Source organism: Telmatherina bonti, assembly GCF_933228915.1.
Source record: "Telmatherina bonti genome assembly, chromosome: 7".
In the NCBI taxonomy this organism is placed as follows: Eukaryota; Metazoa; Chordata; class Actinopteri; order Atheriniformes; family Telmatherinidae; genus Telmatherina; species Telmatherina bonti.
The window spans coordinates 16,631,512-16,703,600 of NC_136625.1; the positions used below are offsets into that span (position 1 = coordinate 16,631,512).

Below are 72,089 nucleotides of genomic sequence, written 5' to 3' on the forward strand. Positions count from 1 at the left end.
TAATTGGTTTCCACCCAAAACAATGTTCCTATTATTCTAAATTAATGGATTCATTCAGGCACCGTTGACCTCCCACTGCTAGAACATAAGCTCAACATATCAGCTCCATCTTATTCTGCCCACGTTTCGACGTTTTTATGAAGCAAATCAAACTTGAGTTTCCAAAGCAGTGCAGCGGCTGAGAAAAAAAATCGGAAAAAAAAAAAAAAAATCCACCTTCTCAAAGACTGATCGTTGTTTATTTCAACCTTTATTGCCAGACATGGAAACAATGCCCTTGAATAAAATCTCCAATCGGGGTCACACCTTCTTAACGTCGCCATTAGTCTTCCTTTACATTGGCTGATTGGTGATTTACATTTGCAGCCAAATAGCATCTTTACTGCTGTTTACCAAGGGTTTGGGGGGCACTGCAGAGGGAACAGCGGCATTTCATATAAAAAGTCGAGCTTCCAGGACTTCACGGTCACACCAACTCCAACCTTCAGCGACACGGATGCACCTGGAATCTACTGATACTTCCGAGATGTTGATGCTTCTGCTCCACGTCGCCGTTTGCTTGTGCATCACTGCTGCACGGCCTTCCTTCAGCGACCAGGAGGATTATTTCCCAGCCGAGAATGAGTCAAAGGAAGTCCGCTCAGCTGCCATCAAGAGGCTCCTGGAGGTTTTTGGGATGGATGACCCCCCTGCAATCCATGGACACATGCAGCCACCGCAGTACATGCTTGATCTGTACAACACTGTTGCTGATGTGGACGGTGTGACCAAGGATCCGTATCTTCTGGAGGGGAATACTGTACGCAGTTTCTTTGACAAACGTAAGATCTGACGTGTCTGCATGTGTTGAAGTGGACTCTTTGAGCATATGATGTATTCTAAACTTGCCGTGGTGTCTAATGTTTCGCTTTTCCATTGCAGTGCACAGTGAGCAGGTGGAGTTCAGGTTCAATTTGTCAACTGTTGCAAGAACCGAGAAGATTCTCACTGCAGAGCTCCATCTCTTCAAGCTGCGACCTCTGCCAGTGCACACATTAAACAGGCATAACTTCTGTCAGGTCTGTAAGCCAACATATAAAGCCTTAACGACTGATTATTAAACTAAAAACAGACCCCTTTAATGTTTTAGTTCTAAATCTGGCTGCATCTGTTCCACGTCATTCAGGTCAGTGTCTATCAGCTGCTGGATGGCATCAGAACCAACAGCACACAGGGGAAGAAGCTGCTCTCCTCTCGGCTCATTCCAGTCCACTCTACAGGTTGGGAAGTATTCACAGTCACACAAGCAGTAAGTATCACCTTCTGTAAAAGCAACCCGACATAAAATTCTCCCAGTAAAAACTGGGAAGAGCGAAAACAGCTGTAAACTGACTGGTGGTTATTTCTGAAGGTCCGCTCCTGGATGATAGATGAAGGCAGTAACATGGGGCTCCAGGTGGTGGTTCGAACACTAGGAGGAAGCCAGATGGATCTGAAACTGATCCGCTTTGCTTCGGGACGCCTACACCATTCGAGCAAGCAGCCCATGTTGGTTCTCTTCACTGATGATGGCCGACACTCCGCTTCACTTGAGAGCACTGGTGAGATTTGGGTCTCTTTTGATGGATCCAGTTTTAGACAAATATAACTGAATGCTCTGTTTGGACTTGACTCTGGTAATGCATGATTCAATCATTTCTAGTCATTTATATAGTTTTATACACTCCTTACACTCTTCAAATATCAATCCCATGTATCTCCAAAGAAAATCTCAAAAGCCAGTTTTGTTGCAGCTTTCTACAAGCTCTTCAGCTTTCTACTCCCAATCTTCTCCTTGTATTTAGAGCATAACCATTTAAAATATATTTTCTAAGAAAAGGCTTTCCATTCCAGCTTCCCATGAGGCCACAGCCACGTCCATGCTCCCCCAGGTGCCCATGTCAGCCCCACCATCCCGCACCGCTCGCTCCCTGGACTACAGTGAAGAAGAAGGCCTCCCTAAGCCTTGCCAGCGCCTACCCCTTTATGTGGACTTTGAAGAGATTGGCTGGTCAGGCTGGATTGTATCTCCCAAGGGTTACAATGCTTATCATTGCAAAGGATCCTGCCCCTTTCCTCTGGGTCAGAACATGAGACCAACCAACCACGCCACCGTGCAGTCCATCATCAACGCCCTGAAGCTCATCAAAAGCATTGAGACGCCATGCTGTGTACCAGACAAGCTCTTTTCAATCAACTTGCTCTACTTTGATGATGATGAGAATGTGGTGTTGAAACAGTATAATGACATGGTGGCTGGAAGCTGTGGCTGCCACTGACATCCAACAGTTTTACACATCTTTAGATATAGATTAAACCTGATGAATGTAAATTGGATTTTTATACACAGCCAGCTGCCCTTTTGATCCTTAACCAATGAGTAATGAGCTAAATCCTACAAGGGATATTGTAATATATGTAAATATCCATAAAATATAATATATGACTGTGATGGGGTGATATCCAGTAAAATATGTAAATGTGTATATTTGATGTCTTCTGTTGTGACGGATTATACAGTTGGAATAAATGTTGTACACAAAAGGTGACAAAAGACACTCATTTGAAAGTTTTCACCCAAAAATGTCGGATTATTTAGAAAATATATTTTATTTGTTGAACAGAATAAAAGTTTATTTGGTGTGCATCAGAACAAGGTTCTTATGACGAGTTAGGCAACAGTGATCATTAATCAAACACGCTTGATTCTGAAAGTTCAAATTCTTACAAGAAAATGTTGAATCTGCTGTGGTTTCCTCTCAGTTGGACTGGTTCTTTGTTTTTTCCCTACCAAGCTGCTACCAAGACGTTGCACCGCATCCACATATTTACGACTCCTAAGTGTGTTGGTGGGTGCTCTCCTAATCTATTTCTATTTTTAAATTACATCAATCCAGTCTAATCGTAGTTATATTTTTTAAATCACTGCTACGCTGAGCTCTGCTGAGGCATAACATTATCATCACCAAAGTCTCAACTGCATACACACAAGTTCATTAAGTCACGTGTTTTAAAGGATGTGTAACTGTGTGTTTCTTTCCAATGTTTTCAAGTATTTTATCAGGACATACTGTGTACTGTACTGTCTCTCCATCACACAATACAAATGTACAGTTATTTCATGCAAATATATATATATATAGGCTATATGTTTTTCTGATTGAACCAATATGACATGCTGTCACATATGTAGAAAAAAAATATTTAACTTCTCATAAACATAGCAGGGCCCTGCAATGGATTGGCAGCCTGTATATGGATGTTCTCTGCCTCTTGCCCAGTAACTGTGTGGACAGGTTTCAGTCTTACTCCTACTCCGAGTAGAATAAGTGGATAAAGTTAGTAGATGGAATAAACTCAGCAGGTCAGATCAAACGGGACCTTCACGCTGCAATGCCTCCATTTTACCACCAGATGGCACCGTTGAACCATTGAACTGGTGTCCCTGTGAGTGCCTTCAACTCTTCACTACAATTATAAGACAGTAACAACACATTTGTGATGTTTGAATGTAAACAGTAACCCAATATGCGCATGAGACTGTAATTCGGTTCCTAAAACAAGACCAACAACAGAAATGAAACATCTGCTGATCTTGTAGTGATATACTATTTTGTGAAATTCCACCTTAGTGACTGCACCCACCTTATAAAGTTTATGTTTGTTTCTTGGCTGAAGTGGTAGTTTTGTGTTTGAACTTTTTGAATAAATACTATGTCTAGTGAATTTAAAATTGTAACCGTGCCTAGTAAATAAGAATGCTTTTATCTGCATATTGTGCACTTTGTAACTAGCATTAGGAAAAATTAAATGAAATAAAATAGAAATAACTTAATTTTGAGCTAACCTCTCACATGACTGTTCATTAATTATTTTTTTACCAGTCCCAGAATAAATAATAGTTTAGTCAATAAATGTCTTTCTTGCTATAATCTAGTTTTGTTTGTAAGTTAATAAAGAATATCTTTCAAATAGTTTTTCAGATTTTTCTGTTGCCCTGAGCCTTTACAACTATCTTACAGGCTATATCCCAAACAAAGAATACACACCATATTAAGCACTGATCTTTTTTTAGATTAAGTGTAACAAGTTTATACGCTGCTTGCTCATGTTTAGAATAATTCCAGTTTAAAAATCATCCAGGAGGCGAGCTGACAAAAGCTGAAGGTTACTGCAGGAAAAACGTTTTGTACAACAGTAAAAATCTGCAATAAAATGGATTTCTATAACTAATAAATCAAGTTGTTGAGCTGAGACCTCTCATCATAAGTCGTCATTTGATGAGTGATGGTTAGTTGGGTTGTTTTCAGTACAAACGCAAAGTGATTCTCAACACCAAGAAAATATTGGTGTTCCTCATTAATAAAATCTCTATTCTAACATGGGGAATCCTTTGGTAAGTTTGGTAGATTTTAGTAGGTTTTATTCTTTTGTTTGGTAAACTTCTAGCAAAACTTCAGTGTGTCCTCAGAGTACCCATAATCCTTTGCACACATCAAAGTTTGTGCAGAAGAAATACGGAGTAGTAATTAGTGGAGCCATTGCCATCATTCATTATTCATTATCCTTTTTCCATTTTACTGAAGGAAGGACAATTTGCCTATAAGAAGGAAATGACTAGGAACGGTCAACCTATAAAAAAACAATATTAAATCTGGCAATACAGGATGTGTATTTAGAAGGCCTGGCTCAAATATTCTTACACAAGCACAAACACGGGGTGATTTTCAGATCGCCTTAATTTCATTTAAAACCGTCTTTTCACATTCTAGCTTTCCACAATATCTATACTTGTTCATCAGTCAAGGAAAAAGTTTGTTAGAGTTCATGAAAGAGACCTTTTTTTTCCTTCAAGCCTTATAAAGAAATAATTTGTATTAAATCTTCAGAGTAAAAACGTTTAATGAATTGAATCCAGATTCAGTCAGATTCAGATTCAGAGCACAGAGAGCACATCAGTCTCAACCACAAAAATAAGGCACAGCTTCATATTTCAATAATATTAATAATAAGAATAATAACGATATATTATTGCAAGAAAAGTACAAGAAGAAAGAGAATAAAAACAGAATTTAACATTGATTCCTTTGACGTGAATTTGTTATTAAAGACAGACATGAAAAACTGACCTTTATTAAAGTAAATGGCTAAATATTCTGTCCACAAATGCAAGAAGAAACCTCACAGTAAAAGATTTTAAACACTTATACCTAATTCTGTTGAAAATCTAAAACAGAGATGGAACCTCTCCTGTACTCTGAACAGAAATGTTTGCTAGAGTTTATTCTTTTGAAGGTCCTGAGATCCTTGACTTGGTCCAGTTCAGCAGTTCCACTGACCCCTTTTTATTGTTTGTTTATGTTTTATGGTTGTGTGAATTACAGCTACAAGGGTTGTTTTTGAAATAAGAAAGAGCTGTCTTCATGTCATTATCGAGACCACATCTTTCGAACTAATGATAAGCTGACTGAATGTGAAAATGAGGACAAACATTTACTTCACGAATGTCCACAAGTCTCAAAACGCTGTGGCAAATGAATTTATCTTTTCTTTATTTCAGTTAATAAAAGTGGAAGTACAAAAGAACATTTTATTTATTTCGATCCTTTCTTACGAAAGGTAGAAGGAATTTCCACATAAATGTATCGTCTTAAGTGTGATGAGTGTTCAAGAATGCAGCACATAAACCAAATACTTATATTCATGATTAAACTTGTCTGTTGAACTTTTCTGACTAAAGCCACACATCCACTCTGCAGCAGAGTGAGGCAAATGTGGAAAACATGGCAAGCTGGGAGGTTAAACTGCAAAACAATGCAGTCAGGTCTGTGGCAACTGGGTTTAAAAACAGGCATGAAAACAAACATGCATTCACATACAGTATGAACCACCATCAACATCCCAGCTGAAACAAAACTTGTCTCCCATCAAAAACTCTTTTTGTACATGACAAAACCCTTGCCTCTACAGAATGTAACCTGAGCTGGGAACGAGGCGTTGGCCATGGAGTGGCACTAAAGGGGGTTGAAACCACTTGGCACGATGCTGAACGACAGCCCTTATTCATTGTCAGAGGGGCTGCTATTCACAATGGAGAAAACGATGAAATGCTGCCATTATAGAGGCGACCAAAGGGCCTGGTTGTGGCCCGACACCTGATCTCCTCATTGGCTCTGGCCTCCTTTTGTCCCAGTATTTCATATCTGACTTACGCATCCTAAAAAAAACAGTGATGCTGGAGCAGTGATGGACCTGAAGCTTGGGGTTTGTACGCACCGACATGGGGAATAAACAGACCATTTTTACAGCTCAGCAGCTTGATGCCTATCAGGTTGGTGTATAACTGTGCTGAAAAGACTTTGTAAAGTTTGCTTGTAACATTTCTAAAAGTTGTGGGATGCAACTTCCTGTGTGTTGCAGTATACAAACTCAGTACAGCATCGATGTTTGTTGATTTGATTTGGTGGCATCTGTTAAAAAGTCTTCTGAAAGTAAGCATAAGGATGGATGTCTGCATGACTATTATGATTCACTATAATTGTGAATCACATACACATGATCTTGTGATGATAACTGTGTAAACACTTCTTCCATGAGCTGCATGCACTCTGTAAATTCAGCTGTCAATGAAATAACTCTCTTGCAATCATTTTTATTTGCAGGACTGCACATATTTTACAAGAAAGGAAATTCTCAGGTGGGCTTCCAGTTTGATTTGCTTTTTTTTTTCTTCAGCTTTCAGAGTAAAAAATGATCTTGTATTAAGAGAATAATTTCTGAGCCACCACAGATGAAGCAGAGCCTAATATTGTTCTGTTCTCCACAATACCATGCTGTAATTCTAAACTACACAGTCAGGAGACCCATCCTGCTGTGGGGCATGCTACCACTGAGAACACATGCTATTATAAATATTACTTTTGCAAATTTTCGCATTCTGAAATGACATCAGAATCTTTCCATGTTTGCAACATTTATCAGATGAATAGCAAAAACTTCTCCTTGCTGCTTCTTAATATTTGACAGCCTCTTAAAAATGCAAATGCACAAAACATAAATTATATCTTGTAATTAAATATTGAAAGTGAATTTTTTTTTTTTTTTTAACTTTCTCAGACTGTTCTACCGCTATCGGGATTTGGCACCACAGCTCGTTCCTCTTGACTACACCAACCACCCAGATGTGAAGTTACCATACGAGCTGATTGGCAGCATGCCGGAGCTGAAGGTAAGACCCGCTGCTCCAAACATACCCTGCAGACCTGCTCTCTCCCTCTGTTCCCAATCCATAATTAATGACCAACTAATCGACAGAATTCTTTGAGAGGTTGTATGCAACCCGACTCCTTTAAACTTGAAGAATGCTGGTGGGTCCCAAAGGGGACAGCTGTTAAAAATGGGTCACTTAAATGCCTCCTTATGCAATGAGAAAATAATAATAAGTGTGCCAGCATTCTGTTTACTGACTGGCTGTCCTCGATTCCTTACTGTGACAGCTTTTTAGGCAGTTTCAGGCTAGAAGATGAGCTATTGAGGCAAAACCTTTGTGTAATAGAATTCCAGCAAGCCCAAGTTTACAGTTCTTCATGTTTACATTTTGACGTTTTTAAACAGACAGGCATGAAAAGTTTTGTTCATTTGCTCAGGACAACCCCTTTCGCCAGAGGATCGCTGAGGTTTTCTCCGAGGATGGAGAGGGAAATATGACTCTGGACGACTTCTTGGACATGTTTTCAGTTCTCAGCGAGATGGCTCCTCGAGATCTCAAAGCCTACTATGCTTTCAAAATATACGGTAAATATTTTTGTTTTAAATCATATGAAAGATAATTAAGCCCATATCAAATTAATAAAAGAAAAAATAAATGAATAAACAAAATAAAATAAAATAAAAAAAACAGCAACCTGATTGAAAGGTTGTTAGAAAATGCTGCCAATATCCAGAAAAACAGGAAAAGTATTGTCTTAAAAGTGATTTAAATTAGGTCACCATTCACACACAAAATTATGGCAGATTTTTTAAAACAAATTTTCTGAAATATATTTAAATCTCTGAATACATTGCTGTGTTTATGACAATGCATGTTGAACTGTAGTAAAAAATAACCCCCTAATTTTCTTAACACATTTTGGGAATATATTTTATGAGGGTCTTTCTGATAACAGGTTTGCAAGGTTTAAGCTGAATTTCAATTAATGTCGGCTCCCATGATATGACCATGTCTGCAAAATGTTTTCTATACACTGATTTTAGGTGCAAAAAAAAACTGTTAAAGAAATTTGCATGCTGTCAGTTCAAATTCTTAGATATTTAAATGACTAAATAACATTAAATATAGAAGATCCTTAAGTGTCCCATAACAGAAACTAAATGGAGAATTGCAGAAAAGCTCTCATTATTTAATTAAAAGCAGCTCCTTGTTAGTAAAACAGGCTTCATATTTTTTCAACAAAATTTTTTAATTATTTGGATGAAACACTGGAATCATGCATTTCAAAACTAAACCATGTGACAGAGTTTCAGTCTTGTTGAAAGGTTATAGCCATGACAGATGAATAAATAACTTATTATGGAGGCAACAGGCTTGTTAAAGTCCAGTTTCTGCTTTATACAAGTGTCATCCTTGATTAACAACACAACAAATTAAATAAGGTACTCATTACCAAAAAAATGCGTCTAAAAAACTATCCATCCTCTTAACTGCTTGTTCCACCCTAAGGCCACAGGGAAGCTGGAGCCTATCCCAGCAATCACAGGGCAAGAGGCTGGGTGCATCCAGGACAGGTTGACAGTCCATCACAAGACCAAAAAAAAAAAACTCCTCTTCATTCATTACATTAATGAAGACATACAGAAAGGAAAGTGGCATGATGTCAGCACGGCTGCAAAATGTGTTGTGAGGAGATAAATATAAATATATGCTACAAAACTTAGACTTTTCAATGCTCAAAATATTTAAGTTTGTTTAATCCAAAACAGTCACCAACTAAAATGTTTACTGTAAAAATCACTTCTACTTTTCTAAGATTTCAACAACGACGACTTCATCTGCAAGTCAGACCTGGAGAAGACCCTGAACAAGCTGACTCGCAACGAGCTGACAGAAGATGAAGTGAGGATGGTGTGTGAGAAGGTGATAGATGAGGCTGACCTGGACAACGATGGACGTCTGTCGCTTGAGGATTTCCAACACATGATTGTCAGAGCGCCAGATTTTCTCAGGTAAACAAGCAGTAACCAAACAAGCTGGGCTAACCATAATATCAAATAATAAACTTCTTTTTGTCTTCCTTTACAGCACCTTCCACATAAGAATATAAGGATTTGAAGCAAGTTTTATTTACAGCCCCCCAAAGGATGGACTGAAAAATGTGGAAAGATAAGCAGTGCTGACATCTTTGTTAGTAAGCTACATTTGCATCTTTTGAATACTTTTCTTTTTTTAAAGCAAAGAAGAATATTTTTTAACAAGTACTGACCACAGACGGCTTGGATTTTTTTGTTTAATGAACCAGCATCCAGTGCTTTGTTTGCTGCCACACAAAAAAAAGAGATGCTGGCACAGTCAGTTCATTAAGAGAAAGCTCATTAATTATGACCATCAACGGAAAATTTGTTTTGTATCTGAAGGGGTTTGGTTACAATGGACTATAATAGACACACATGCCAGAATATTCCAGCGGCTTATAGCGGACCATTGAAGGGAGAGCCGTTTGTCATGAAAGCAGTCAAGCTTCAGCAGTCGGCCATTTTTCCTTTAACATCCCAGACAATAAAAACACAACAAAACACACAACTTGACTTTTATCATTTTATTAAACCAAAAGTACACATATCTACAAATAGTAGATACATTTTAGATGGGTTTAGAAAGTACAGTACAATATAAGTAAAGCATCCCCACCCCCGCCCTCTTGTGATATTTACAATGTTTTATCCCCATTTTTTTTTTCCAATAGCTAATATTCTCCCTGTGAACTTCACAACAGATGGAATGGAAATATGGCTGTTCAAAGGAATGGTTACTTTATGATATGCAATATTAATCTTAAGAAAAATATGACTTAGAAACAAAAAAAATATCAGGATGTATCTTCAAAAAAAAAAAAAAAAATACAGTTGAGTCCCACACATCCGTTCCCTACGTATCCATTTATTACTTAAAGCTACAGTATCACTCAAACATGAGACTGTCTACATAATTCAAACATCTCCTGCTCAACAAGCCTCCAAGAGGCTGAAGCTGACATGCAGTTTATAAATGTCAGCCTTCTTCTTTTTCCTCTTTTGGCTCAGTGAATGACACAGAACAAAAGACCAAAAAGAGCCCATACATTCAAATGTACAGGACTATCAGTATGTCTGAAAAGTACATCACACAAATATGCACAGGTCCAAGATTCACAATGCATAGCTCACCTATGACACAACTAATAGCGGTTAAGACAAACGGTCGTGGTAAACATGGAATCCCAAATTATTTGCCATTTATAATTGTGCAAAAAAAAAAAAAAAAAAAAAAGACGGCATACTGTCTCAGTAGATGAGCATACAAGAGCCTGATCTTCAGACAAGCAACTAAAATGGGGACGCAAACATGAGGTAATATGGAAGCTGAATCAGAAAAATATTAGAATCATTCATTTCAGATTAACTGTGGCTTCTGTTTTGATGAAATACTGATTCAAGTTGTTATCCGAGATGCGTTTTGTGCTTCTGGTGCCACCTAACCGTCACGCTGAAGAGCTACAGTTGAACACCAACATAGTACTTCAAATGAGCTTGAATCAAGCCTGCTTTCATGTATAGCTGAACAAAATACCACTTTCAAACAACAAAATCTCAGGCAGTAGCTTGGACACAGAAATTTAAAACTCTTATATTTTATATCTAAATACTGTATATATCAGTTTACATAAATTACAGTGGAAGTTCGCAAACATTTTAAAGTGAACAGACATCAGGACAGTGGACAGATAGCAGTGAAACAGCAAGTAATTCATAAGTATGTGGTGAAAAAATTTTGGTATTATATGCCTTTTATATTACCAATACTCAAAAGATCAAAACTGTATTGCAAACCTATCACCTGGCACAGACTACACACACAACACACGACTTACTGGTAAAGTGCAAGGAGAGCTGCATGGAAGGGTCTTGCAGTGGCAACTTTCAAGAGACTTTAATTGCTGATCAAATAACCAGAGGTGTCATTTAGCTTGACTCTCAACCAGAGCTTAAAGAAAAACTTAAGTAGTTAAAGGCTTTAAAGATTTATGGATCAACAAAGGAAGCAAACTGCAAACTTTTGGGGATAATTCAACATAAACACAGCCTCGTTTCAAATAGAAGACATTACTGTCTTTCTTTAATGATTTGAAACTTGAAGATTTCTACCTGAACTTAAGGATATTTTTTTACAGGCATTTTTAATTTCAAGTGATCATTGCAGGGGTAATTTTGTTTAAAGGAAATGTTCCTTAACAGTACACTCACAAGTTGATAACAGTGAAGTTAAAGCACATTTTCTTTCGCAAAATTAGCTTATTTGTTTTATGTATTGCCTTATGTAACTTGAGCCAGAATGCCAAAGTATAAATAGAAACATACCAAGCTTGAAACTGGCTCACAGATCTTTAGAAAGCAGCACAAACAAAAATGTAGACTAGTTTTAAAGCAGTTGCTTGTCACACTGGAACAGAACGAGTTTGGGGCAGTGATCAAAGCGTGCTGAAACACACTTCGTAAATCATCCGATTGTCAAGAACTACAAGCAAACTAAAGAGATAAATTCATGTAAAAAAAAACTTTAAAAAAAAACCCAGCAACCTTGCAATCAAATGTCATCTAGACTACATATTTACTGATATGATGAAAATGAAAGTAAAACTCTGTTTCATTCAAGCCAATCAGCCTCTGGTTGGCATTATTTCACATAAAAAGGGAAAAAGCACTATTAAAAATAGACCTTAATATATTTGTTGATGAATTTAAAAAAGAAAATCCTACAATATTTCTTTTTTCTGACTTTTTTTTTTCTCCCTCTCATTCTTTTTAAATCTTTGTTTTCCTTCCTTGCACTACCAGTTGTGCTACTGGCTGTATGAAATAAGAGTATGTAGACCAAAGTTAAGGACTCATCTCCTGTGTGAAATGGGACATCTGGATCGTGCTCCAGGCTGAGTCCTCCAACAGCCAGTCTATCGGACCAATGCGGACAGCAGATCTTCAAATGGAAGAGATGCACCCCTGGAAGCTTTCAGAAGATGGAGAGGAGTGGAAGTCTTCTTCTGACTCATAATAGCGGTTATATGGACCTGGAGGAGCGACCAAGGTGGAGAGGGGAATGGGGCTGGGAATGAGCATCGTCCATTTCTGTCCAGCCAGTCTGTGGCCAGTGTGGAAGAACTCCGCCCTCACAGCAGGCTACAGCGGAAGAAGCTGGTCTTTTTCTGAGGCTCCGAGATCTTGACTCCATGACTGCTGCCCTGCGGTGTGTTGCCCTCCTGCAAAACAGATCAAAGTTAAATCTTGTCTGGTTTTTTTACAAGTTGGAAAAACCTTTTGAAATATGACAAAAACTGATGGATTTTCATCATTACTTTTCATTTCTTACCAATTTTGTGTCCATTTTTGATTTAATGTCCCTGGCAAGTGTTAAAAAGGCCTGCAAGTCCAAAATAACAAACATCAATTCTGTTTGCAGGTTGTAAAAATGTTGTTAAAGGCAAAGACAAAACCAGGGATAAATTTATTGTTTCCACTGTTGATAGTAATACTACAAATAAGCATTACCATCTTTAATTAACCCCAAAACAAAGACAGAACAAGCACATTGTTAAAAAAAAAAAAAAAAGTTGAACAGCTATGTAACACTATGACTGTAATTAGATAAAACGTTCCTAGTTAATCATCTGTCATAACTGTCATTATTACATAAAGACAGCAACTTAGTGGTTTGTAGTATACTTTTTAGACTTTCAAAGCTCTTTGCACGTCAGGCACTTGCTAGCCCCTGTTCACTCACTGCACTTTCAGATGTTTTTAATTCACAACTTTTACCTTGTTTCAGATATCTATTGATTTGTCAAAGTGAAAGCCCTCTGACCTAATCAGTCAAATAAAATATCCATTTAAAATCACTTTAGGGAGGAGTGGTTGCTTACATTTTCCACATTGATATTTGACTTTGCACTGGTTTCCATAAACTTAATTCCATACTCTAGTGCAAGCTGTAAGAAAACAGAAAGAGAATTAATAAGTTAGAATTTAAATCATCTTACATATTTTACCTGTTATATTAGGATTCCTATTACTTTATTAACCAATCAAAACAATCAATTATCCAATCATTCAACTTGGTTTCAATGTCTCACCTTTTCTCCCCTCTCTTTGGACACCTGCCTCTTGTCATTGATGTCACATTTGTTGCCAAGAACCATCTTCTCAACATCAGATGATGCATGCTAGTTTAAAATGAGAGAAATTCAGTGATAAAACTACTACATGCAGCTTTTGAAGGGAGATACAAATATAGATTGCTGTAGAAAAGTACATACTTCCTCTATGTTCCTTATCCAGTTCTTTATATTATCAAAAGATTTTTCATTGGTGATGTCGTAGACAAGCATAATGCCCTGTAAAGAACAATAAATGATTCATGTATTAACTTATATAACTTTGCAGACTCTGCTTCTCTATAAAGTTAACCTAACTATGTGCTGTTAGTATAGGGGGACTCCTCACCATCGCTCCTCTGTAATAGGCTGTTGTGATTGTTCGGAAGCGCTCCTGACCCGCTGTATCCCTGAATGTTTGTGAAATATCGAGGTTAAAAACCAAACGTGATATATAGAGATAAACCATTATACTGAAAGTCTTCAAGTATATTTTACTTAAAGATTTTTTACTTGAAGGCTTAGTAGAATAGAAAAATAAAACTTCGGTTCATCTCAGTTAGACGTGTATAGAAGACCAAAGCGATATCACGTGCCCAGACATTAAATGATAAAAGATTCTTACCATATCTGTAACTTTATCTTCTTGCCATCAAGCTCTATTGTCCTAATCTTGAAATCGATGCCTGCAGAGATAAAGAGGGATCATTCATGCCATACCGTTAGCTTCTAAGCTTCAGTGTAGCCTGTCAATTACAAAAGGGGAGAAAACTAAAACTAAAAAATAAGAATAAACAACAATAACAAAAACGATATATCAAATACGATACAAATCAAATAGTAAAGCAATGCTTGTATGGAATAAATGTTGGGCACTAGATAGGCTTTCCGGTGCGGTTCCAGGATATGGACGGGCCTAAAGGCTAAGCTAGCAATAGCTGCCTAACCGGCATGAGTCTGTCAAACAGCATCGACCTGCCAACCCGTGCATGTATCGCCTTTTCCCTTACCAAGCAGCATGAGCTATATAATTCTATCAATAAAATCGACATACATAGTAATCTGTTTTTAACGGCAGAGAGAAATTAGATGTCTCTGTAAAACAAAGCATAACAGGATACGCACTCCAGTAAGTACACGTACCCGCAGAGGTTACCATATTGTAAACACACAGATCGGAACAGTTTCGTTTCCCTCAAAATACGTACCTATTGTTGAGATAAATGTTGAGTTGAAGGCGTCCTCTGAAAACCTGAAAAGAACACATGTCTTCCCAACGCCAGAGTCACCGATTAACAGTAATTTAAACAAATAGTCGTACGTTTTCGCCATACTTGATATTGCGGAAATCCCGCCCGGTGAAGAAGGGCTGTGTAAGAACACGAATGGCGCCCCCTGCTGGTCCGGAATTCGCATGCAGATTAGGACCAGAGGGCGTCAACCAAACATTTATGATACAGATATAACAACACAGATCATGTTTAGCCACCAAAGCAAAACTTCCTTTACTATTTAACATTGACAATGCTGTTACGTTATAGCGCTGTGTACTTATGACCACTTCCTAAGCTGGTTGATATATTAAATGTATTTGTACACTTTATTGTAGTCTTGGTCAGAAATATCAAGATCAACAAATAACTGAGTCAAATCTTTAGAAATATTTTAAAACTAACCAATTAAGAATAATAAATATATTTGGATTAAATGTCAATGATTTATCTCTAACAGCAAATAGCATTCATGTGTTAAAATAAAAATATATGAGCTAATGGGCCCCATAAATATTTGCTTTCAGAAGATGTTTTTGCTTTTTGCTTTTTTTCAGCTATTTTTAAGCCTCATGTGAAATTTTGACTTTGGGTTAAACATTATTGTCAAAAAATTAAGAAAAAAAAAAGCCACTATAATCTTGTTTTCTTCACTTTTAATACATTTATCACCTCATGAACCTGAAGCAAAACAGCAAAGAACTTCTAATATGTTTAAGTGCACCTGTGTGTATGTGCGCATTCTTTCCATTAAAGGATTAATTCAATAATTTAGAAATAAACATACTGTTGTTGTTTTTTTTTTTAATGAAACTGCTTTTCTTTCTCCAGTTTATATAAATGAGCTTTCCAGAAAAAAAGACTTATTCATATAGCCTCTTCCAAACATTTACATCACTTTTTGCCTTTTTAGGATTTCTTACAGTAAATATAGTTTTATTTTTAAATTTTATTTGTATTCATTCATTTGATCTCCTTTTAAACAAGTTTATTGTCTTGAAAATGTTATCTTTATTGAAAATGGCAAATATGGTTGCTCTCAGAAGTCTGTACATTTCTCGACTGTTGTAAAAAAAAAAAAAAAAAAAAAAAAACTGGAAACAGTCATTAGTCATTGGTTAACGAAGGGCTTTATAGGCTGCTGAAAATGAAGCGCAGGTAGGTGTTATTTGTGGCAGGGAATGTTGATGGTATTATGTTGATCCATTGCAATCAAGTTGCCTTTATTTTTGAAAATGTCAGGATTTTGTTTTTTGCTTTGATTGGACTTAACATTGTTATTCTAAGTTTGTTTTTCTTTTCTTGAATTGCATATCACACATTTGTCCATGCAAAACCTTTCTTAGCTGATGAATGTGGATGGGGTTTTTAATCTACTTACAGTAAAGCAGTATCTGGAAACTCTGGACCCAAATGCTTTGGGATCCAACAGAATTTAATGATTAACGTTTTTTGTGTTGTTTTTAATCTGTCAGTTGTTTATTATAGTCTTATATACTACATATCCTAAGCTATGGCTAAGTATATTTATATCTACTGAGTACAAATACACCAGTACTGGGGCATACAGAAATGGAGTGCATGTTTGTACACGTAAACTAAAGTGTGAGCTTTTGTTCCAGATTATTGTAAACTTTATTGGTGTGTGCTGAAATTGCCTCAAGGACACCCAAAGAAATATGAACAGAGCAACATATCAATACCGTCATCATCATCAGCAGCAGCAGCAGCAGCAGCATTGAGATCATCACCAGCTTTATTTGTGCTTAGAGTTTGGTCTACAACACAATTTCTAGCACCAATACTGAAATTGCATGGACCCCAAACCATCTTTTTTATATAAAAAAAAAAGCAAAAGAAAAGAAACAAAAGGACCATAAATATATAAAAGGGCTACATGTGTTTAACAGTCACAGATAGGAGTGAAAATACAAAGAATGGATGGCATGTAAAAAAATATCCATTAAAAAAACTCTTTTTCTTTTTCAATGTTGGATGTTCTTCTTGGATTTTTTTTCTTACAAGGTATTGAGCTCCTGCAGTGTTTGTTCCAGGACTTGGTTCATTTCTATGTTTTCCTCTTTCGCATGCGATAGGTTCTCTGCAATAAAAAGTAGCAGCAATTGCTGGTCAGTGAACGAATGGATCAGTCATATGTCTGATTTTATAGAGCAAACCAAAGATCACACAACATGCTTTTATACCATATACCAGGTATGAACTTATAAATGCGCCCTTAAAATAGAGGAAAGGATATGTAAAGTGAACAAGTGAATGACATAAATCAGTATAAAAGAGAAAAATATTTTTATTGAGCTTCAGTTCATAGCAAAACAAGAAGGGAGCAGTGATAGCAAAGGGAAAAGAGGTAAAGTGCTTCTAACAAGGCAGAGAAGGGACAAAGAGAAAGTAGGATAAATGCAAGCTTTACAAGGTGTTCATATCATTGAGGGCATGATCCAGCTCCTCACTGATAGCCTTGTATTTCAGCTTCTGAGTGTACAGCTCGTCTGCAGGTCAAATGGCAGACAGAGAGCAGCCGGAGGAGGAAAACACAGAGTGATGCAGACCGGGGAGGAGGAAAAAGAGAAACCAGAGAGCAGATTAAAGATGGAGCATAGTATTGATTTTAAAATGAGTTTAGAGAATAAAAAGTACAGCTTGATATAGGAGTGGAGAGAAGTATTGAAATGAATCGCACCTTCTAAGTCGTCAATGGTCTTTTCCAGCTTAGCCACTGTCCTTTCTGCAAATTCTGCACGGGTTTCCGCCTTCGTAAAACAGGCAAATATATTATTCATCCAGAGAACACAGACTAGAACTCAGCTCCAAGAAGAGAATTTACCTCCTTAAGTCTGTCATTCAGGACTTTAATCTCCTCTTCGTATTTGTCTTCTTTCTCAGAGTACTGCATGAAGGAAGAAAATACTTGATCATTACTTTGTAAAAGAAAAAAAAAGTCATCATAAAGGTGTGGAATTGCTCTAATGTCAAGCAGAAAGCTGCGAGGACACTCACCTTATCAGACTGAGCCTCTAGAGACTTGAGGTTGTTGGTGACGTTCTTCAGCTCTTCCTCCAGGTCACTACACTTACTGAAGAGCAGGGAAATAAGTTCACGTGTTATCTTAATCACAACTACGTGGTGCCAGCATGTAACTTTTTTTTTTTTTGCTTACAGCTCTGCAATTTCTGCCCTCTCTTCTGCCCTTTCCAGCTCCCCCTCAAGGATTACCAGTTTACGGGCAACCTGGAACAATAAAAGAAAAAAAAGAGAGCTGGTCACTGGTAAACAAAAGCAGAAATTATGTCAAATTTGTTTGAAAAAAAAAAAAAAAAAAAAAGCTAATGTCTGAGTACGCACCTCCTCGTATTTGCGGTCGGCCTCCTCAGCAATGTGTTTGGCCTCTTTGAGCTGCATCTCTTGAATCTCCATCTTCTCCTCATCTTTCATGGCTCTGTTCTCGATCACCTTCATGCCCCTAGAGTTGGGAAAGAATCAAGATCATCTTTAAATCAACTTTTGGATCCACAGCATGACATTACTGAGGTTGTACAGCATTATGAAGGTGTACATCAGTTCAGTTATATCATATATTAATCTATTCTCCAGTGAGTGGAAACGTATTGGATGACTCACTAACATCCACTTAAAGTGGTTTATTTACAAAAATACCATCCTTATTCATAAATATGCAAAAAAAAAAGGCTTGTAAATAGTTGTCCAAACTATGGCCTCTATGCATGAAAGGGTTAATACTAAGAAGATGTCAATGAAACTACGAATGGGCCATTCCAAAAGCCAAAATTACTTGTAAACAGCACAGGTTTTTTGGCACCTGGTATAAAGTCCCGTTATCTTGAAAGCTGCAGATTTATAGGTACATCTAAATACACTCCATCTGTGTCACCTTTCACTCTCATCTGCAGCCTTCTCAGCCTCCTCCAGTTTCTGCAGGGCTGTGGCCAGTCTCTCCTGGGCTCGGTCCAGCTCCTCCTCCACCAGCTGGATGCGGCGGTTCAGCGATGCCACATCACCCTCAGCCTTTCACCGCACAGAAAGGGAATAGCAAAGAGAGGTCAGAGGTCAGCAAAGAAACATACAGCTGATTTAACAAGAGGGACATTCTGGGAGTTAACATGAGTGGCTATATGATTGATAATCACTGATTATCAGATGTTTTTTATGAAACCACGCTGCCGTAACCAAATTTTCAAACAGTTTTTTTATACAGTTCTTGAACCTGATAATCACTACAATTCATCTGCCAGAGGATCTTTGCACACACTTCTGATATAATTTTATGAGCTTTGTGCTTGGGTGTAGCAATTGTTAAATGTATAAAATGTAGTAGATGTGTGTGACAACACTGTATACAAAACAACTAAGAGATTATCAAAACATTTTCTCCCATTTGTGCTCATTTAATCTGCCATTGGCTGTGTTAAGTTGACATCACTAGCATGTCCAAGTACAGTGGATTTCCATGTTTCACCTGGCAACCTGTCCAGGGTGTACCATGCCCCTCGCCCAGTGATTGCTGGGATAGGCTCCAGCTTTCCTGCAACCATTAGTTTAAGTGAATGATTGAATGACCATAAAACCCAAATGCGTCAAGATATAGTCAAGACATCGTAACACATAGTCAGTCGGTTTGTTTCGGTAAAAGGAAGTCAGTCATCAGTGATAAATATCATCATATAAGTGAAAGTTAGTTTGTGTGTTCTGTTACACTAATGTGCTAAACTTGTTATTGCCTGATCCCCATGTACTCTATGTAATGCTCACAAGAAGTGATAAGAAGCTCATTTGGGCACCTTCCAGTAAGGCTCCAGGTCTGAAGGCTTCTCCTCACCTACAATAGGATTTCTACTGAGGTACGTCCTCACGTTCCCAAAGGTGCAAGGGGTCCGGTCTTTGGTGCTTGAAGCTTTGATTACCTTTCATCTCTGCTGTTTGCTTGTTTCACTTTCAGCACCGACAATGAGTTCAGAACTTTCCAGCACAACTAAATACTACGAGGAAATGCTGACTTTGGTTTAAACCCTCAAAAAAGTCTGACATGATAAATGACCCTGACTCTTTACAGGCCGTTTCCTGCAAGACTGATATCACAGATAACTACTTCTCTTCTTCCTGTGTAGAGGATGAAGAGGAGGAGGAGGAGGAAGGGTAACAGCTTGAGTTCTGACAGGCTTTGTTTCAAATGCTATTCATTCATAAAGTTACAAAAACAATTCCCTGATGTCTTAAACACAAATGAAGACATTATACATGCCTGCCACATTACTTTTACCTCCCATTTAAACATGCATGATAATGAGGAAGCTCCATAGATTTCTGGGTGTTTCGGTGGACTTGGGGCGGGTTGGTGTTAGATAGGCAACCGAACCAACAGTCTACACAGAAGTTTGTGGAAACACGCCAAATAAAAATAATAATAATAATAATAATAAAATTTAAAAAAAAAAAAAAAAAAAAAGCGAGCAGACTGTTGCAAATATTGGACAAAAAGTGTAAACAGTAACAATTCAACAACTACAACAGGTTTCTATATGAGTTATACGCGTCTCGTAACAACTTCTCGCCAATTGTTTCGCGCAGTAAGAGAAAGAAAAGCGGCTTCGCAGGAATGTGTGTGTTACATGAAGCCAACCGGGTTAAATGATAAAAGAGCTCACTTTTTCCCGCAGTTCCCGTTCTACGTCCAGCTCCCTTTGTACTCCCACTGCTCGGTCTTCTGCCTCCTCAAGCTGCTGCTGCAGAGTCTGGATTTTTTTCTTCACCATCTCCATGTTTTCGGTTGTTTAGTTTCTTCAAACCCCAAAAAAACACGCAAATAAAAAAAAGGGGGCTAAAAGATAGTTGGCAGTCTTTGTCTCGCTGGTTTACGTTTAAGTTTCAGGCTCCGATGAAAACTTCTAGTTTTCTTCTCTCTCTCTTTTTTTTTTTTTTTTTTTTTGTCTCGAGCAGGAAATCAGGGACGTGCAGTGCTGGGATGGGATGGGTAGAAAAAAAAAAGGCTGGGTGTTTTCAGGAAATTTATGACGAGGTCCTCCAATCCTGTGAGGAAGCCTGGCTGAGATGACATCACAGGATCCAGGAGGGGAAGGGACCCACTGAGCTTTCCACCCCTCCACACACACACACACACACAAAGAGGTGTGTTATGTCACTTTTTGTGCGAGTGGAAGTGAGGGTTTTGTATTGTGGACTTATATGGCAAACGTAGCAACACAAGCTGGACTTTTTTTTTTTTTTAAAAATGTTGTGATTAAAGGGAGTTCAATGTTGTGTATGAATCATTGACTGCATGAATCATATGATTTACAGCATATCTGATAATGTTTGATAAGCTTAGACAGACAATCACCAGCAGCTATTGTGGGAGAAAGTTGTAAGTTTTATAGAAATCAAAGGTCCAAGGCATTAACTAGGGAAGGATCACCAGTGGGGTGTGGCGTTTGTGATCCTGCTCGACTAGGGTCGTTGACCTGCAGGGCTTTGGAATGTAAATTGATTTGTTTGCAGATATGACCCGCAGCCATTTAGCATTCCTTCATCACCTCCTCCTCCTCCTCATTCTCTCTTCCTCAGGGAAAAGCCTGGATTTATTGTCTTATGATGATTTTTAACCGTGCCTAACATAATCAGTAAAATGCATTATAGGAACAAGTAATGGTGGGCATGTTCTTTTTTAAAATAAATGTATTTAATCATTTTGCCAAGACTTTTAAAAGAGTGCAGTTTTTTGTTGACTTTTCTTGTACAACATTTTACTTCTTGGTACATGTAAAGTGATGTTTGTTTGTTTGTTTGTTTGTTTGGTCAGTGGATAACAGTGTGTTGAATGACTCACTAATGTTCACTGAAGCAGTTAAATGTGCAAGTTTACCAGCTTCACCCATGTAGAAAAGGACCTTTGAAGAGGGTGAAATGCACCTGAAGTCAGGAGTTGGCACCTTTGACCTTAAGGAGTCTTACTTGCTCTCACTAACAATACGGAGCAACGCTGTGGAAGACTTTTTGCATATTTCTGTGTGTTGTATCTTAAGTTCAGTTGTATTAAACTATCATTCATCAACCTGATTTCAAACTGAGATTGAAAAGAAAGGAAAAATAAAATAAAAGACGAGAACTAAGATTTTGCACATGCTATTAGAAGACAGTTGCAGTGGGTGTAATGATCGACGTGATGCAGTCTATCCCCAAGATTACATCTTATTTGATCCTGTAATTATGTAAATTTAAAAACAACCCCTTACTGATTTTATCTGCTTACAGGCTGAGTTTTGTTTGCTGAAACATAAGTAACAAATGTCTTTGCTTTTAATAGATAAACACTAGAAACACTGAACATATAAGGATATATTCACTGAAAACTGAAAATACATTTACATCCAGTGAAAATGCTTTGACACGCTTAAAGGGGAGTAATATGAAAATATATGGAATAGATAAGTAATATTTTTAGTGTTGGATGTAGAGTTGATTCTAAACTACTGGGATTTGATTATAATTTTCTGACTGTAAAGAGAATTATGAACTAATTACAAAAGTTGTCTTAATTCACAACATTTGAAATAATTCAGATTCAGTGTGGTGAAAACACACTCCTACAACACAAACGACCTTTTGTCATGTTCTTGCTTTATGTGGTCTTATATTGAAATAATATAAATTAAAGATAACTCTGAATTAGACTCACTGTCTAATCCCTTTCTTTTATACTGGAAAAGAATGTGCATGTGGAGGTCAGCTGTCATCTCACCACTGAACATGAACTACATTTATTGTAAGACTGAATACAGGAGAGTATAATATCTCTGCCCCAAAAATGGGCCAAAGCATTGATTTCATTAGACACTGCAGTACGAGGTTCACTGTTTGCTTAAGCTGCATTCCTGGGATTCCTGATCAGCTATAGGCCTGTTAAGTTTTGTCTGCGCTTGAGAACAAGCTCCATTACAGCACTCGCACCGGATCCAGTCGCTTAGTGATTCTTAGCACCGTCTGAGAAATTCAAAGTTAGTCATTCATGAATCATCCAGGGTTTGTTGGTTCTACATAAGAAAATAATAGTGTCACAAAAGAGGCAGTTTTGTCATCATTAAACCAATAGTTTTCACATATTTTCATTTTATCCAAATAAACTTGCCTTGCCTTTTTCTGTGTTTTTATTATGTAGCCTTGTTTTATCACTTTAAACAATCAAACAGAATCTAATGTATTCTAGAGGATTAGAGGGCATTTTCCAGACTCCAGACATTGCCTTTTCGGGCTGTATAAGAAGCAGAAACAACACTGGGTGTAGCCAGCATATAAATCAGTAATTTAACTTAAAAATTGTCAGAGAAGAACTAGAGTCATATTTTTAGAATCTTGTGCTGATGGTAAGTTCATAAGTAAGAGCGGTTATTGATGCTTCACAGGAGGAAGACTAAGAAGCTGTGGTGGCATTGTTTTGTGAATAATGGATTTTCAGATGGAGGCTTTGCGGTTATCTCACATCTGTGGCCTTCTTCTCCGACAGTTCCAGCTTCTCCTGAGCATCCTTTAGAGCCTCGGAGTACTTGTCCAGCTCATCCTCAGTTCCCTTCAGCTTCTTCTGCAGAGCGAGCAGCTCATCTTCCAGCTGACATGCAACAAACAAGGAATGAAATCAGTCCTGTGGACATGGGCATAAGCACACTCTAGTTTAAGGTGTTCCAGCATTGTATATGTAGGGCGATACATACTTTTACTGAATTAGTGTTGATGATTTCAAGTATTCTCATTAAAATCCGGAAATTGTCATCACACTATGCGGAGATTGAGAAGCTCCCACTTAGTTTGTGCATTATTTGACAAATGATGATAATCTGAGATATTGTTGCACTTAATTTAGGAGTTTCTGTTGACATTTTCTTTCTGGTCCAGATTTTGTTTTTATTAATTCTGAGGTAACATATATAATTCTTGTTCCTGAAAGACTTTTTTTTTTTTTTTAATGCTCTGATGGGTGTTTAACTCCCTTTTCCAAACAGCTGTTTTAATGTGTTTTTATGAGCAAAGAATGATAACAACATTAATTTAAAAAAAAAAAAAAAAAAAAAAAACCTCCAGTGCATTCATGTTTTAATAAATGACTGCAAACTTATAGTATTTGAAATGAATGTTGGGATCAGCTAATGCAAAGTTTAGATCGTGTAGGATTGTAGGTCTACTGATGTGATATTGTAGAAATACCTAAGTCTGTTGGTTTATTCTTGTGGCTACATTGTATATAAGTATATATTATAAAACTGTGATATAATGAATATGTAGTTTTTCCCATTTGTTTTGCTATGTTCATCTCTTTCACCCTTTTCAAACCATCATTGCGGTTATGCTAACAGTTTATGGTGACTAGAACATATAGAAAATGATAAACAAATCATAAATATTATTGATATTGTTTAAGTGATCTATCCTGCTGCCGACACATCCAGTCAGGAATGTTTCATCAGTAGGAACTAGCTCCCTTGTAAACCATTCACCGTGAGGTTTGTGGATTATCAGAGAGAACTGGGACATTCCTGCTGAAAAGATAGACGGCCTCTGAATTTTTGGAATTCTTTTGTAATTTGGGTGACCCAGTCCTGTAATTGCTGCAGGAGTCTGAGCCTGATGCTCTGTGTAATACATGCTGATTTTGCACATTAGCCTTTGTGTAATTTTGGAGCCTTCCGTCAGCCTGGCTGCAGGCTGGTGTTCAATTCATCTTGCCAAATATAGCAAAGAAAGTGTCTCTTAGCGCTGCCTGTATCCCCGCCATCCTAACAAACTAAAAAGCTCTGCATAATCTTCTTAGATTTCAAGCTGACTGCTCCTCAATGTGGAAGACATGCCGGGGGTCCACATGCGCAGTGCCACTGACAACTGTCACACCTTGTCCTCTCTGAGGGTATGAATTTAGCCAACAGAGGGAGGATTTTTTTTCTCCCCCATTTGCTTTTAAGCAGCTTCTGACTTTGTCTGAGCTTCCACAGCTCCCAGTTATGCAGCATTCCAACCGTACCACCACAATGACCACACCACCCCCAACTGTCCAATAACTGTCAGCATTTAGAAACCTCATATGTCCTATTATATTTCCAGATTCTACTTTTCTGTTTCATGTGCTTCAAGTATGCTATCATCATTACAATTATCTTGCTGTCAGAGACTTAAAGACTACCGCACCAAATATGGATGTTTTGGATTTGAGACGTTTTCATTCAGCTTTAGTTTAGATAAGGATGCTGTACAGATCAGCCTAAAGAAAAGAAAGCGTCACTGCTATGGAGGAGGTGTTTTAAGCCTATAGAGGCAGTTATATAATTTCATATAATGCCATTGATTCACAGTGAAGTTGAGTCTTCGCTTGATTTATGGTTCTCTGTGAACATCCTCCACTTTTTCCTGCCTACAACATCTCAAGAGTCAGTGGAAGTTGCTCCCTGTTAATCAACAGTCGGGAAATACTTGACATCTCGACAGTCTACATACATGCTTCCAAATGCTTTTTTTTCTGTCTTTGTCTTAGGCTAGATTGTAATTATAATACATTTAAGCAACAATATTTAAACTCATGTGTTCATAGTAATTTACTGAACTTTTCACAGACTCAAAAAGTTAAACAAAACTATGTTGAGATCCATAATATTCCAAAAGAGAACAAAGATGGCTCAGCAAAGATGCTGCAGTGTGTTGTTTTTATTATTTTTTTTTAAATCAATTTTATTAAAAATCCAGATATTTAAAATTGATATAAAATCACAAGTTGTTCAGTTTAGCAGCTGTTTTATTTCAGAACTTTGTATCTTTGCAGAAGTGCAGTTATGTACTGTGTTTAGTAAATATTCTTATAAAGTTTTATTTGAACTTTTTGTACAATACCATAATTTAAATGCTCTCTAGTTGGCCGAATGAAGCTAAGAAGAGTCCATGCATCCCATGATTTATCAGACACATCTCACCTGTTTGCATTTATCTTCTGCTGCCTTCTTGTCCGTCTCTGCCTGCTCTGCCCTGTCAATAGCATTCTCCTTGTCCAGCTTCAGCATCTGCATCTTCTTCTTGATGGCTTCCATGGTGACTGTTGGTTCTCAGTACCTCACAGGCTTCAGAAAGAAAAAAAAAGTTTTTGTTTCTTTTTCTTGTTCGGATGAGAAAGCCTCAAAGGAGCCTCAAGGCTTACGGTGGAGAGTGATGGGAAGATGGAGGGAAGAGGAGAGACTGTTGGGAGCTCAGAGCGGAGGAGAGGACAGGAGGATGCAAACTGAGAGTCAGTGGAGCTCTGTGTGATTTAAACTTGACTGGAGGTTTGGAGGCAGCCTCAGTCCCCAGTGACAGCCCTTTCCAACCCGTTTACCCCTTCTGCCACTCCCAGCCTTAACTACTGTAGAACTTTGTGCACACCCCCCACCCCCACCCCCAATATCTAAACTTCACCTCTCAAGTGCTCTTTGGAGGAACAACTTGATGTAAACTGTCAGACAATGTACTTGTTTGGATATTTTGTTTTGACACATCAGGAGAGGAACTGCATACAAGAAGCAGGAGAAAGATCCAAAACTCATCAAAAGGCATCAAAAGAACTTTGTTCATTTAAGTAATATGAGTTCTCTCTTTTTTCCTCTCTCTCTCTTGGGCTATCTATATGCCTGTGCTTTTGACTTAGGAATGTTCAAATTGATGTTAACACCAGAGTTGGTTAGAAAGGACATAGTTTTCATTCTACCACTGAATGAAAAAGGCCTGGATGGAAAATGATCCAGCCAAAGAAAATTTGGGGGGAAAGAGCTGTCTGCATGAGATCTAGAGCAGACAGGCGGAGTGTTCCAGTCCAACTACACAGACACAAACCACAGGTCCACTGCAACTGAGATCCTCTTAATTACCATTGGTTTGACAGACCTCTATTTAGAGCTGTTTTCTGTGATTTGTTAGGCACACCAAATAAAAAAGAGGCTGATTTTAAGCGCATTATCTTTGCATTTATACATATTTTTTTTAATGAGTCATACTTAAATTTTATACTTCTCTATTTAATTACAAAGAAATTGACACCAGAAAGGAAATTTGAGGAAAAAATGATAACTGATGGATTTCAATGTTGACATTGACATTTCTGTTTATGTCTCGAAATCTGCAATTTATGTCGAAATAGAAAGTTATAAAAGTCACTGAAGAAGCTTGTGTGTGATTGTGTATGTGTGTGTTGGTGACATCAGCACTGATGAACATGTGTGCCTGCATTCAGCACCACTATGCCAGCTGCCCAGACTAAAAATAAAGACCGAACGGAAAGCCAGAGAAAAGTTTGTTGTGTCGTAGCAGCTCAACTCACATCTGATATCTTGTATTTGGTGTTTTTTTTATGTTGCTGCTTTATCTTAACGCATAGTTAAAATGACATATTATAAAGACACTATCCTGACTGTGTGGTGGTGCAGAGGATGCTTTGCATGATGAACAAATCAGAACAACACCTGACAGGATGATAGCATTCTGGATTGTGTTGTTATTGTGTTTGTTTTTAAGATGAAATATGCCATTTAAAAGCAATTTGGATTATCTGAGGGAAAAATTGCATTGTCACATTTTTCTTAGTTTATCCTCTCTTATAGGTGCATGAGAGGACACTCTTTGTTCTGATAGTGGAGCCTTTTGTGCATCACACTGCACCAACAGATATTCAAAGAAATGTGTTACACATTTGCACAAAGTCCTGAAAAACCATTTGTATGTAGGTTTTAAACTTGGATTCCCAGAAGTCTCCTTGTGTAAATCTATCAAGTCAAATCTTTAGAAAATCTGGGAGCACAAATCTTTTCTTGCCTTAAAATTAAGAGCCTTCCATTACTGTAAGTGGAAGATGAGAGTTTTCTATAAGAGGAGAAGGAAAACTGACCTTTTTTGGCATATGTTTATAGAAGTGGTTGCAGTTTAACATTCCCAAGTTGCTGGATTACCACAAGCTTAGATCATCACATGAATGATAAGAGCGGTGACTCTGGACCGTATTTGGTTTGTCGGAATGCTGGCTGCTTGTGTTGTTATGATTACAAACTTCTTTCTCTGTATCAAATACTGATCTTTCCTGTTAAAACTTGAGGAAACTTGTTCAGCTTTTGCACTGATGATAAACTGGATTGAAACAGAGAGGCAGAGAAGGACGCAGTGTGAGGGGAAGTATAGAAGAAGTAAACAGAGACAGAGTGAATCAGGAGAAGAGTGAGAGAAATCAGAACCCTCCCATAGGAAACCAAGCTAAACTCCTCTTCTCCTTATATGGAAAAAACTCCCCCAAACGCCACAGTATCACCTTGGGAGTACAGTTAAAGTCCTGCTAAGTATAAATCACGAAGCTATGAGAATGGAGCAACTGACTACAGTTCATATGAATGCTAGCATGAAGAAAACAGACTTGCACAGTTGGATCTTCAATGTTAGCAGGAACATCAACTTTACACGCATAAAAAGTTGTTGTCAGTGTGTGTCTGTAAGCCTGCTGTGGCAACTACTGCACATGTGAGTAATCCAATGTAACACCTGTGTGGTGAACTGACTCACTAAAATGAGCATATTTGCCACTCAAAGCAAACATGCTGGCCCTTTTCAGCTCGGAGGCTTCTATAAAAACATGTCCAGTAACTTTTCAGCTGCCAGGGTGTAAACAATGTGTATAGTGTTTGAGTGAGGTAACAATTTAACATATTTGGTCCCATAACTTCTAACAGGTCAAGGAGGTCAGCAAGGGTGGGTGCAGTTTTCTTGTGCAACTCCAGTGCTGAGGGGCAGAGCAGAACTATGGTCAGCTTTTAATATAATAATCCCATCATACGGGCTGCACTTCGAGTATCTTTTCTACCTAATTGTGTCAAGATGAAACGTCAATTTGCCCATTCACACTTCATATCCCTGAAAGCTGCTACAATACACACCAGCTGTTTGAGTAATCATCTTGAGCAGGGGCTTCTAGAGTTATTTTAATGCTAAGCCTGTACTAGCCAAATAATTACTCCAGTGGCTTTGTGCGTTACAATACACTGACATATTAATATGTGGTATATTTTTAGGTGTATGAATACTTCTACTTATGTTTCACTCTTTCCTCGCTGAGATTGTCAGTGTTTCTTGCTGGGCTACCTTTCAAGCTTTGTGTATAAACAGTTTTAACTAGAGGATGATTCGCTGCACTGGGTTTCATAAATGCATGAGGAGAACATGCAAAATCAATGATAAAAGATGAGATTTGAACCAAGGGGCTTCTTGCGGTGTGGCAGCATAACTAACCCCTGAACCAAAGTAAAATTGCTGGTCATGGAAAGTTCTTTCTTAGATGGATTTTGACTGTCAATATGAAAGAAATTATCCACATTACTGAAATTTTACTGCTACATTTAACTGTAATTTATAGAGGTATAAGTGGCATGTGTAGGGAAACCTAAATAGCTGGAATGGTGCTATCTTGTGGTGATTATAATGTGGTGATAAGATCACCCAAAAGAAGCTTCTGAGTGCAGAACATGTATTTTTCCTGCAGGGGAGGTGTGGACATAAAAAATCCTGGCAGATTAAAGGACAGAAATCATTCATTGTTCTGAGCAGGATGGATTCTTGTCCCCTCTTTTATTTAACTTTTACGTAAATGAGTTGTGTGTGGGACTTATAGCATGTATCGTTGGCTGTTTGATTGGTAGAATGCTGGTGAACCATTTTATGGATGCAGATGAACCTCCCACCTTCAGTCTGAGTGTTGCTAGGCTGCAGCAGCATTATAATGTAAAGTAGGCTGCAATGCCAGCAAGATTGCTGTGTTCATATGCAGAAGCAAACAGGACATATAGATTCATCTTTCATAAACTTTCTAATACATGACTTGAGGTCTGTCCAAAAGATTAAATATCTTGGTCATTCTTTTAAAGATGAAGTGAGTGATGAAGATGATATATACAAACAATGTGCACAAGCAAACACCATTGCATGTAAATTTAGTTTTTGCTTTACAAAAGTTGAAGTGTGCTCATTTAAAGCTTATTGTACTCCATTTTATACAGCCCAGATGTAGTCTTTTGGGCAGTCTTAAAAACAAACAAAAAAAAGCCCTGCCAAGCCGAAGTTACAAGTTGCATACAAAGATGGTAGGCAAATAATACTTAATGTTTCCAGAGATGGGAGTGCTAGTCAGATTTTTGTCAGAGCACACAAAACACTTCCTAGGAATGTCATATTTACGTTTATGCAACGTCTGGACGAGTTCACAAATAGCATCATTGTAGCTCTCTAAAATCCTTTTTTGAGTTGCTCTCTGTACTCATTCAGATTGAGGATGCATTCGTTGAAATGAATCTATGTTTTAGATAATCTTGATTATATTTTTGTGATTTTAAGTGTATGCATGTTTTTTATGCTATGTCTTATGTGTGCTTTTTATGGGCCCGCGTCTGTTTGAAAATATATGTCAATTTAAATGGGGAATTCATTCCTATTGAGAAACATGCATGCGGTCTCCTGTAGTGCTTCCTCCTGTTCCACAGGGGGCGATCAATAGACACACTGATGATAAGACAAAAAGAGAAGATCGTTTTCTTCTTTTCCGTATTATGAATGAATGTCGGTTCCTTGACTTTTTCTTTTAAGTATAGCAATCAAAACAGCTAACTTTTATCACGAGCTGATATAAGCTCGTGTAAAATAGTTCAGGATGTCTGCAAGCGCAGTATATGTCTTGGATTTAAAAGGAAAGGTAAGATAACGGTGCAACGTTGCTAAGCTAATGGTAGCCTAGCTAACAAGGCAGCTAACACGGTCTTCTGACAGATTATGATGTAACTTAATCTGCTACAAAAAACATCATTTCATTTTTTAAAAGATTTGGCGGGGACTTAAATAATGTATTCATACCCAAAACGGTTTTCAGAGCTACCATGTGTGTTGAACTAAAAAAAAAAAAAGTGCTTTGGTATAGTGTAAAGAAAAATCTAATAAAGCCGAGTAATAATCAGGTGACCACATGCTAGCTACTACAGACAATGTAAAAGTTAAGCTGTACGCATTGCTCTAACATTAATAATCATATCTATTCATATGGTTTGTACTAAATGCAAAAGTCATCTGATCAGTGAGGCACAAATGTTATACATCAACATTGCTATACCTGAGGCAGCCGGTTTAACAGGATATGCTACACCCATCCAAAGTAGCAGGTGTATGTTTGTTCATGTACATATATATGAACAAAAACAGACATATATGTTGACTATATGCTTTCAAATATATTGTGATCCTAAAAAGAACAAAAAAACAATGGATCTATATAGTCCACTATCCAGTATCTAGGACTTCTGGTAACAGTATTGTAAAGAATTATTTTATTTATTAGTATTTCTGACCCAACAACTCGACAGTCCTGTCATATTCAGCAGCACATCTGCTTATTCTCCTTTTAGGTACTGGTGTGCCGAAATTATCGGGGAGATGTGGATATGTCAGAGATTGAGCACTTCATGACCCTTCTGATGGACAAGGAAGAGGAGGGAACACTGTCTCCTATCCTGGCTCATGGCGGAGTCCGTTTCATGTGGATAAAACATAACAATCTCTACTGTATCCTTCCTGGTTTTTGCATTGTGTTCATGCCCAACATATTATCAACACATGTTGTCATATATGCTGTATATTTTATGCCTTTGTTGGATTGTATTCCCTGTTTGTCTCAGACATTCTTGACTCATAACAACAGTGGTAGCAACATCTAAGAAAAATGCCAGTGTCTCACTGGTTTTCTCATTCTTGTACAAAATTGTCCAGGTAAGAACAAACGTTTAACTGAGTTTGGTACAAAGCAGTTTTAGTTTCTAACATAAACACAGCTGTATATATACAGCAATGTGATTAAAAAAATGTATTTGTGTTATCCAGGTCTTTTCAGAGTATTTCAAAGAGCTGGAGGAAGAGAGCATTAGAGATAACTTTGTTATTATTTATGAGCTGATGGATGAGCTGATGGACTTTGGATATCCTCAGACCACTGACAGCAAGATTCTACAAGAGTAAGCATGTTTATGATTTTTAATTAAGAATTCACAGGAGATTTAACCAATCACTCGATTATTTCCAAGCAAAATTGTTTGATCTTATCTTCTTTTTCTATTCCTTATTTTATTTACAATATTAAGATATAATTGGGGTAAACAGAAGTTGGCTCAAGTTCAGAGGGCATTGTACTTAGTAAGCATCCAATAACAAAAATCAGCCAATGAATACAGTTACCTGAAAATCCAGGTGAGGTGAACACACGAGTTAGCGGAAATTGAACAACTGACATTATAGTTATGTGCTGCTGTAACAGCCCTGTGTTGTTGTTTTTTTTATATGTAAAATCGTTGTATTTGTATAAATAATAGTTTGTTTATTCAACCTTTTTCGACCAAATTAAGTCACATTCGCCTCACATTTAGAAATATTCCCACTTCTCAAGGTTAGAAATGTTTCTGTGGCATTTCAAGGGTATTTCTCCTCATTTGTCACTTCATTGATGCTTTTTATGCACACAAAAATAGATTTTTAAGTCCTGGTTGAATCATTTTTCTATTTATTTATTTATTTATTTATTCATTCATTAAAATAAATAAATTGTTATTTAAATAAAGATTCATTATTCCAAATTTATATCTGCAGGGTTTTATTTCATTTGAAAACAAATAGACCTACATTTATTCTGCTTGCAAAGGAAATGTTTAATGTTGCACAAACTTTGCAGGCTGTGTAATGCTTTGTTTTGGGGGGTAGTTCTAGTTAGTTTGAGTTTGCAACATTTAGATTAGATATTTTTATGACTAATGCGTAAATAGATCGAATTGGTTTAGAAATTGCAAAAATAAATATACATATGTATATTTCCATCTTTGTTAAATCAGAATAAGCGGTTGATATTTACAAATGTTGTTGAGTCTCTTCAATTAAGTTTGTGACTTTATGAATTATGTTTTGACAATCGATGGGGCAAAAAACAGATAAATCTGCAGAAATCTTGATTGCAGGATTTAATCTTTTGTCATGCACTAGGCTCTTAGTCTGTTAGAAACTATCAGGTCCCCTAAACAAGCCACCACTAGTAATTTATTGAGCAAATAATCTGGGTTTAGCAATATTCCGTACACAAGGAAGATGTAATGCCTTAGTCTGATTCTCACACCCTTAATACGAGAACTTGGTGACAAATATTGTAGCTGTGTAGTCAAAATGAAATTGACTTCAATAGTGTGACTTTGGTGCTAAATTTTCCTCAGTTATAAACATTGCTATTCTAAGTCGGCCCTTATGTCCTCCTGCGGTGATCTGTTGTTACTGTGTGTCTACAAGTCAAACAAACCATCATGTCTTTATCATCAACACCTGTCGATGACTGTTGAACCTTACAGAACTGCTGCTGAAGCAGATATGTAGCAGGTTAACTGTGGATTTTCCCCAAGTCTTCTCTGATTACAGCAATAAGTCAAACAATCCTCACTTGTAACTGGGAGTCTCTGTTCCTCTTTGATGCCTTCTGGGAACACACCGCTGCAGACGGTTCATTTCCTCTTTTCTCAGTCTTGCCTCTGTGTTTACATTTTTGCATTTCAGATACATAACCCAGGAGGGACACAAGCTAGACACCGGTGCTCCGCGACCCCCTGCCACAGTCACCAATGCTGTCTCCTGGAGGTCAGAGGGCATCAAGTACAGGAAGAATGAGGTCTTCCTGGACGTCATTGAGTCAGTCAACCTCCTGGTGAGAACTCCTGATTTAAAAGGCCTGTGTTACTCAAGTAATGTCAGTAACAGGGGTTGTAAATTTCCTTCTTGTATGCGTCACAATACAGTCAGAGTGTCAAGTTAGTTGATCTTGTGGTTTTTTTACGATTTCTTTAAATACCTAAAATATGAGTCTCTCTCTGTGACACCCCCCCCCCCCCCCATATCGTTCAGGTCAGTGCCAATGGTAATGTTCTGCGTAGTGAGATTGTTGGCTCCATTAAGATGCGTGTTTTCCTGTCTGGAATGCCCGAGTTGCGGCTGGGCCTGAACGACAAGGTTCTGTTTGAAAACACTGGACGTGAGTTTTCTCTTTGTCCCAAGTGTATTTAAATGACTTGAGTTGGGTCATTAAGCAAACATAGTGATTTTTTTTTTCTTTTCTTTTTTTTGCAAGTTCCGTCCACTTTAAGCTGATTCACACACTTGTCTGTTTTTATGATTTTTTTATTCGTTCATTTGATTATTGCAATGCAGGAGGAAAGAGTAAATCAGTGGAGCTGGAGGATGTCAAGTTTCATCAGTGTGTCCGTCTGTCTCGGTTTGAGAATGACCGCACCATCTCCTTCATTCCTCCTGATGGAGAGTTTGAGCTCATGTCCTACCGCCTCAATACTCATGTGAGTAATGTGTCTTAACTACCAATGCACAGGGAGAACCCGAGTCTGGATTAGAGTAAGGATTCACGCTCCAGTTTAGAAGCATTTTCCACACCGACCACTGTAACAAAGAATCAGGGTTATGTATAGATTACTAATTTACTTGTAATGAAAACAGGAGAGGGTCTAGAGAATATTTTGTGTGGGAGCACAGACAGGAAAAGGGTGGCGCATATAATATTACTATTACTATTACTAACAGAGCCAGTCAGAAGAGTTTTTTGCATCGTATATTCTAGGGCTGTGACGATATGCGTTTATCCCAAATCGATTCAACTATGATTTTCTTTGGGTGCCGATTCGATTTTAATTGCGATTCTCACAATTCCTCAATATTGCTGATTTTTGTAAATTAAAAACAAAATAAATGGATAAAACTTTTTTTTTCTCATCATTTTACTTGATTTAAATGAGGAAAAAACAACACAGTAGCCAGACCATTATTCTGTTGCTATAATGCCCAAGAAGACAAGTTAAAAGATCAACAAAAACAATAAAAATGACCAAAAAAAATTTTTTAATGGATTTTTATTTAGTTGAAAAAAAATCGATTTTTTTGTGAAAAAAAAAATCAATTTCAAAATTGTGAAGCAAAAACATCCAGATTTTCGATTCGATTTTCCCTCCCATAGTATTTTCCCATTAAATGCAGATAATTCTTTAAATTCCAGCAAAATCTCTTACATAGAAGTTGATTTGAAGAAGCTAAAACAAAAAAGTTATAAGAGGTTAATCTAATCTGCCCAAGAAACCGTCTACAACATCTTTACTTGCAATTTTGTCGGTCAGACCAGCCCACCTTACCCTAAAGGCTTCCGTAATGGCCCTTTTTCTCTAGCACCTACTAAGCCCTGCCCCATTTCAGCCGACGCCACTCAACCTGGTTTCAACCGTTTCCATTACAATTGCTTAGTGTTGGCAGGGTCACCGTCGCAAGGCGGCTGATAAGTATCGCGAAGTCATTTGTTCACAACACACACGGGACAGCAATGGAAGATGTCAAGGTCATGCTTTGCCTGCTGCTCGGGCTATGGCTTGTAATCAGGAAAAGATTCCATGAACCGAGCAGGAGAATTGCCTGCTGATACTGCCCAAAGTTGTTATCCGGAGTCGCTCTCATGACTCACACTGTGACATCAAATGGCGAGTATTGGCCTGCAAACTGTACACATCGCATTTTCAGCCCTATTCCGCACTAAAAATGTGTCTACTCAGCCCCGGAAGATCCTGAAGGAAACGCCTCCAAACCAGCAATGTCAGAACTGGCTCATTTAACCTAATAGACAGGGCCAGACTGGCCCTCCAGTGTACATGGCAGTTTCCTGATGTCCAAAATGTATTTTATGGGTCTCATTGGTTCATAAAACTCAGTAGGTTGGCGAACCAACTAACGCTGGACTGCCCGCTACATTTCTAAACTTGTGCCCCGTTTATGTGACTTCTCTCCTCTTTGACTGGAAGAGATAAACGTGCCACAAATCTCTGGCATTGTTCTAATTTTCCTGGTAAAAAAAACTCCCTTTATGGCGATATCTATCTACATCCAAGCTTTCTGACCTTTTTGGGAAGTTATAGGCAGACAAGTTCCATTTGAATAAAATGGAGAGCTTGGGGAAACAAGCAAATAGTGTTAGATTTTAGGAAATAATAAACTGGTTATTACAACTAAAATTCTCGTCTAATGTAAAAAGTAAAGCAAAATTTGTATAGAAATGACCAGTGACATTTTTACATCAAGAGTTGCTTATTCAAGCGGATCCTGCTTTTTATGTCTTTAGTTGCTTATTCTTCATTGATTATGAGAGGAACGTGTTTTGAGACAAATCACAGGGTTTTTATCAGTGTTCAGAATTCACTGTTTAATAGTTGTTGCATCTGGTCGTTTTATGACATTTACATCTTCTTGCATCAAACTGAGGAGGAGCAGTCGCCTAGTGACAACTGAGGTGGGTTTTAATCTGGAAGAAGGATTCAAGTTCCTCATGTGCCAGAAAAGGTGAACCATTCTGGGCACATGAGCAAGACCCTCAACCTCCAACTGCTCCTGGGGGGCTGAAACATTACAGCCCACTGTGGTTCAGTAAAGCTATGGATGGGCAAAATGCAGTGCCTAATTTCTCAGTTGATATTATTGCTATTAAAAAATGTAAACAGTTTTGGCAAACAAATGTCACCTACAGAGGGATGTACAGGATAATGCTGCATGACTGCTGCTTTAGGATCAAGTATGCAGCTGTGTTAATGTAGAACAACATATAAGAGTACATTGGGTGCTGCATTCACTTGTACTTGCACATCTGACAATTTGTCTGAATTTCATTGTCTATATTTGGGGCATCACCTCAGGAGGGGCACTCAAAGTCTGGAGGAACTGGGTGGAGGTCACCCATCTACCTTAACTCTAATGAAAGTACAAGTACAATTCCTTTGTTAACCAGGTAAACTAGGACTGTTCACTTAAAATTTAGTGTGCAGAATGTAGTGACATCTAGTGGCACAACACTAACATTGGAAGCAACTACATCAAATCATATCAAACCATACTTTATTTAAATAGCACTTTTCATACGTTAAGCAATGATATATAAAATATATAAAAACTAATCAATAAATAAACAAATGCATGAATAAATAAACAGATTTAAAAAAAAAAAACCATTTCAAGTAAAGCTAAACTATAAAGGTGGGTCTTGAGCCTTTTTTTTAAAAAAAACAAAAAAACAAAACATCTACCAACTCTGCGGCCCTGAGATCCTCTGTCAGGCTGGTCCAAAGGCGAGGCCTATAAAACTGGAACGAGGTGCTGCTGTACATTTTAGATTTAACTTTTGGTATATTTAAAAGGTTGGTACTAAAAGACCGCAGGGTCCGCGAGTGTTCATAACTTGAAATAAGTTCAGATAAATAAGAAGGTTTAAAACCATTAAGACATTTGAAAACAACTAAAAGAACCTAAAAATGAATGCCCCATTTATCTAAAGTCTAACCTCACAGATACTGTTGGAACAAAGAAGGGTAACATTTTGAAGAAGGAGGGAACCAGCTTCACTAGAGACTAAACTCTAAGTTTGTTACATCTGTGAAATCTTCTGCAGTTAATGTGGGATTCAGATGAATATATCTGAAAGGTAGAAGTGAGTCTAACAAATTCATTCATTCATTCATCAAACAAATTAAGAAAAACTTATTGTCACTAGATGATGTTTTAACATGTTATCCTGGTCCTGCTAATTATGCAAACAGTAATTGTTCACTTGCATTTTGTTCAGACTGATTTTGTCCATTTTTTTTTTCCATTAAAGCACATTTCACCCAACATAAAAGCTCAAACTCACTCTGCATGTTTATGTGAGATTAGAAGTAGATTACTTTGACTAAAACTGGATATATAAAATGCATGTTTTCAAAACTGAAATAGCGCAAGATGATGATGCATTTGGAGCTTAACTAACACTTGCATATAACTACTAGGCTATACTGTGTCCCACATAAAACATTAGAGGCCCCAAAATTTCTTGATCATTTTGTCACACAGTCCACAGTGTTGTGAAATTGGCTATGCTTTGGTGAATTCAATTTTCTTTAATGCGTGTTTATTGGGAGAACGGTAGTACAGCAATTAGATAACCATGTCAAACCATAACCATAGCTCTACTTGGCTCTGCAGCTTTCCATTCAATCCCCAAGTTCTTTCATTTTGATGGATCACCACATTCAGATCTCCTGGGCCAGTGCCCTTCATTTTGTGCAAATTTGTAGGTGACAAAGTTTAAACATCAAAAAAAAAGAAGAAAAATACAAGCAAACAAGAATAATAAAGGATAAATTAGTCCAAAACAGAAACTTGTGAGTCTTGAGGTTGGATTTCATGTGGAGCATCATGACTAAGTTTAGATACGTATACACAATAAAAAGTACAAATTCTCATTCCATAGTTAAGAATATATAATGGTGATTCCAATGATATTACTCTTAACAATATTAATGACAGTAATATGAATAATAATAATCAGTCACAATAAGATAAGTAATGTTAATAATACCAATCACATCAATAATTATTGTCACTCACTAATCAAATCACATCAAACTTAATTTATGTAACATGTTTTGTACAGATGCATCTCAAAGTGCTTTACAATATAAAAACTATTTTACATCTAAGGACACACACATGCAACCACACACACAATCCCACTCTTCCCCTAACCTTATGTACCAAAATAAAACAAAAATTCCTTCAGTTTGTGTCTCTGTATCTGACTCGACACTGCTGTGAGGAAGGAAAATCTACAATGTCAGCTAAATAATGGATCCAACGGCCTATTAACAATGACTCCTTCATTTGAGTCAGGTGTTGTAGAGCAGGGGAGCATTGAAAACCTGCTGGACAGTTGCCCAAGAAGCCTGGATTTGGTGATCCTTGCTCTGTTCATGCACAACTTTTTGGAGAACTCAATATCGCAACTAATGTTCCACGCTTGTCATTGTGGTAAATGCATCTGCTAAATGAGTAAAGATGGAGTAAAGATGGTATAATGCCTGTGGTCGTAGTGGGAGGGAAGTGGTGCAGTAGAGCAAAATACAACAAAGGTCTTACATCTGTATCTATTTGCAGTAGATGATATTGTGATTTTTACACGCCTGTTGTAAAAAACTGGACTTCACGTTTGAAGGTTCAGGTTTTAATGCCTTATTAAACTTTTCTGCTTCATTGCAGTAATAGTTTATTAATTCATTTATCAGCTTTTCTTGAAAATCAAAAGGGTTTTAAATATTAAAAATCAACATTTAGTTATTTAGGGCTGTCAGGTAGCCAAGCTGTTTGAGCAGGCGCCTCAATGTCCTGGTTGAAGTTGGTCACAAGCCAGGACCAGACTGTGTCCTGGTTTGAAGGGTCTGGTCCCTTTCTGTCTGCCCACTTTCCTGTTCTACCACAAGAAAAAACTAGATTATTAGCCAAAAATTATATTGTTTTCAGATTATTAAAGCAGATATAAATTTTCTGAAAATCTAGCTGAGGTGGTACTGAATTGGGCAGATTTCTGACTCTTGAAATCTTTGAAAATTGAAATATGCAACTTTCAAGTTTTTTAAGTGTTTAAATCTGAAATGCACTGCTTGAAACTTTACTAGTAGTGTTTTTGTGACAAAGTGCCATCTGAATTTTTGCTATTTTGAGAAAGTAGAGAATTACTGCTTCGCCTCAAACTGCACAGCTGATTTGAATTGGTTTCTGTTGTTAGTATTTTTCATTTTCATGATTATAAAAGACATTTGCATCAACTCAAGTTATGGAGAGTTTGATTTTCAAAGAGCATTCATTGATTACCTGGTGTGTTACCCACACTGTGCTTGGGAGCATTCAAAACAAGCTGTTGAAAGAAAGCATTTGATTTTTTTAGGCAGTCAATAGTATATTCAGTTAAGTAGGATACACTTTGAAAAATAAAATTGGTTTTATTTCTTTTACATTTGCATATTTCATAAAACCAAAATTTGGTTCATTATAGCATGATGACTATTAAATAACCGCGATTTTGTTTTGGTTATCTTGTTCCATTCCTCTGCTTTGTACTACCCTCCGAATCTGCAGCATTTTCTGTTAGGGGGTTCATCTAGACCTATAAATGGAGCCCAGTGCCTCTAATAAAGGGTAAAATGATCATGATTCCTTAATCCCTGAAAGAAAAGGGCCATTTCACCTTTACAAAATGTAGGATCCTGGCCAACATGAGGAACTTGAATTGAGCTTTAAAATGTTTAATGTAAAAGCAACTTATGGCTACAGTATGGTGGTCAAAAATCCTAAAACTTTTTCAAAATGCTTCAATAAAATGCTTGAGTTCCACATTAAGAGAGGCACAATTGTGCGGCTGCTTTTCGATGATTGAGTTTGATGTTACAAAATCACATGTTGTGAAGTGACTCCCAAATTTTTATGCAATCTGTGCATTCCCCCAGATTTCCTCTGCAATACTGCGTTTACACAAGACAGATTCCACTCCATGCAAACAGCGTTGTTTGTTTCTTGTTAATATCTGAGAAAACAAAGGTAGTTTATGTCTTTTACTCAGATGAGTTCATAGTTCCTGTAGTAATAGATTTCACCCAACAGGTGGAGACTGTGACTTATGGTTTGAACTGGCATGTGCTTAACTAATGAAGACAGTGGACTGAAAGGTCTGTTGATTATTGCTGATATTCTTGTGTTGTTTGTGTCCCAGGTGAAGCCTTTGATCTGGATCGAGTCTGTTATTGAGAAGCACTCCCACAGTCGGATCGAGTACATGATCAAGGTTGGTCACTTTTAGCCGTGTCACGTGTAGCTCAGCCATTGTTGCAGTCAGGGTTCCTGCTAAGGAAACAAAACAAAAAGAAATCATTTGGCTGTGATCCTGTTCAGGCCGGTTTAAAGTCGGTTCTTGGTCATTGCAAAAGGACACTCCAATGATTACCAGAATTACTATGCCATGTATCTTGTTGTCAAGCAGAACAATCTGATGTCTTAGTAAGACAATGGCAAAGTCCTGGTTTAATACCTCGCTGAGGCGGAACATCGTGTTGAACTTGACCTGCTTGTTTTGGTTCTTAGGCAAAGAGCCAGTTCAAAAGGCGTTCCACAGCCAACAACGTGGAGATTCACATTCCTGTGCCAACGGACGCTGACTCACCCAAATTCAAGACCACAGTGGGCAGCGTGAAGTGGGTGCCTGAGAACAGTGAGATCGTCTGGTCAATCAAGTCCTTCCCTGTTAGTGCAAAGCATGACTCATGAGTTATATACTCATGGTTACAAATGACACTGTAATCTTATGGTTGGATTGTTGTTGGTTCACACATGAATGTTTTTTTTTTGCATGCAATAAATTCCCCTTTTTTCTGTTATTTTTAACGCAGCTGTTGTCAGCTAAACCAATTCCTCTCTTACCAGAACAAAGTGCTTTCTGTTTTACATCTTAAAGCACAATAACTTTACTTTTGATCCTGTGTCTAAAAGCTTGTGTTGCAACTTGTCACAGGGAGGGAAGGAGTATTTGATGCGAGCCCACTTCGGTCTGCCAAGTGTCGAGGCTGAAGACAAAGAGGGGAAGCCACCAATCAGTGTGAAGTTTGAGATCCCTTACTTCACCACTTCAGGGATCCAGGTATGTTCCGTACAGCATGACCTCAGTTAAACCGCTAATTCTGCAAATAATTGATCGAACCTGAACGGAAAGGTGTTTATTGCAGGAGCATTTAGCACATAAGTTCAGTGTGTGAAGGTTTAACACACTCCTCTGTAATAAACCATGTGGGAGCAGATTCAAACAAATGCTTCATATTTTCACCTTTAGTCATTATTTTTAATTCAGGATTTTTGGTGTGTGGCTGCGACCACGTCTGTCCTCTCTTTCCAGAGGAATTTAAACAATTCACATTGGTCCTGTTTTTGGCCAGTGGGGGCAGTAAGGGAGTACAGTTAGACTCCTTTAGTGGTGAAGTTCATTTCTGCTGCTGAAGCAACCAGAAAGCAACTGCACATCAACTTGAACTTGGCCCCCTGCTTTTATCTTAATCACAGTGGCATAAAATGTCATCTCTAGTAACAGGTTAGTAGATTAATTGATTTTTGATTGCATACAATAAAGAGTAAAGCTAATGGTTAGATTTCATGCTGCTCTTATACTGACCACAGTCTTGCTCAGATGTGCTGTACTTACCATCTAATCACAGTTGTCTTGTGATTATATGTGTAGCCCCACAACACTAAGTCAAGTTTTGACATGTTTTGGTGAGTGGAAACTAACTTAATTAGAAAATATCATATTATTGTCTCAAAAGAAAACTGTATTATCTTCAGGAACATTTATGTAAGTACATGCCAGGTTTTATATGGTGGATCCTCACACAGGACAAGAGTTTCTTTTTAAAATTTGTTTTTTTTAAAAATCTCTTGAACATCAGTTAATCATTTAACCTGACTTTGTAAAACACAAATGCATTTAGTTAACAACTATTTTGAAAACAGACCTTCTCTTTAAATATAATGCTTAAATACAACTTCTACAATCATATCATGAACACAGCATGTTAGTATGAGCTGACTTTTTTGTGTAGTTATTTGCATATACAGAAAATGGCCTTATCTTGAAATGATAAATCCTTAAAAAGAATTTCAGGATCAGATGGTGATGCAGATCTCTCTCAAATTCAGTGGATTTTAAGTTTGTCCAACTCATTCTCAGAAAAAAAAAGAAAATCTGGTAATTCTTGTAACAGACAGACAGATAATTGCCGGCCTAACCTCTGCCACCTCCTTGGTGGCAGTAAATATAGTCCATAAAACAAAAAAGACCAAAATATAAAGAATTGCGATACATGATTAATCTTTCTTGTTTTCAATTAAGTTTAAGCACTTCATCAGCTGTTCAAATGCTTGGTTATTCATTTTAAAAAAGATAAATATCAGCCTGGTTATTAAGGGCTGAGTTTAAGGTGTTTGAGTGAGAGAGGGTGTTTCTATATTTATTATAAACATCTGAAATCCAAGGATGGGTAAATAACAAGCAGCGTGTTTTTGGCCATAAGCTCTGTGTTGAACACGGAGTTGATTCTTCTGAAGTGTTTCAGCCCTACCCTCCTCTTAGATCGCTCACATTTATATCTGAACTTTTAATACTGCTTTTTGTATGACTCACGAAAAGAGCTAAAAGGTCACATTTTCCAGCTTCCCCACATTTCCTCTAATTGTCAATAAAACATTATTAAGTTGTATGAACATTATGCTGCCCACTCGGAAAGAAGAAGCTCAAACCAAAGTTAATTACATGCATGTTGTAATTCGGGGGTGGGGGTTCACTTTTAATATTTTTTTAAAAGGTGATGTTAGTGTCAAATGAAATTCTCTTTTTTCCATATTTATTTTCTTTGCCAGAACATGAGTGCACACATGGCTGATATCAGTGCAGTAACAAAGGCAGGTTTTTACTGGTTTATTTATAGTTATGAGAAAAAAAAATGCAATTCCCAGCATTAAGTTTTTACATAATTTATATATCTTGTCATAAAAAATGTTAGAATACTGTGTGAAATTAAAAATAAAAAACAGAATATATGTTTTATACATAATTTAAATCCTGTATTTTATACAGTTCAAACTGTAGAAACCTCTTATGCTGAAACTACAAAACTGTTTTTCTTCAGGGAAATTTCTGTGGTTTTTAACTTTAGACCAGCAACAAAAATGTCTTTTTTTTTTAAAAAAATAGTGGCTGCATAAAAATGCAAATTGCAATGAAAGATGTATATAGCACACAGAGTTTGTTTGTTTGTTTTGTTTCCCCTTTTATTTGTGCTAGAAGTCATACTGTAGCGGGCAGTGCGGTTTCTGTAGATACAGTGCTGATTTGAGTTTTGGTGATGGATCCTCTTTTTAGTGGTTTTATACAAACCTTGATGACTTGTATTCAAACACAAAATTGTTTCCTGTTCACTTCAGTTGGGTCACACCCTGCAGAAGTATCACTGCTTTAGTAATGAGCGTTATGCGCTGCTGTCTGCAGCACATGACCCTCATCCATGGATGGATGGATGGATTCTATATTGACCAAAAAGCAAGGGCAATTCAAATAGATAAGTCTTTCATTTCAGCATAATTTACAATATCTTGGATTTAAATAGTTATCACAAGGTATTTTAGTTGTCTCTCCATCCATCCATCCACTTTCTGCCACTTATCCGTGGTCAGGTCGCAGCGGTAGCAACCTAAGAAACCCAGTCTTCCCCAGGGTCTCCTTCCACAGAGACGTGCTCAGAACACCTCAACAGGAAGGTGTCCAGGAGGCATCCTGACCAGATGCCTGAGCCATCTCAACTAGCTCATCTCGATGCAGAGGGGCAACAGCTCTACTCTGAGCCGCTCCCGGATGGCCGAGCTTCTCTGTCTCTAATGGGAGAGCCTGACCGCCCTGCAGAGGAAACTCATTTCAGCCACCTGTACCCATAATCTTGTTCTTTTGGTCACTACCCACAGCTAGTGACCATAGGGTTAGGGTAGGAACATAAACCATCTGATAAATCGAGAGCTTTACTTTGTCTAATAAAATAGTTGTCCAATAAAACAATTTAAATGCTACTTTTTTTTAATTTTTTTTTTTATTGGTTTTCTGAAATATGCAGTCACAGACTGAAGTATTCAGTTTAGTGTTTCCATTAAAAAAGACATGTAAGACAAAACCACATCTTAAATACACAATCAGCCATGAAACTCGACTGCTGCTAAGCTCATGTCAAGCTTCCTTCTTTCCTTTTTTGTTTTTCTCATACTGTTTTTGTAGCTTCCTGGAAGGAAACCACCTGAAAAGTTTTCATTCTGGGTCACAATATCCCACAAGTACTTTATTTGGCCCTTAACACATTTTAGCACAATGCTGCAGTTCACTCAGCTGTGCTAAATCATTTTTTAACAAATGTTTCAGTCTGAGTCGATTTCTAGATTTGATTTTTAATATTTTCAGGGTGGAAAAAAAAAAAGGGCATAAAAACATGTACCCTAGCTACCAAGATGAAATCTTTACAACCTGACTTGTGCTCTGCCTTTGTGACCAAAAGCGAACTTTTCCCATGTTTGCATTTCTGAAGGACCCACCATCTCGGGGGTAACGCAACAAGGAACCACATTCCCATCAAACTTTTGTGTCAAGCCTGCAACCTTTTTCCTTATTACAGGGCAGAAGCTGACTGGGTCTCAGACTCTAATGCAGCCACTCACCCCACGCTCTACGTGTGAGAAGGAGCTGTGAAGTTTAATTAGACGCATGTAAATATCAAAGCATGAGAAAGTTCTTCTTAACTCTACCACTAAGTGTAGGGGAGCGCACATGTGAAGTACGTGTGATGCACGTAAGTCCACTTTATAAGTTTAACTAGAAAATGGCGTACCCCCACACGTCGAGTGAGCGGAATTAAGAGCAGCAATGTTTGTTATATTTTCAAACCTTTTGCCTCTGTAGGTGAGAGAGAGCCCAAACAAGTTGGCAGATGGTTTTTGGGCCATAGCGTCTACCAAAAGCCTGATAAATCCAGACCACACATGTAGTCTGTACTTACCAAACGATATACTACAAACATCCTCTTTTTCCCTTCTCATCTTACAAGCCATAATGATATTTTGTGGAGGTTGGCCTTTGATGCCGTTTTGCTGACTGCGTACCCACGGTCAGGCCAACTGCATGTTTGGCTACAGGCTGCAAGGAGAAGTGCTGCGCCGACAGACTCGGTGATCCTGCGTCTGTGTGCTTGTCGTCATGTCTCTGGTGACCACGGCGCTCCCTCGCTCTGACCTCACTGAGCACTGGAAGGTAATAACAAGGCGGCCGGTGCAGAGGCCCTATCAGAGGCCCCGTTGCCACTTGACACACAAATTCCAGTGCTGTCTGTCCTGCTTTCAGCTGGGAACTGCCATGGTGGAGAGTCAGCATGGCGACATCTTGCAGCGAGGGGTCACATCGGCTTTAAAATGGCTGTCCTTTCAACTCTTACAGTTCAGTTGCTGTTTTTATGCATTTGGTGTGTGTGTCCACTGAGGATTTGGTGAGAAAGTGTTCACCGCAGAATTATACTGGTGCATAAACTGTGTGTAACAAGTTTGGTTTGGTGTGGCTTTGCATGTTATTCCTAAAAAAAAAAATAAAAAAAAAAACTGTAATGAGCCATCATTTATTTATTTATTCACCATTTTTATTTTTCATTTCATTTAGGAAACTGGACTAATATTTCATTTAAAAAAAAAAAAAAAAAAAAAAAAAAACAAAGAAAAGAAATTCAAACCAATTTTTTTTTCTTCAAAAAAAAAAAAATTCTGCAGTCAAGTTCAGCACAGTTCAAGAATAGCAGGGTATTTTTATAGCCTCTTCTCGAAATTGAGATCTGTGGTAACACATGATGAAATATTGTTCAATGGCTTGTGAAAGTCCGATCTCGATTTTGCTGATGTGCATGTTTTTTGGGGGTTTTTTTTTGCATAAACTACAGTTATGTAAATGAACATTTTGTGTCCCTTGAAAGCTGCGCGATGGCTTTTTTTTTTTTTTCTCCTCTCGTCAACGTGACTCATACTACAGCTTCCTCATCAAAAAACTACTCTTACTACAACTTAGAGCTTGCCACAGACTTAAAGGTGCAATCTAAATGCATGTCCTTTGCTCACAATCAGATTTGAAATGCTCACAGCTTCAGTTTAAATGGATTAAAATTGTGACAGTGGGATGCAGAAAATGTGGCACAAATTTACCAAGTACTTCAATTATTGAAGACCTATAACAATGTGGACAAGGGTAGCTGCTATATGCCAAGTCCCCAAGTTTCAATTACTAATAATCTGTGTATCAGTTGGTAAATAAACACATCATTATTTTGGACATGGGGTGTTTTTGCTTTGTGAGTTTGCATTTTCTATATATACAAATATTCTTGCATTAAGCTTTACTTCCAATATTCTACTGGGACGTCCTCTAGGCGCTTATAAACCTGTGCAGGATCAGTTTTAAGCATAAATGGAAAATGTGTAAAATGAGGTATTTTTCTCCTATAAAATGATATTCACAAACTATTTCTTCTTTGGTAATGAGGATGTAATCAGATGCAAGCGTCTCTTTTTTGTGTGTTGTGAACAGTTTTATGACAGTTTTGGTTTTTTGTTTATTTCCGGGCAGGTGCGTTACCTGAAGATCATTGAGAAGAGTGGATACCAGGCTCTGCCGTGGGTGCGCTACATCACCCAAAATGGAGGTATGTCAACAGTTCATTGTTAGTTGTGCAGAGTGCCCATATGTGCACGTCTTGGGCAACAGTTGGGCAATGTATTGCAATATGGTGGGAACTGACCTTGAACAGATGCAGTTAAAAAGGGGTTACACAGCAGAACATGAGGCAATGTGGCAACGTCCTGCAAAATGTGAGAAAGTGAACTTTTCTTTTCTTGAGCTTCCCTGATCTTCATGCTGAGATTACCAAGGTTGCACATGTTGGTCTTTTTGCTAATGTTGCCACTAATTGCAAAACATCCTCATCTCATTTCCTTTGTATTCCATTCATTCTGGGTGGAAAGCATCAGCTGCCTCCACTTGATTTCTCTCCGATTCCCTCTTTTCTTTGTCCATTTGATTAAGTCTTGTCCATTTCCTCCCCAGATTACCAGCTCCGGACTCAGTAGGCAGCTCTTCGGCCATGTGTAGGCAGGTGGAAATCACAACTGGGTGGAGTCAAGCCGCTAATGTGCTATCAATGGCAGGTGGTACTTACAAGACCAGAGGACTGTCAGTATCTACTTCTTGTTTAGTTCGTTATTTGTTAAAGCTCTTTTCTTTCACGATCAATGCAAATATTAGACTGAGCCTTTGGTTAGACATGGTTAAAATCCTGATTATGTTTCACTGCTATGCGGCTCCTCACATGACGGAGACCAAGGAAAGCAGGAGTAATGTTTACATCCTTGTACATGGTGCAAAGTTGTACACAACCTGTCAGTGGTTTAAGTGAGTATGTTACAATTCTTGTCGAAAGTTACTGTAATCACCTTCACACAGGTCAGCAACACTCATTCAGCCTCAGTATATTTTGTTGTATGAAAGCTGCTTTGTTCTGTCACAATTCCTGTTTGTTGACTATCTGTATATACAGTATTTGTTACATTAATGAACTTAAATTCAGTGTTATTAGATAAATAACTGTAAATTAAAAGCTTTTTTTTTTCTTTTTATATCATTTTTTTTCCACATGATGCCATTGATACATGCCATAGCATTGCCTTCCTGCGTGGCCAATGTGTGTTTTGTCTATTTTGACTCCCTTGACGTTCAGCTTTCCAAAAAATATTAAACATAGTGAGTTCAAGCTGCAAAGGAAGCACCCAGACACCTGTTTTTCTTCTCTCTGTCTTTAAGCCCACCATTTTCAATCAATAAATGTCTATTTAGAGAAAACCAACCATCATCTGCTTGCGTCATTTCTTGGGTGATGTCACCAGGATCATCAATTTACCACAGAACAGTGAGGATGGCTGAAAGAAACAGAGGAGGGGGGTTTTCCAGTGTCGAGTGTGTGGTTGCTGTTACTCTAGGATGGTTCTTTCCACCTCATCCCTGAGCTCTTTTCAAACAGTGCAAGCCTTAATTCTAGGAGCCCCGTAATATCACAGGCAGCTGAGTGCAAGCACTCCGTAAACAAGCAGAATTGGAAAGGATGTGACTCAAACTGTGGTCAACACTCGCAGACATGTTAGAGAAAAAGTGGGATGGATCCGTACAGACTGGTTATTGTTCAAGCCAAGCCAGGCTGCAGTGGTCCCACATGAGGTCATTGCTAAAGTTTGTCCTACAAGGGGACTGTGAAACTCCTAATACACGTGAGTCACTCCAAACAGGTGCTGAAAGTTCCTTGTTTATGTCACCATGACCTCTTCTTAGTAATCGCTGCGTATATGCCAAACCTGATTCTCTGTTATGTTCAGTAAAAATTTATTTCATTTCTGCTTTTCAACATCTACACGGCGGGTGTGTCAAGTTTACAGACAAAATATTCACTTTCTCAAAAGAGAACGCTATGTGATCAAGCTATAGATGCTCAAGATATGCTGTTATCTTTAGCCATCTTTTTCCCCACAGACATTTTGTTTTGAATAACAGGATTAAAAATAACTTGTTGAGTCAAGCATAGCCTGTTTTAAAGCAGTGTTATTGTTTTTTTCAGCTGGTTCAAACATATTTGATTCTGCTGCATTAGAAGAAAATGTAATCCATGGATGATGGTGTCACGATGAAGTTGTCTGTTTTAGGACTTTATTACAGCTTTTGCTGAAAATCGCATTTATTGTTGGAGGCCTGTTTCATCTGAGAATGCTTGCACTACTTATCAGTTATCTGAATGACAGGTATGAGACTGGCGATTTCACCTATTCAGACCGGATTAGCTTTATCTTGTCTGCAACAAGCTTTTAAACCGTTTACGGTTAAGAAGGCTCCTAAATGACGTTTTGGAAAACAGGAGGGTCTACTCTGTCTGGCATGATTACAACTGTTACTTACATAATAACTTAAGCATCTAACTCCTGGCCGACGTTTGCTCTCCCGCACTGGGGCACGGTTTCTGTGATGCTTGGCAGGGCATGTGATATAGTATTTGGCACATGATGAGAAGGACGCATTCATGCAGCAAGTTCAGCCTCTGAGGAGTTGGAGGGGAGACCTGACATACTTCAAGTTTCAGAATTGCTCAAAGACAACTTGGTTTCTGCAAACCCCGATTAGACACACAAATATTTAACTCAAACATATCTAACACGAAGCATAGGGTTATAACATGTTGCTCAATTAGGTTATAATGTAGTTGTTTGAAAAATGAATAAAATATCTATTTAAGCAGAGTATAAAGACAAGTGAGAGACAAGTCATATAAGTTAATTATAAGAAAAAAGGAATTTCACAAAAATATCCATTTTATGGATGTCTTATAAGCAGCAATCATGTTGGAAGTGAAGCTAATCTGGAAGTTTAAGATAGAAATGCATCAAACTGCATTTTCTTGAGGATTTAATGCTCCAGGTGAATTTTTTTTCAGATTGAAGTGAACTATATTGCTCTCAAGTGTATGGCAAAACAGCAATAGTTGTTTTAAAACAATGTAAGTTTAACTATGCAACCTGTCCAGGGTGCACCCTGCCTCTTGCATGCTGATTGCTGATAGGCTCCAGTTTCCCCACAGCCATGAACTGGAATAGTTAGTGTAGAAAATGAATGAATTAAAATATTTACTTCTAACCAATTATAGTAAATACAAAAAACTTTACATACACATTTTATTCTCTTAATGCTCTTTGGTAGCCTTTTTTCAAATAATGTTATAAATTATGGTTATAATTAATATTTCTATCTGAGTTTCATAGCAACTACATGTAAATACATTCATATTACTGTTCAAAATGATTTTTGCTTTGATAAGGAGTTAAAGAAAATAAATGAACCCATTTTACCTGCTGCATAGCTACACTAACAGGTTAACACAAACTTCACCTTTCCCCTCAGCTGTTTTTTGGTTGCCATGCCAACATTGCACTACTCACATAATTTATGGCTAATCCTTTCTAGTAGTTTCCAGCAGCAGAAAATAGCCATGGTTACTTAATGGTGATGAAGCAACAGGTTGAGATCTGACAGTGTCAACTTCAAACACAGGTGTGCCACGAGGAGCTCCATGTTTATCCACACCGGAACCCTGCTGCCTAGCAACCGAGGGAAATCCTCTTGTGTCACATCAGGACTCTGATGCTTGCATGACATCAAGCCGAGTTCGTTCCTCTCTCTGGCATGCAAAGTGTCCCTGTAATCCTGCGTGAAGTCTTTCACCCTCAATTGTGAAATACAAATAGCAGCTGAGTCACTTCGAGGTAACCAGAGAAAAGGTATTTCACTATAGGTGAAGGGTATGAGGGGTGCTTCCTACCACAGAAACCTGAAATAGTTGTTTCTCTGGTTGAAGAACTCAGTGTGTGGCCCTTGCTAGTTTTTACAGCAGGCCTCTGGCAGAGAGAAAATTTCCATCCTCCTGTGTAGACTTTACAACAATATTGGTTTTGAGAACATATAGCTGAGTGTTCAACCATACTGACCTTGAAACACTGCTGTAATCTCAAATGCCTGCTACCCTCACATCGCTACAGGACAGCTGAGAAAGCCCAGCAGAATACGTGACACTAAGACATACAACCTCATCATTGCTTTCATATTAGATCTGTTTTCTGCTGTGTCATTGGGTCAACGTGTACCTCAGGGCAAACATTTGGAACAGTTGCTATATTTACTTCCTTTTAGATGCCATGTAACTAGTGTTTTGGTTTGACTTTGCCTTGGATACTGACTCATTGACAGTGGCGTCCAAAGTCTGAAAAAGCAGCAAGTATAGTAGAGCACGTACAACCCTGTTCATGTCACAATACACAGACCCTGTTATTAGAGAGTAGTAATGGTTACTAAGCTGTGGCTGAGACCCCCCAAGAAGTTCAAGGATATATCAGAGGGGTCAGCAGAAGATTAAAGAAAGATTGCTATTAATTTTTTTGTACTTGTCTGTAATATAGCTTTCTATTGAAGGAACTTTTGTCTCTTCAGCCATTTGGCAAGACTCATCTAAATCCTTGTCATGCTGCTGTGAACTATGCATCATGTTTACTCTGGATGATAATATCATTGCTGCTTAATTTTATGGCAATCTCTACAATAATCTTCAAGATATTTCAGTCTGTAACAACAGATATGGCTGCTTTATATAATAATAATGAAGAGTAACACACACATTTTTAAGTGGCAGAAAAGTGTGGAACTGCTGCCTGCTGAGGTCCTGCTGTCAAACTCGTATTCCATCTAGCGCTACAGCTTTTACTAACCACCGCTCCAGCTATTTCACTAATCAATCAAATCTATATAAAGAAACACAGACTGTAACTTTAGACATTACAGACTTACAGTAGGTAAAATGTTTCTCTGACAGTAAATAGAAGACTGACTTCCTTGTTTATTCTTTTATTTCTTAACCGAACTTTCAAAGCTGTGCTGCTAATATTTCTGGGAAACTATTGTGGCGGCGAAGGAGGAAAAAAAGACACTAAGCTTACTGTTAGATGAGCTCTGTTTGTTTTGTCTGTTTGTAAAAAGTGTTTTTTTTTAACCATTCAAACATAAAGCCAAGACAGGAGGGATGTCTTTTCTAATACGGCCCCTTGTGTGTGTTTAAGCTCTCTTTAGTCATTCTTTCCTCTTTCCTCTATTCTGAGGAGCGACAGTGTCATGACATGCCTCACACTGCTGAGTGATTATGTGAAAATATCTTATCTATTATAACTCTATACAACTATTCTAGAGTTTGAATGATGTTTTCTCCCACAGCTCTCTGAGATAGGACCGGAAAACTTGAAAAGTAAACAAACCCCCGCTAAACAAATACAGACGTGTCTGCTTTGTATGAGAAGGAAGTTGTTTTTAAAAAAAGTAAATATGTCTTCCTTATATATAGCTCTGAACATAATTTATGTTTTATTACGCAGAAGGAAGTCTTTCATTCTTTTCTGCCAATGAATGAAACTATTTAAATAAATGTGGCTTGAGGCTGTGGGGTAATCGAGAAGTCTTTTCTTGGAGCACAATAGAGGTTAAAGCCTTTGTCTGCTGTCTGAGAAAGTCCAGGACACCTGGCTGTTGGATGTAAGTTCAAAGGCTTGTAAGAGCTTTTATTAACCTTCTGTTCTTGTTTCATATTTGCATAAAGAAAGACAAGTGCACAGGGAGAGCAGACACCTTGCTTTCTAATGACAATTGCAGATATTCAGCCGTGGAAGTGGAACCTCCACAGGCTGTCCTTCAAAACTGCTTTGTCAACATGTCTACCAGATCTACATCTGGATATTATCTGGACGGTAACAGCTGTAATGAACGCTGACACGCTCATCTGAAACTCCCTTATTCACTTTGAGTGTCCACCAGAGCGCCTTTTGGTTTCACTCCCTGCTACTGAAAATATTTGTGTTTTCTCTTCTCCCGCTCCTGTGGACATTTGATTGGCCTTGGACATAGTCCGACATACTTTCTGCTGTCTGAACAGCAGCCTGTTGCACCAAATGGTATTTTAGCACAAGTGCATGGCAACAGCAAAACAAAGAGGCACAAGATGAATTCTTTGGCCGACCACTTTCTGAATTACTGATCATGTAAAAACCCACTGTGGCTCCCAGATTGCAAACATCAGTGCTTGGAGCCTGCATGCAAACCAGTCCTCTAAATAGGCTTGTCTATTTCTGTTGGGCTGTGGGGGAAAACATGTGTTTGACATCAGTGTCACTCGCCAGTCGTTTGCAGCGGGGCTTCATTGCCCCCTTACAGCAACTCCACTTAGATTAGTGGTTGACAATAGCTATATTTTCAGAGGGTGCTGCTAATTAGCGTCCAATCAATGAGCTCACGTTTGACAACAGCCTTGCCTGCTTAGGTTAAAGAGGTTTTAGATCTGACGTTGTGCTGCATTTTCAGTTTGGCTGGGCTGGTGTTTATTCTAGCTCTTTGAAAAAGCCCTGGATAGACAGCAGCAACGTAAACACAAAGACAAAGTACAGCGTATCCCATGCCACAACAAACTCTTCAGGACTATCAAGCCATGTACAACATGTGCAGCATCAAAGTGCCCGATCGAAAAAACAACTTTACATCACCGTTTTCCTCAGAAAACTGGTGCCCAGTAACAGCTGGCCAGTCGATCGTAACTGAGCAGATCTGTCCCTGTAAAACCGTCACTGTTGAGAAAATCACAGTAGAAAAAATTACACCCAAACAAGCAAATGCTCCAGCTGTGCTGCTGATGATCCAGTGGAAAAAAAAGACCAAACAGTAAGGGGATCACAGGTGTGGAAATGGAACATCTATTTTGAGTATTTTAGCTTATGGAGAATATTAAGTCCCACAAAACTGTGCTATGAAATGTGTTTGAAATGATTGTTACATTAAAATTCAGTCCAAGTAGGACAATGAAGATGTACTTTTCGCCAACACGAAGGGATTACATGAAGAAAACATTGAGATGCAAACAGTGGAGATGAAAGGGAATTGTATCGAACTATGTCAGAAACGAAGAAAGAAAGAAAGACAAAGAGAACGAGTCACGTGCGATATATATATCCTAAGCTCTTAGGCTCCAAATACGGATGAGACGATGACAATTAGCCAATCGCAGCAATTCCTGTAACATCTCACAAAGATCGACACCATTACCACACAGCACATATAACAGGCCTGTCATAAAATATACACTATCAATACCAATATCACACCCTTTTAATCCCATGTTATATTATCTCAAATACTGAGTTGTTGCCATTTAGGTTTTATGATTCTGTCCCTCTTAACACATCCCTACATTCATCTAGGCTTGGGACCAGCACAAGGAGGATACTGGATTGTGTTCCCTTGCGGCTGTATTAAACATACATAAAAAATTATATAGCAAAATGAACATGGTTTTAGAAATAATACTAAAACGTAAAAATTGGTGTCACATACAAAAGTGCCTTCATAAAGTTTTCCCTCTAAAGGGTTAGCAGTATTATGTTGTTAAATTTGACACTTAACTTTAATTAAATTGGTCTACAGAATTAAAGAGGAAAGCACATTCATTAAAAAAGTAGTTTCTCAGGTTTATACGGACCTTAACACTAGAAAATTTCAGTAAGCAGTGTCCAGTTTTAAGGACAGGTAAAGCACATGACCACCATCTTCCTACACCGAATCAGTTGCAGTTTCCCGGCCCCAGAGAAAAGTTGCGTATTTACCCAATCAGCAATGAGAGGCCTGTGTTACACCAACTCTCTCCCTCTGTAATTTTCATCCCCATTTTCCACCAAGACCACTCAATCTTACAGCCATATGGTGGTTTACTGCCATAACCATTCACAGCTGACAAAAAAATAAACCATTGAGATGCCATCCTCAGGACAGAGGTTGAGAGACACATTCAGCACAACTGGTGCTCGACTTTGTGCTGGTTACGATAACCTACTGTGATTCATCCTATCTGCAGATGATTCTCCTCATGTAATTTGCAACGGGAGTATGGTCAGGGTATACAATATCATTCAGTTGAATTTCAAGGGTGAGGCAAAAATAGCACTTCAACCACATGAAGAAGCTCAGACCAGAAATAGCGTGTTTGATGGGTATATATTTCAGTGGTGCAATGATGGGGTCTCTCCACAGAGCTTTAAAAAAGCCCCCCACCCACCCCCTTCATATATGATTTGGGGTAGGGTGGTTGCACACGTGGTTAGCTCCCAGTGTGCCTCTGCATATGACACAGACACTTAAAGAATTTAAACAACCCACAGCTTTAAAACGCTAACATCTTGAAATGTGAATCACACATCTCTGCACTCCCAAAAATAAACACACGTGTCAAAAATGCCACTTATTGTTAATCTGAGAGATAATTAATGAGATTAACTCAGGCTCTTTCTTTAGTCTTTCAGCAAACACAGTATGTCTTCATGCACAGTATGTCTGATGTAGTAACTGTTGTATATTAGAAGGTGCGGCCGCCGTCTACTGCCTCCCACGTTCAGATGTACAGACAGCGAGACACAACCTTTACCCACCTCAGAGCAATTAAAGAGCTTACTGTCTCTATAATTATTGTGGCTAATTTATGGCCTTTTATCTATTGTAACAACGGGTATTTCACAATGGAAAAAAATGTTTGGCACAAGCATCTTCATGGACATGGACATGTTTTGTGAAGGTGGATATCTATTAGGTTCTCAACTTCTTTTTTCTCTTTCTTTAACCAAGTGTTTTAAATGAAAACACAGCTTTTAAGCAGGTTCTTGATTCAGTTCAGCTTTATATGTATATAGCACAACTTCACAATAATGCAATCTCATGGCAATTCACAGAGACTTTGAGCCAATTCATAATAAATAGACTAGTTGAGGAAAACCAACAAATTGCATCGAATCTTGACTTTGATCCAATGCACGAGGTGACAGTGAAAAGATCAATCCCATTGGCCATGACATGTGTTCAGTCACACAAGTACTGCGCTTATCAGTCAGTCCACCACTTCAGTCCAGACGAACATCCTAACAAGCATTAAACATATGGTCAAATCATTACATACTGGATGTGTGGACAGTGTTCTTGTTTACATTTTCTCATCAGTGTTGGACGAGGTAAAACACAATCCCGACAGGATCTTTATGAGGGCCACCTAAGTTAAATAATCTCATTTTGCTATTCAGATTTTGGATATATTTTTCTTTTACAAAAGATCGTTCAGAGTTGTTTTCCTTGAAGGGGTTGCCACAGTAAATCGTCAGTTTCAAACTAGCGAGCCAGCATGGGAGCCCTATTTGCATGGCTGTATTTTTGCCACATGTTTTACACTTGAAGCCCTTTCTCTATCCAGGCTTGGAAGCGGCCCTCAGAGAAGACTCATGTCGCAAGGAAGCAGGACTCAAACTGACAACTTTCAGGTCACAGGAGAATTGGCCCTACCACCTGAGCTACTGCATCTCCTTTAGATAGCTTAGAGTATCCAATCCTATTTAATTCATTATCTTAAAAATAGCTGCAAAGGATTATAGCGCAGTACAAAATTCATTAAAAAGACATAAAAATTAAATAGCATAAAAGCGACATAAAGTATAAAACATTAGACATAGAAAATAAAATTAAAATTGTAAAAAAGGAGAAAAGACAGTAAAAATTAATTAATAAAATCAACATGTCAATCAAGATGCCACAGAGAAAAGATATGATAACTGGACTGATTTTAAGAGATCTCAAACCAAACAGAGGAGGCCTGTCAGCTAGAGCAAGAGCACAGTTCCCCTTAGAGCTGCTGTGTTTTAGCAGCAGCTGAATGGGTGACGAATAAGGGTGCAGCAATTTTAGGAGGTAGGATGAAGCAAGACCAGTTCTGAAAAGCAAATAAAAGAATTCTAAATGCGTTGGTGTCTGTGGTGTTGTGCTTAACCGACCAGAACTAGTTCAATACCTGACTTGCAAGAAGATCGTGCCTATAAAAGAGAGATCGGTTTCAGGTGAAAGCAACTGAACTGCTTAGAGAGAAACTGAAGTATTCAAGAATCAAACTGTTTGCTGTGTCGTAGCTCTGTTTTGCTGTGCATGCTTGTTTAAGCTCTCTTATCTCATGTTAAGGATTGTTGAGTACTTCTAAACTTGAAAAAGGTAGATCCTTAAGGTGAGGAAGGTGGGGTGTATGTGTTACTCCTCCACTCATGGTAGGCTGATGCCAATGTGTGTAAATTGGTCAATGCAAACTTAGTTGTCATCCTGTTATATTTTGGCCAAAGCATGTCACAGAGATTTCATTTAGACCCCAGGAAATTGTGTCAACAGAATTCCTCTTTATTTGGCCCTCACAGGGGAAATTTGCATCATTGCAGCTGCAAAGAGACAATTCAGAATTTCAACCTTGAGCAAGTTAGAAGTAAACGTAAAGAAATAAGATATAATTGTATAGAGAGTGACAACAACACAAATGTTACACAACTGACTTAACTGCACATTAATATCACCAGTTACACAGCTGGACAGCAGCTTCAGTGTTTTTGTGATTCATGTATTAATTTTGTGTGGTGTGTTGGAAGCTTTGCTGGTGGTAGAGACTGGGAGCTCCAGGATAGACCGACCTGTAGCAACACTCCTTAGAGCAGCAGAATGTATGTTAATAAAGTAGCTTTCCTGTGTTGTCAGTGTCACACACAAAATTAGCCTTTGTGGTCATTTTAGAGATGAATAAACATGGGATGATCTACTTCAGGGGATAAAGGGGGATAAAGTCAGGAAAGGGACTCACTTGTAGAATAACATGGGAGAGGAAGCAAAGTCTCATCTGGTGTTTTAATAATGGAACACAAGAAAACAGCAACATTGAAACATGGAGTGGCCAGAAAATGATCCAACAACTGAAAACCAAGTCTATTTACAAAGTCCTAACACAAGATGAGCAGCGGGTGAGCCAATTAGCAAATGAACCCAGGCGTGACAAATAAGTGACAGTCATGGAGCAGAAAGCAAAGTGAACAGAAAACACAAGGGAACAAACTCAACAACAAACAGGAAACAAGACAAAACTCAAAATGACAAGACCAGAAACAAAAACACACAGATGATGATGCCCTCCTTACAAAGCCACCTATTGAATGTTCATATTTTAAGGATACTACTTTTTCTGTTATTCTTGTTTTTGTGTCATTGACGTGCTTCCTTGTAACTTCATGCTTGACTCATTGTTTTAACAAGCATGCATGAGAGATTTTCTTTATTGCCTGCACTGGCATATAAACTGTCTATATCTGTTTTGGTGGCCTCTGGATTGGGTCTCTGCTTTTTGCGGTTGACGTGGTCCTGTTAGCGTCATCTGTGATCTCCAGCTCTCGCTTGGGCAATTTGAGGCCGAGTGTGAAGCAGCTGGGATGAGAATTAGAACCTTCAAATCTGAGACCATGGTCCTCAGCCAGAATAGGGTGGATTGCCCCCTCCGGGTCAGGAGTGAGGTCCTGCCTCAAGTGGAGGAGTTTAAATATCTCGGGATCTTGTTCACGAGGGAAGGAAGGATGGAGCGTGAGGTTGACAGATGGATCGGTGCGGCGTCTGCAGTAATGCGGACTCCGCTCCGATCTGTCGTAGTGAAGAAGAAGCTGAGCCAAAAGGCAAAGCTCTGGATTTACCAGTCGATCTATATTCCTATCCTCACCTGTGATCATGAGCTGTGGGCCCTGACCAAAAGAACGAGATCTTGTATACAGGCGGCTGAAATGAGTTTCCTCCGCAGGGTGGCCGGGCTCTCCCTTAGAGATAGGGTGAGGATCTCGGTCATCCAGGACCATCTCTCACCCAATGATTGCTGGGATAGGTTTCCGCTTCCGGTGGGCTGAATTGAACCATGCGGTTAGGAAAATGGATGGAGTTTTGACAGATCTAGTCAAATAAAAAAGAGGTGAGCCTGATGAGAAGTTTAGATGTATTGCATGAAGTCATGGGGCAGATTAGATAGTGTTTAAAATTCCTCGTCTCACATATGAAGCTCTCCATATATATCTCCATGTCTAATTCCATATATTCCAAGCAGAGCACTTCACTCTGAGACAGAGGTGTATAAAGTAGAAGTACAAAGTAGAAATCCTATCCAGCAGCTCTTTCAAACCAGTCATTAAACCAGGTGAATTTAATGAGCTCAGCTCCACTGCAAGGTAGATGAGCCTGTTAGTGAAAACGTCTGTTATAAATGCATCCAAAGATCCAAAAACATTGCAGGACTTCTCATTTATTTTTACTTCTACTTTATACACCTCTGTTCTCAGACTGCAGGTTTACTTGTGGCTCCCAGAGTCTCTAAGAGTATGATGGAAGGAAGAACATTTAACTATTAGGCTCCTCTCTTCTGGAACAGCTCCCAGTTTGGGTTTAGGAGGCAGACATCCTCTCCATCGTAAACATCAACTTAAGATCTTCCTTTTTGATAAATCTTATTGTTAGGGTGCTCTAGCCATCCCTTGCCATAGACTTAGACTGATGGGGGATGACCCATTATGCACTGAGCACTTTCATCTATGTAAAAAAAAATCTGACAGTATAGCCATCGATAACATTTTTCTCCTCATTCAACAGGTCTTTCTGGGTAAAAGTTGCAGTGCATGTTGGTCTTTCCTGTCATATCCACCCCAACCAGTCCAGGCAGATGTCTGCCCACCCTGAGCTGGGTGATGCCAGAGGTTTTTCCTTCTTGTCACCTCGTGCACATTTAGAATGGGGATTGGACTGGAGACAAGATTTGATGCAATCTGTTGGTTTTCTTCATGCTGTTTATTATGAATTGGCCCAACTTGATGTGTCTGTGAAGTGCCCTGAGATTACATTGTTGTCAAGTGGCACTATACAAATAAAGCAGAATTAAACTTATCTTCTGTCCATTAGTATATATACATATACATATACACATATATATACATATATATACATATACACATATATATACATATATACACATATATACATATATATATATATATATATATATATATATATATATATATATATATATATATATATATATATATATATATATATACACATATATATACACTACTCACAAAAAGTTAGGGATATTTGGCTTTCAGGTGAAATTTATGGAAAATGCAATATGTTCATGCTACAGTGATATAATATCATAAAAGTAAGACATTTAAGTAGAAGGATGCACTACTGATTTCCTCATCTCAAAAAATTCATTCAACACAAAAGGTAACAACAATGGTAGTTACACCACAACAAAAAATTTGAACGTCTCAATATCTCGTCATGTGCCCTTGAGCATCAATTACAGCTTGACAACGACGTCTCATGCTGTTCACAAGGCAACTTATTGCCTGCTGAGGCATGGCATCCCACTCTTCTTGAAGGGCAGCCCTCAGGTCATTGAGGTTCTGGGGTGCAGGGTTTCGAGCCTCTACACGACGGCTCAGCTGATCCCACAGGTTTTCAATGGGATTCAGGTCTGGAGAGAGTGCAGGCCATTCCATTTGAGGTACACCAGTCTCCAACAGCCGTTCCCTGATGATGCGGCCTCGATGAGCAGGAGCATTGTCGTCCATGAAGATGAAATTAGGCCTGTGCTGTTCATGTAGGGGCACAATCACTGGATTAATGATATTATTCAGGTAGTATGGGCTTGTCACTGTACCATTCACAAAGTGTAGGGCAGTTCTGTACCAAGTGGACACCCCTGCCCACACTGTAACACCGCCACCACCAAAAGCTCGCCTGGTGACAACAGTGGCTGATGCATAGCGCTCTCCCTGACGTCTCCAACATCGTTGCCGCTGATGTAAACGGTTTCGAATGGTCTGACGTGACACTTGGGTGCCTCTCACCTCTCTTAAACGTGCCTGGAGTTGAGTGGCATTCATCATCCGGTTTCTCAGGGCAGTGTTCACAATGTAGCGGTCATCAGCACGGGATGTGGCCAAAGGACGTCCACTTCTAGGCCTTTCTGTGACTCTTCCAGTCTCTCGATATCTCTGTTGCAACCTGCTGATGACACTCTGTGACACTCCAAGCTCAGTGGCCACTTCTGTCTGAGAACGTCCTGTTTGAAGCATCGCAATGGCAAGGGACTGTTGTTCCATTGTTAGGTGTCGTCTTGGTCTCATGATGTCAAAATGTGAACAGCATGATGAGGACAACTGTTTAAACACCAGCTCTAATTGAACCAGGACATTTATTGGTCAATTCAAGGATCACACACCTGCCGTGATTTTTGCCGTTAAGCTCCTTGTTAGAGAACAGCAACTTGTGCAAAATTTATTGAAACATTTAACAGTTGGACATGTGCATTTAAAAGCTTAGAGAAGATCACATTAAGTTCACCTGTACAGGTTTGAATGCATTTTAGGCTTGTTGTGAAATTTCACACAAAAGCTACACACACATATATATATATATATATATATATATATATATATATATATATATATATATATATATATATATATATATATACATATATATACACACACACACACACACACACACACACACACACACACACATATATATATATATATATATATATATATATATATATATATACATGTGTGTGTATATGTATACACACACATGTATATATGTATGTGTATGTATACATGTATGTATACATATATATATATATTTAGGATGGCTTGAAGTGATGGTGTAAAATTGCAACCATGGGTCTTACAGGGTTCAGTGACACATTTTACCTGATGTCATGCTACTCCTTTGATTGGTCCTATACCCATCATCCCCATTTTAGACTTTATTCATTACATGTCACACCTATTGTTTTGAATATTACCATGAAATAATTACAAGGCTTTGATCCTTTTTATAGAAGAGTTGCTCATAGTAAAAACATCTACTTAGTCATTCTGATAACATTGTGTGCATTAATAATGTGTGTTTTCTTCTTTTTTTTTTTTTTTTTTTTTAATTGTAGTTTCACATTCATGACCATTTATCTTGTGAGCAATTGTCTGTGCAGTGGTTGAGACACATCTCAGGACAGCACGTCCTCTGTCAAGTAAGAAGGAAATCGTTCTTCAGTTTCATCATACTACTAAGAGTTCTGTATTTGCTGCTGTGGAGTAAAGGGGGGATTTTGTGTGTGAATGTTATAAAAAGAAATGCCAGTAGCTTTGTACCTCTACAAAATCAACATTCTTGCAGTTATTTTCTGAAAATGTGTAAGTTTTGAGGATGAATTCCCAAATTTGTCAGCATCTCAGAAAAACTAAAAAAAAAAGGAATATCCTTTATTATATCTATTAGAACTTCAATGTTAGTGCATGTTTCCTCATGTAGGCCTGCTAATTCACATGCAAAACCGTGAAAATTTGTACATTTGTACATTGTGGGTAATAAACAAGTCCAAAATGTAATATTTTGGAATACTTTAATGAATACGATGGGAAAGAATTATTTTAACCTCAACCACTGGTATCTGTCATTCGGTGGAGGTGGGAAGTCAAAATGTACCAAACGGCACCCAAAGTTCAAAATTTCCCCTAATTTAGAAGATCCAGATCTTCCTGCAGGACGCCTCTTATTGACTCAACATGCCATAAATGTTGAAAGAAATAAAGGAATTCTTCATCTGTCTTCTGCTTTCTTTCTCCCTTCATTTTTCACACGGTATCTTGCATACTTGTGACACTTTTTCCCTTTCTGTCTTGTTCTTGTCTTACACGCACACCTGACAAGACAGGTGAGGTGAGATGAGGAGAGCGGCTACAAGAGGCAGTGTCCCTCGGGGCTCCTCGCCTTTGATCCTCCACAGCAGATTTAATCAGTGACGGTACCTCAATACCTCACCAAAAGACCTTTAGAGTTACCTCCCTGAATTCAAGCTGCGTTAATCTCCATGATCTTTATCTCCACACTTCAAAAAAGGACCAAAGGACTCAAAAAAATCTGTTTGTGTCCCAAAGTTCAACAAAAACTTGCTCCTAATGAGAAGTTTCACTATGCAGGGGCTGAAGCAGCTCTGCTCTGCCACCTGTTTGCATGCTGCTTGGGCCTTTTTTTTCCCAACAGAAGAGGGTGAGCCAGAGTTCCCCATTTGTGTCAAGCTTATAGCTTTTAAACAGATGCTGGATGCTGTAGCCAAACCAGCCTCACTTTTAGTGTTGACCCATGCGGTAATTCTATTTAGCTTCATGCAGACCCCATTAAATTTACCCAAATGACTCGAGCCAAATATATCAAGCAATTTAAGTTTATGTGGAGTGGACTTTAGTGAGTCACTTTTAGTTTTACCAGCATGCACAGGTTGGTTTGAAGGAATCCTTCAGGACATGTATTTTCAGTATGATTTAAAACTCGGGGTTGTTTAACTTGCTCCAGTACCACAGGAGATGTGTTAAAGTGTTTGAGTTTTATTGTTAGAAGCTTGTGTGGGAAAAAGAAGTCTTCTGACATGTGTTCCCTCAGAATTAAAACTGCATGCTGCCTTGTTGACTCACTCCATCATACAATGTGCAAGAAAGTCTCCATCTGCATCTTACACAAACAGAGTAAGATATATTTCAGCCATAGGGAATAAGTTGTAGGCGGGTTATAGAGGAAGAAATTTGTCAGATGTGTTGATTGTCATACGCCTAATTAACTAAACAACCTCATAAACTCATCTGCTGTCCCTCTTAATAATCCATTACCCTCCTACATAGACAACAATCACAAAAAAGCCCCATTTCCTGCTGTGGATGCTAAGCTGCAATGGTTTTGTAATCGCTTACATGTTGAAATGTCCTCTTCAATTTTATAGGAAGAAGGAAAAATAATAACAGCAACATTCCTGAGGGGCTGTAATTTTCTTCTGTCGGGTAAAAGTTGTCCATTATGGTCAGGGTCAAGGAACACATGCAACCCCGTCATCAGGGCCGCATGGTCTGCCACATCAGAACCGCCCATCACAACCAGTGGAAAGGCTCTGTCTGTTAGCACAACACACAGCCAATCACCAGCCAGAGGGCCCAGCTCCTCAGAACATTTGCCCCCCCTAACCGCGCCACGCTCTAATTTAAGCACACATATCCCATTGAAATTACAGCATTCGTACCCACCCTTCCCTGCAATTTACATGATCTATGGGTTAAACATTGACAATACAGATTCAGTGGATCCAGAGGAAGTTTTTTTTTCTTTGTTCTGAACAGGTTAGAGGTTCGCAAACACAAACCCACAGACATTTCTTCTGAAAACAAGAGCATGTAAGTGTAAACAATAGGTTAAGGCAGTGGATGGATGTAATGTAGCAATCATCCCTTTTGCATAAATTGATTTGCTCGTGTCAGATGACACATAATGTTACTTTCTGAATATCTTTTCAAATGTCTAACAGACACTTATATTTTTGTTGTCTGTGCTCTGTGAACTGCTTGTTTTGGTATTAAAAGATAAAAAAAATATAATATAACAATATTAGCTACTAAACAAGATGAAAAGTTAACTCACTAACAAGTATGGTGGGGTTGTGTGATTGGGTTTGGCCTACTCATTGTCAAGAGATTTAACCTTCAATCAGTGTTTTTTACAACCAACACACCTTGGCAACATCTACCTGTGGAACAAACTGTCAGTCAGTGGTAAAAAATGTTGCTCATCTTGGGTTTTTGGTCATGCAAGAGTACACCTCTTTTATCTAAAGTATGAGTGTGTTGACTTGTGTGGGTGTCACCTCGTCAACTATCCAGTCCAGAGAGGAATTTTTCAAGTGTGGGAATGTGTCTCTCTTCTGTGCAAACCAACTTGCTTCATACCTGCAGCCTTATATCCATGGTTGTTGTTGGGCCTAAAGTTATTTTCTTCTGTTTTCCCCTGAGGTGTTGACAGTGAGCACCTATGGAGTCTTTCAAGGACTGAGTGTGTAATATGCACAATTAAACCCATAAACAGACATGCAAACACACACACCTGGGAATGCTGTCAAAAACACATACTGATGCATGATGTAGAGATCCCAGGACAGACAGTGGCAGTGATGAGTCAATTTGACAGGCTGGGAAACTGCAGAGTGAAATGTGCAGTGGTGGATTGGTATTTCAATTATTAGACTATCCGATCTAGTTTGATTGTTTTGTCAGGAAGTTTGGTCCACCTGCTGTGTCAATTACGCACATGATTTGGTCCATTTTTTCAAGCAGCTTAGTTATCCGTTACTTCACACAAAACATGGAGCAATACAACTGGAAATTGTGGGGCAGTATTGAGTTGTGAAGCCCACAGGCAGCTGGCGAAAGGAAATAAACATAGAAGAAGAAAAGCAACAGGAAGAAGATGACACAGAAACCACCAAATGAAAAAATACCTAAACACGACACTGAAGAAGTTAAGAACAGAAAAATTGGTGTTATTCTTATCCTTCTTCTGGTGTTTTTATACAATTGTCAGCAAATTCAGAAGTGGTGCATTACCACTACTGATCGGTGTCAAAGTGCAGACGTGAACAGTGAACTCAACATTTCCCACTATGGGATGAACTGACTTAACAACTGTGGCAACATAGAAGATGCATGGAAGTAAGAGAACGTATGAACAGACTTCCCCATTTACATGCACAAGGCAGCATTAATGTGTCTTTAGGGTTACATGAGGTTCAATACCTTCTATGTATGGTACAGTTCAGTTGCCTCAAGGTAATGCCATTTCACACTTTGTCCAAATACTATTTGTAACTATTTTATGCAGTGGCGGGCAGAAGTATAACACCACGTGCATTTCACTCATTTGAGACATTGCTTAGGAATCTACAGAATACATACATTTCACAACTGGACAGTAAAATAAGCATTTCAATTACAGTTACAGTTGCCTAAATGCCGAATATTTATAATGATAATAATAAAGTCACGTCTTTAATAGTATTTTTGCATTTTACTGCAAGAACTCCTATGAGACTGCTGGAGTGCAGCACTAACTGGAAGAAATTACTGTGTGTTTCAGTGGTATTTGCTGCCTGATAGTTTATTTTGCCCAACTGCTTTCTCTACTCTTTTGTTGGAATGAGTCAAAAAACATTAATTATCACAAATTTCTTGGTTAACTTATCTGTCACCCTCACTTTTTTCTTCTGTATACTATCTGTACGAGGTCTCTAACACTTTAGTATTTACCTGTGTTTCTCTGGAACACTTTGTCATAGCAAGAAAGTTACTAAATTTTAAACTCAATAAATAAAGAAATTTATTGTCAGTTAAACAGTAAAAATTAAATTGTTAATTGAAAATGTATTAGAAATCTTAATATTGAATAATTATTTTCATAAAGTGGTCTTGTTGGACCACACAACTTTCCACAGTGTAGTTTCTTAAAAAGAATATACTTATTTGTGCTAATTATCGTAATTAATAAACAATATTTAGCTCGTTTGTTTCAGAACATGTTCTCATCATGTCATAGTAATTATCATTTATTATTTAACTTTGTGTGGCGGATAGTTCAAGTAACAGATGAGAGGATGAAATACAGCATAAGTAAATAAACTTGTGAATATATTGATAATGGTATATTGCCATCCAGTCATAACAACTTTATAAAGTAAAAAATAAATTAAATTGTTACTTTTATTTTCTTTATCTCCTTTTTTAACAACCATTTAAATACACAGGAGCAAATAGCGCTTGATTAGTTGTCAGATGAGTATAGTATAAACTTGGGACACTACTGAAAAAAAAGAGAAAAAGTTATAAAATCATAAATTCACAGACACTAATACACTGTGGTACAGCCTATTGTTACCCATGGATGTGATCACACTTCTATCCAATTACAGTCAGAATAAACTCAATTCAACTACAGCACAAAAGACTATTTAATAGTTTAAAAATCTAATTTAATCCATCTAAAATAACATGCTGGGTCATGGTAATAAAGGGGGACTGTACTAAGCTGTGATCTTCCCTGTGGGAGTAAAACAGCCATAATCCTTTGACCCAGACACTACCACATGACGGCATTGTTTTCTTTCTTCTTTATTTTGGACTGATTTCAATCTGTCAAACAGGTTTTCCACGAATGAAACATGTCATTTGTTCAGTGTGTGAGTGGATCACACATGTATGTCACATTTACAGTTCAAGGCCAGCTTTGTTCAGCAGTGATGTTGTTCAGTCATTTGCTCAGGTGTGTTGACGGCACCACAATGGTAAGCTATCGCACAGTAAGTGCTTTTGAATAGGAATTTGTTCATTGTCACATAAGATGGAGAGCTGAGGGGGGCTTTGGCATTTGTAAAGGCCATATTTGTGGGCCTCCTCTGCGAGTGTTTACCTTCGAGGACAAATGAAGCCATTGAGTCCATCTGAGCTGTGAATGAGCTCCTTCTGCACACACAGGCTTTTTGAATGCACATCAAAACAACCTCAGCAAACCCAGGGACACATTCCTTAGGCATTTAATGTGAGGGCAAATAGGCAACCACTTCAATAAAATACCTCTTGGATGGAATTGCATAAGTCAAAAAAAGCGAGCTTTGGCTCGGCCCGGGTGAAACTCAGGGAACAGGGTTGGTTGAAGTTTTACTTGAAGTTTATAAGGATTTTTTCTTGTATTTTTAAGAAAGAGGATTTATTGTGTTGACAGCTTTATAGCAGATACACATGCAACAGCTCATACAGGTACAAGAGTTTGATTGAGAGAAGACCAAAGGCCATTTGATTTCACGTAGATCAGCGTTACCACCTCAAAGCCAAATTCATTCCTCAAATCTGTGTGAAATATATAGAGGCAGAAAAAACATGACTATTTTTACATTTGAGGTTGAGAAGACAATAACAAGCGGAGCTCTGCGAAGGCCATCCTATTTTAATTACATTGTACCGAAGCTCCCCCCGCCCCATCTCCCTCCCGTTTCCGCAACCCCTTCCCTTCACAAACACACACAAAAAGGCATCGCATTACACGCTAACATCTCTGCTCTCCATGCCATGTAATTATACAATCTGCAGAAAACATTTATTTTTAGGGTCAGTAAATGTTTGACTTCTTCTTGTGCGCATGAGGCTGAGGGAACAGGCAGGGGTATTTCCCTATAAATTTTTAACAACTCCAGCTTCATTGTCCAGTTTTGGGGTTTTTATGATCTGTAGGCGTTTTCTTAAGTTTTAAGTGTTTCCAGCTCTAACATCACCCAAGAACAGCCCTAGAACTCACTGTTCTCTGTATACAGGTGTAATTCAGGGTAGTATATGTACTGTAGTGCAGGTGTTTAAGATGAAATGCTGAAATTTCCTTGCAAGGATCATTTCCTTTTCTTTACATCTGATTAGACAAGCATTCAAGGGATTCAACACCATTGTGCTTCATATTTTAGAGATAGGATGAGAATTTAACACATCACCCAGTAACGCAGATCTCAATTACAATGACAATCACAGAAAAAAAGCGATTATACTTCAAGTTATCAACTTTCATTTTTCCTTTTTTTTTTTTTTTTTACCAGTTGTTTCGTCTCACTTGTCTTCCAAAGCAGATCAGGAATAAATTGATTTCTGTCATTTAGCACTATGTTACCTGATTTTGTGATGTAGTTAGTTTTTCATGTTAATTTATTGGGAGCAAGAAAGTGAGTTCTTGAAATCCAGAAATGGCATGTTAATGTGAGTCACTGGGATTGGTCGACATGTTTGTCAAAGCCTCGACTATGTGACTTATTATAGCCACAAATCTTAGTCAAGGGATCTTTAACCTTTGTTAGAATAATTTCCTCGGTTAAGACATGAGCGTGAGTCAGATAACAATAAAATATTGGGTAGTCTTTTCTATAAAAGACAGTGAACATTTTCTGATCAGTGTTGAAACAATAAACAGTAAGCAAGACAAAAGGGCACCGCTGTCACATTTTGTCCTTTTCAGAAAAGTAAAACCAAAAGTAGCACACCCTCCCTGTACTTCAACCCGAGTTTTGTTCTTTTTTAAGAGCTAACAATTCTATAAAGGTTTCAATCAACCTTTAAACCATAATGCCTGATACTGGTTAATTCTGTTGATTAGAAGGCGTTGTGTGTGCCAGCATGTGGATACATCTGCCACTGAAAATAGTGCCCAAAAAGTGTTTCTAAATTTTAGATAAAATTCAACAAGGCTCAGTGCTTCAATAAATTATTTTGATAATGTTTAAATTCTTACAGCGTATCTAAATCTCTCATTTCTATTTTTTTCCTATACAGTTTTTCAAAACATGAGAACTACAAAACTTATTACAGCAAAGTTTCTTATTTTTTAACAGTACAAACTTGACTTGCTAAATAAGTTTAAGAGCCGTGACCATTTTGTACTTAGTTCCTTTTTAGGCTTGAAGTAAAACATGTAATTGATATAATACTCTATTTACAGTTTTCCCTGTGAATATGATGCTAGTATGATCAGTTTAGTGTGCAGAAGTTTGTGTTTTGTGCATCTAATGTCTTAACAGTGCAACCTTATTTATTTGGTAGCTTTCTTTTCATCACGATTGCTTTAACAGAAAAGGACAAGACTGCACATGGTTCATTCTATTAGTTATTACTCATCAAATGTTCATCAAAAAGGCATTTTATTATTAAACAAGTCAAAGAATAAGGAGGGATAATTGCTGCCGTGATAGGCCATGACTTGCCTTTCTAGCACTTGGTGATCACATCCTCTGATGACAGCTCCGCCCACTTCTTTACTTTTTGTTACACATATATTCCGACTGTGTTAGCAATGGATAATTATCACTAAGTATATCTGTGAAGTTCATACAACCTGGATGACATTTGCAGTCAGTGTGCACCTTGCTTTTGTCTTCCAGAGTGCAAAATCACCAACGCAAACTGTTTGCAAAAGTTGAGGCCTTATCTTGGGTCCAGTATAAATAAAACATTTTCAACAGAAGTTATTGTATCTGGTGATGTGCCAGATTTTAATCTAATCTACAGCAAACACTGAATCCATGCCAGAGTTTTACAACACAGAAACGATCTATGGGCTTTCTTGCATGCTTTATCTTATCAAACTTCACCTTATGGTGTCTGTAACTTCTTATTTTAGTACTGACTGAAGATCCAGCTAAATTTAAAGATATATTTTGAGTGTCTGTTCATGAATATTTTATTTTCATTACAGCTAAAGGAAGAATCCAGCTGTTTGTCAGAGTTGAATGTTCTGGAAGGACATGTGGTCATTATATAATCCAGATATATAATGTTAAAAGAAACAAACAAACTGAATGAATTTCTCTTTGACACGAAGTAGAATCAGATTTTTCTAAATGTTTCTGGAGGGGTGGGGACATTTAAAAAAATAACAAAAATGTGACTCAGGTGACATTAATGTACGTCATTTTTAATTATGCAAAAGCATTCAGAATATTTCAACCATACAAAGTAGTTTCTATATGATTTAGAGCGTATTATCATCAGAAATTGCCCTAAGGCCTGGGAACCAGAAAGTAGCAGAAATAGTAGAGTATTTGCAGCAAATCTTGTCAAACAACATGTGCTGTCTCTTCCTTAAAGAGGTTAACTTTATTAGATAATCTGTTTTTCCCTATCATTCGCTGGTATTCGGGCCAAGCAGTCAGGTTTCTCAGAAAGAAATGCAATATATCCAACAACATACCTTTTAGAAAATAATGTAAAAGTAGATATAATCATGCATGTGTGTTTCAAGTATGTAATGCTGCTCAGATTGTGGCTCATGTAATGTTAACTTTTTATACAAACCAACGTAGGATAAAAGTTACAGCATTCAGTTAACATCAAGAAAATGGTCCCAGCTGAATATGGAGCAGAATACACATCTTATCTGCTTAGGCAACAAAAACGTGGCTTTATCTTCATCACACATCTTACACAGGCTGTGATCTATATGGTGTCACAGTCCTGAACTTTAAAAATGAAGATAAATCTAAAAAAATGTGGACTTGAAAAATAGGTGAAATCATATTTTAGCTTCTCTTACCTTAATTAGTTTAACCAAAATTGAATATTTACCGCCCCAGTCTTATTTCTCCCCCAGGTTTCTACCTGGGCTGCTGTTTCCTGATGGTCTCATTTTAAGGCTGGAACATTCTGACTAGGTTAAAGTCCAAAGGTGACGTGCCTTTTGGCTCTGGAAAATCCTGCCCAAGAACCTCCACCTGGAAAAGTTAACTTACTGTTCTCTCTCTTGCAGTATCATAAACCTTTTTCTAATAAACTTTGCCTTTAACTCTCTTTATCTTTGCCGATTTAACAGCTTGGATTTTTTTTTTTTTCTTTACACATATGTTGTTCGTTCAGTAAAATAACTGGAATGTTAGACTGAATCATAACAAATCAAGGGAGGCCACTGCTGGATGAGTGCTGTTCCTAATTTTGAGTTTGGCAGGATGTTAATCAGCCGCAGACAAGAAATTACTTGTGCACACCACAAAATTATCTTTGGAAGTCCCAGAAGAAAGCCAGAAAAAGTTGTGAGTAAATTGAGAAGTCAAGTGTTGAATGAACACAAGCTTGATTTAGATGAATGCTAGTCAATTTAAATGAATTCACTAACATTTGTCAAAAGTCTTCCCAGAGAACAAGGAGAAAAAAGAAAAACATCTTTTGTTTTGTGTTGCTTTGGTTTTTCTTTTTTTATTTCTCTTTCTTTCCCACTACAAATGGTATTTATTTCTATTGTCATTCTTGATTTGCTTGGAGACAGAGGGACCTCAGGGGCTTCAGCTTCATTACTGGCACTTTGTTTGGTGTTGATGAGGGAAGGAGGTGGGTGTTCTACCTCAGATGCTATCAGATGACGGAGTATTTACCTTTATTGGTGTTTTCAGTAATTAAAGAGTGTGCGTTTACTAAAAGCTGTGGCCAGTAATCACTTGAAGTACTGCGTCTCATGGTCTTCTGGATGTCTCCTTTGACTTGAAGAAGCATGCAAATATTACACATGGACTCACAATGACGACTGAAACTGTCTTCTGAATATGAAACTACTTTCAGACTGTTTCTCGACTGCTAATTACAAGATGGATCAGTGACCACTCTAATGTGTTTTGAATAACATCTTTGAAATATGACACTGCCACACAATCTGCAGCCCGCGGGAACGTTGTGCCTGCAGGAAACCACTGAGAAGTCTTGGCTGTGTTAAGCTGGACGGCTTATCTACAACACATCTCCCGGGCTGCTTAAAAAGTCTGCAATTGTAGGTTGTCACAAAGAAAGAGATGATGAGTTAAGCTGGGCTGCTGAAGTCCACAGGCTTATTTCAAAGGTGACAATTTACATCAAACATTGTTCTTCATCCTTTTACATCCAAAACTTGAGAGCGATGCTTTGGTTAGAATTTTCTTTGAGATTTGTGAAACTA

At 38.1% G+C, this 72,089-nt stretch overlaps 5 protein-coding genes across 7 annotated transcripts; 3 read left to right on the plus strand and 2 right to left on the minus strand.

Annotated features, from left to right (window-relative positions):
- Positions 1-526: 526 nt before the first annotated feature.
- Positions 527-2,297, plus strand: admp (anti-dorsalizing morphogenic protein; the record flags this gene model as incomplete). The annotated part of the gene is made up of 5 exons (XM_079243766.1): positions 527-821; positions 922-1,058; positions 1,166-1,288; positions 1,391-1,580; positions 1,873-2,297. 5 exons carry the CDS (start codon positions 527-529, stop codon positions 2,295-2,297), a joined length of 1,170 nt encoding a protein of 389 aa, XP_079099892.1.
- Positions 2,298-6,298: 4,001 nt separating this feature from the next.
- cib3 (calcium and integrin binding family member 3) lies at positions 6,299-9,338 on the plus strand (the record flags this gene model as incomplete). 2 transcript variants are annotated; one of them, XM_079243239.1, is made up of 6 exons in its annotated part: positions 6,299-6,349; positions 6,681-6,715; positions 7,135-7,246; positions 7,665-7,812; positions 9,045-9,240; positions 9,317-9,338. In XM_079243239.1, 6 exons carry the CDS (start codon positions 6,299-6,301, stop codon positions 9,336-9,338), a joined length of 564 nt encoding a protein of 187 aa, XP_079099365.1. The 2 variants fall into 2 exon arrangements, with proteins under 2 accessions (XP_079099365.1, XP_079099366.1); XM_079243240.1 differs by lacking the exons at positions 6,681-6,715; positions 7,135-7,246.
- Positions 9,339-9,994: 656 nt separating this feature from the next.
- Positions 9,995-14,747, minus strand: LOC306758031 (ras-related protein Rab-8A; the record flags this gene model as incomplete). The annotated part of the gene is made up of 8 exons (XM_079243246.1): positions 9,995-12,524; positions 12,635-12,685; positions 13,185-13,250; positions 13,395-13,484; positions 13,578-13,655; positions 13,765-13,825; positions 14,041-14,101; positions 14,624-14,747. 8 exons carry the CDS (start codon positions 14,745-14,747, stop codon positions 12,435-12,437), a joined length of 621 nt encoding a protein of 206 aa, XP_079099372.1. The 3' UTR covers positions 9,995-12,434.
- A 667-nt stretch (positions 14,748-15,414) lies between these two features.
- On the minus strand, positions 15,415-25,912 carry tpm4b (tropomyosin 4b). 2 transcript variants are annotated; one of them, XM_079243634.1, is made up of 9 exons: positions 25,666-25,912; positions 23,196-23,321; positions 18,597-18,730; positions 18,050-18,167; positions 17,865-17,935; positions 17,705-17,780; positions 17,532-17,594; positions 17,388-17,457; positions 15,415-16,787 (listed from the first exon to the last, which is right to left on the minus strand). In XM_079243634.1, exons 1-9 carry the CDS (start codon positions 25,777-25,779, stop codon positions 16,705-16,707), a joined length of 855 nt encoding a protein of 284 aa, XP_079099760.1. In that variant the 5' UTR covers positions 25,780-25,912; the 3' UTR covers positions 15,415-16,704. The 2 variants fall into 2 exon arrangements, with proteins under 2 accessions (XP_079099760.1, XP_079099761.1); XM_079243635.1 differs by lacking the exons at positions 23,196-23,321; positions 25,666-25,912 and adding an exon at positions 20,368-20,619 and having other exon boundaries at positions 15,421-16,787.
- A 4,367-nt stretch (positions 25,913-30,279) lies between these two features.
- On the plus strand, positions 30,280-48,069 carry ap1m1 (adaptor related protein complex 1 subunit mu 1). Its single transcript, XM_079244431.1, has 12 exons — positions 30,280-30,440; positions 31,144-31,300; positions 31,437-31,504; positions 31,616-31,746; positions 33,320-33,467; positions 33,665-33,791; positions 33,968-34,110; positions 40,377-40,448; positions 40,745-40,903; positions 41,172-41,297; positions 46,845-46,920; positions 47,322-48,069. Exons 1-12 carry the CDS (start codon positions 30,399-30,401, stop codon positions 47,342-47,344), a joined length of 1,272 nt encoding a protein of 423 aa, XP_079100557.1. The 5' UTR covers positions 30,280-30,398; the 3' UTR covers positions 47,345-48,069.
- Positions 48,070-72,089: the final 24,020 nt, after the last annotated feature.

Excerpts from the sequence above, each read along its gene's own strand:
- tpm4b (XM_079243634.1), bottom strand. The coding sequence starts at position 25,779 with ATGGAAGCCATCAAGAAGAAGATGCAGATGCTGAAGCTGGACAAGGAG. Across the intron at positions 18,168-18,596 it reads GCTGCAGATGAGAGTGAAAG|GGGCATGAAGGTGATCGAGA; the intron begins GTGACACAGATG and ends TCCCAACTCTAG. Across the intron at positions 17,595-17,704 it reads TAGAGGCTCAGTCTGATAAG|TACTCTGAGAAAGAAGACAA; the intron begins GTGAGTGTCCTC and ends TCCTTCATGCAG.
- ap1m1 (XM_079244431.1), top strand. The coding sequence starts at position 30,399 with ATGTCTGCAAGCGCAGTATATGTCTTGGATTTAAAAGGAAAG. Across the intron at positions 31,301-31,436 it reads AAAACATAACAATCTCTACT|TGGTAGCAACATCTAAGAAA; the intron begins GTATCCTTCCTG and ends TCATAACAACAG. Across the intron at positions 41,298-46,844 it reads TCACCACTTCAGGGATCCAG|GTGCGTTACCTGAAGATCAT; the intron begins GTATGTTCCGTA and ends ATTTCCGGGCAG.